At 46.6% G+C, this 72089-nt stretch overlaps 2 pseudogenes; one reads left to right on the forward strand and one right to left on the reverse strand.

Moving 5' to 3' along the window:
• Window positions 1–9487: 9487 nt before the first annotated feature.
• LOC123059331 (methionine S-methyltransferase-like) lies at window positions 9488–44944 on the reverse strand (annotated as a pseudogene).
• On the forward strand, window positions 24772–24910 carry LOC123063869 (uncharacterized; annotated as a pseudogene).
• Window positions 44945–72089: the final 27145 nt, after the last annotated feature.

Here is a 72089-nt window from a genome sequence, read left to right on the forward strand (position 1 = left end):
GAACCAATCGAGGATATCTCGATTCGTATTATTGGACCTTCGGAGGGCGATAGTCCACAATTTAGTTTGCCTACAACCACTGGGCTTGCTGCTTTAGTTGTCGGTGGTGGCTTCACGTTAGAGGCATCTTCTTGGGATATTGTTGTTTGCAGTCGTTCTAACGGTTTGCAGCAGATATCTTCTTTGAACACTGCATTCATGCCTCTGCAATACCCATTGCTTTTCCCTTATGGAGAGAGAGGGTTCCAGGTGAATGTTCCTCACTTGATTGTTCCTGAAGAAGATGATGATGATGGACCTATAGATCCTAATCTTGCACCTGGAAGTCCGACCGTTGAGGCATCCTCTCCATACCCTTCTGCGGGTGGTGATGCTTCCGCAAATAGTCGGAATAGGATGACCATGCAGGATTACTATCGTTTTATGTGCCATTACAAGGGTGATCAGCCCAATCCATATATATGTTATGGTCTCCTCTCCTCTCAGTCGGTTGTCGATGCACGTGCATGCATCGATGAAAGTAGACTTTGGTATATCATAAGAAATCAGGACATGCTTAGATCAGAGCACATGCAGGGTATTACTGATGCGGTAGGTGATGGGTGTGTTGATGGTGATGCTCTTGGGAAGAGGACCATTGTACCTTCCAGTCACATAGGCGGTCATCGGTACTTCCATGAAAATTTCCATGATGGCCTTGCCGTTTGTCGGGTGCACGGTCTCCCTGACATATTTGCCACTTTCACTTGGAATCCCAAGTGGCCTGAGATCACCAGTGCATTGGAACCAGGTCAGACACCTTCTGATAGGGCATATATTGTTGTTAGGGTCTATCACACGAAGCTCACCGAGTACTTGGACGAGATTAAGTCAGGCCTATCTTTTGGCCCCATTACGGCTGGTATTGCGACTGCTGTGCTATGTGTGTAGTCGATGTATTTATTGATGTTTTACTTCTTCTGTTGGTTGGGCTGTCTAATTGAGCTTTTATGTCCTTTTTCAGTGATGTATACTGTTGAGTTCCGGAAGCGGGGACTGCCTCACGCGCATATACTTGTCTGGCGGAGAGGGGGTAACGGTGATATTGGTGTTGAAAATATTAATTCATTAATATCTGCTGAAATACCTGATGCATTGCTTGATCCTCTAGGATATGCTTTAGTTTCTGAGTTTATGATGCACGGTCCGTGTGGTGAAATGAACGATAAATGTGTCTGCATGAAAAAGGGTGCTTGTTCTAAATATTTCCCAAAAGATTTTAGAGATACCACTGTCATTGATGATAATGGGTTTGCCTTATATCGACATCGTGACGACGGTCGAAGGGTCTATAAAAATGGTCATTACCTTGAAAATAGGCATGTTGTTCCTTATAATATGGCAATGCTCAAGAAATTTCAGGGACATATATATAAATGTAGAGTGGTGTAATAAGACACAGGTGATGAAATATCTCTTTAAGTATGTGACCAAAGGTGCTGACTACTCTAAGGTCATGTTAGAAAGGCTAAAAAAATTGACTAAATCTGGTTGTCGTACGGTAGACGAGGTTCAGGAGTATCTGATATGTCAGTATATATGTGAGTATGATGCATTGTGGCGCCTATTTGGGTTTGAAATACACTTTAAAATGCCGTCGGTTCAAAGGTTGGTCGTTCATATGCCTGGCATGAATACTGTCTACTATCGTGTTGGTGCTGACCTCACGAAAATTGTTGATTCTGACTTCTTGCGAAAGACTATGCTTACCGAATGGTTTGTTGCCAAACATATCGATATAAAACTTACCTATGCCTACACCAAAACAATGAGAACTATTAAATTATTATATGAACAAAAATAACAAATCGACATGATAAAATGCAAGAAAAATAACATAAATATAATGTATGCGACACGACTGGTCGTAAAAAAATGATAATATGGTGTGCATAATTAGAAGGTAAATGATAAATGGATAACACATATATCTATATTTCAATAAAAAATGGAACATACCTAAGAGAAAACTATGTTCGCAAAAGTATTATATTGCAAATGTCATCACATTTTGTTATAGTTCTTTTAGAAGATCAACTAATATGTTATCATCATTGAACTTCATAAAATTCAAGTCCGCGCATCGAGCAGCCACTTTGCTAGTTTTAAGATAATAACGGCGGTATGTATGTAGGAAGGATGGAGCTATGTGTTCCCTTAGGGGGCTGTGCCACCCCCCCCCCCCCCCCTCTGATATATAATCATAGAAGAAGAAAAAATATTTTAGAGTCTTAAATACGAGAAACTATAGTAACACCCGTCTGATTGGCCATCACCGGCTTGCCGTACGCCTTGTAGCTGCTCAACCCCACAACCCTGTTGTACACCTGAGAAGCTGAGGACGGACTGTAGCTGCTCAACCCCACAACCCTGTTGTACCTGAGAAGCTGAGGACGGACGTGTCAAAATCAAAATATGCAGCCGGCCCAGGGGAGAAGAAGCAACAGCAGCAGCTTGTGGCAGGCATTACCTCCTCAACTTGTAGGTAGTCCCTCCCTGTGATGAAGAGGTCAAAATTGATCTTGAGGTCGTCCCTGGGGACGCACCAAGGGTCGGCGTCGGCTGCAACACCGGTGGTGGCTCGCAGCAGCACGAGGATGAGGAGGAATGGAACTGAAACCATGGCGCCGGTCGTCATTGGGATGCCGGTCTAGGTACGTACCAACTGGAATAGAAACGAGCTCGAGAGTGGAACAGAAGAGAGTGCACCGAAACCACTATAGGAAGGCTCTGCTTTATAGCCAGCCAGCAGCACAGCGTGTAGGTGCGTCGGTGCGAGGAGTGATCCCATTCACCCGTAAAAAAAAAAAGGAGTGCTCTCATGGCAAAACGACAAATTTGACCCGTGGATGAAAAGAAGTCACAACTGACTGTTTTTGAAAAAAAAATCACTTCACTAACTTTTTGCGTAGCGCCCGACAGCGAGGCGTCGTACTATACTATGCAGAGCCTGACTAACAGACACTACACCAGCGTCGCATTCCGAACTGCTTAAAAATTACAAGTCAGTGTTGTAACGGCCGAGAGCTAGTCCCTACACGTGCAGCGCCTAGCGTCTAGCCGCTACACGTGCAGGGATCGGGGGTTTTGATTTTGTTTCGCTGCGCTGCGCTGTCACAGGCCGACGAGAAGTGTCGCGGGTTTTAATACAGCGCGGGACAGGGGAGCTCACGGCAGGCAGTGGTCACGTCGTGCCGGAAGATGCATGCATGCTGACCCAGCTGGGCTGGCCAAAGACCGGATCATATTGAAAGTGCATGCAGCGGATCCTGCGTCTTCCCTGCAACACGCCACGTCGAAGAAAAGAAACCAGTGACGCAGGGCTGCTTGCCGGTGTGAGGGCGGAGTTCAGTGGATGGACTTGCATGCATATGTGTTGGGCCTCGTGACCCCGTGACATACGCTGGTCTCTAACCGTCATCACAGAGCGCGACAGGTCATCATGCATGTATCTCTCGTCGGCTCGGGACAGCGCAGCGAAGCAAAACCAATTCCTATTTACACACTGACTTAACAATTTTCAGGTAATCCGGTGAGCAATGCTGGTTAAATATGTAGCGTCTGTCAGTCAGGCGCTGCACAGTATAGTGTGACGTCTGGCTGTCGTGCGCTACACAAAAGAGTCAGTGAAGTGAATTTTTTTTTAAAACAGTTCAGCCTGTGAATTTTTTACATTCACAGGTCAAATTTATCGTTTTTGCCTGATCCCATCCAATACCAACTGGCCCAGCGTGAATTTATCTACACTCAGTAAAGAAGAGTTTTGGATTTCGGCCAAAATTTTCAATTTTCCGCCAAAATTTGGCCATTTCGTTCAGGCCCGGTACAAATAAAAACTCAGTAGGGGAAATTCGGCCAAAAAAATTCTTCCTTTGGACGCCTCCTCCTTTTCCGCCAGGAATCTCTGCCTGGTCACGCTGTCGTTCCAACAGATCGGGATTTCTTCTTCTCAAACTCAATCTTTTTGGAAAAAGCTTGGGTGCGGTGCGCCGGGCCGCCGACCGAACTTTCGGCCGGACGCGTCCACGCGCGCAGCGCTCCAGCCTTTCAGTTTGCGACACGTAAGAACAATGGATCCACCCACGTGCGAATCAAATCTCATGACGTATCCCTTTCTCCTTCGTTCTTCTCCGCCCATTTCTTCCACCTCCAGCCGCCGCGGCTTTGCTCCTCCACAACCTCCTCACATAGCTCGCGCACGTGTCGCTGAAGGGCACGAGGCGGAGCTCGCCGCAGTCGGCCTCCATCCCAGGCGCCAGCTCCTCGCAGGCCTCGGCCACGGCCGTGAGCAGCTGCTCCATTCCCTGTCGTGCGGCCACACGGCTGCCGCTGTCACACATCTGCTCAGAGCTCGTCGGTGATCCTAGTAGCTGCGTGGCGACCATGGTGGCGCCTTGCACGCCGGATTTTTGGGTATTAGCGAGTGCTGTTTTGGGGAATGCACGGCGATGATGCGGTCCTGGCACCCATGGTCGCCGCTGCCGGGGCGTCATATCCCGGTGAACCTGCAGGCAAGTCATTGCAGAACCTGCTGCAGACCCCCGTGTCCTGCTACCGCTAAAAAAAAGATTCAACCTCTAGATGAAAAAACTTCAACCGCATATACAGAAAGCTGCAAGCATTCAGTGCTATCGAGGAAAGCTACAACCGTCTACAGGAAATGCTACAACCTTCGACGAAAAAAGCTTCAACCGAACCATAGATGAAGCTTTCACCCAGGCGCTGCTCAAAACGAAAAAAAGTTTTAATCGTTTACAGAAAAGCTTCTACCGTAGAGGAAAAAAGCTTCAGCCTTTGAGACAGAAAGCTACAACCAGACTCTTCACAATCAGAGAAGTTGCAACCGTTCGACAGAGAAAGCTTTGAATCGAATGTGCGAAAAAAGTTACAATCATTTACAGAAAAGCTTCTACCGTAGAGGAAAAAAGCTTCAACCTTTGAGACAGAAAGCTACAACTAGACTCTCCACAATCAGAGAAGTTGCAACCGTTCGACAGAGAAAGCTTTGAATCGAATGTGCAAAAAAAGTTTCAATCGTTTACAGAAAAGCTTCTACCGTAGAGGAAAAAAGCTTCAACCTTTGAGACATAAAGCTACAACCAAACTCTGCACAATCAGAGAAGTTGCAACTATTCGACAGAGAAAGCATTGAATCGAATGTGCGAAAAAAGTTTCAATCGTTTACAGAAAAGCTTCTACCGTAGAGGAAAAAAGCTTCAACCTTTGAGAGAGAAAGTTACAACCAGACTCTGCACAATCAGAGAAGTTGCAACCGTTCGACAGAGAAAGCTTTGAATCGAATGTGCGAAAAAAGTTTCAATCGTTTTCAGAAAAGCTTCTACTGTAGAGGAAAAAAGCTTCAACCTTTGAGACAGAAAGCTACAACTAGACTCTCCACAATCAGAGAAGTTGCAACCGTTCAACAGAGAAAGCTTTGAATCGAATGTGCGAAAAAGTTTCAATCGTTTACAGAAAAGCTTCTACCGTAGAGGAAAAAAGCTTCAAACTTTGAGACAGAAAGCTACAACCAGACTTTGCACAATCAGAGAAGTTGCAACCGTTCGACAGAGAAGAGCTTTGAATCGAATGTGCGAAAAAAGTTTCAATCGTTTATAGAAAAGCTTCTACCGTAGAGGAAAAAACCTTCAACCTTTGAGACATAAAGCTACAACCAGACTCTGCACAATCAGAGAAGTTGCAACCGTTCGACAAAGAAAGCTTTGAATCGAATGTGCGAAAAAAGTTTCAATCGTTTACAAAAAAGCTTCTACCGTAGAGGAAAAAAAGCTTCAGCCTTTAAGACAGAAAGCTACAACCAGACTCTGCACAATCATAGAAGTTGCAACCGTTCAACAGAGAAAGCTTTGAATCGAATGTGCGAAAAAAGTTTCAACCGTTTACAGAAAAGCTTCTACCGTAGAGGAAAAAAGCTTCAACCTTTGAGACAGAAAGTTACAACTAGACTCTCCACAATCAGAGAAGTTGCAACCGTTCTACAGAGAAAGCTTTGAATCGAATGTGCGAAAAAGTTTCAATTGTTTACAGAAAAGCTTCTACCGTAGAGGAAAAAAGCTTCAACCTTTGAGACAGAAAGCTACAACCAGACTCTGCACAATCAGAGAAGTTGCAACTGTTCGACAGAGAAAACATTGAATCGAATGTGCGAAAAAAGTTTCAATCGTTTACAGAAAAGCTTCTACCGTAGAGGAAAAAAGCTTCAACCTTTGAGAGAGAAAGTTAAAACCAGACTCTGCACAATCAGAGAAGTTGCAACCGTTCGACAGAGAAAGCTTTGAATCGAATGTGCGAAAAAAGTTTCAATCGTTTACAGAAAAGCTTCTACCGTAGAGGAAAAAGCTTCAACCTTTGAGACAGAAAGCTACAACTAGACTCTCCACAGTCAGAGAAGTTGCAACCGTTCGACAGAGAAAGCTTTGAATCGAATGTGCGAAAAAAGTTTCAATCGTTTACAGAAAAGCTTCTACCGTAGAGGAAAAAAGCTTCAACCTTTGAGACAGAAAGCTACAACCAGACTTTGCACAATCAAAGAAGTTGCAACCGTTCGACAGAGAAAGCTTTGAATCGAATGTGCGAAAAAAGTTTCAATCGTTTATAGAAAAGCTTCTACCGTAGAGGAAAAAACCTTCAACCTTTGAGACATAAAGCTACAACCAGACTCTGCACAATCAGAGAAGTTGCAACCGTTCGACAGAGAATGCTTTGAACCGAATGTGCGAAAAAAGTTTCAATCGTTTACAAAAAAGCTTCTACCGTAGAGGAAAAAAGCTTCAACCTTTGAGAGAGAAAGCTACAACCAGACTCTACACCATCAGAGAAGTTGCAACCATTCGACAGAGAAAGCTTTGAATTGTATGTGCGAAAAAAGTTTCAATCGTTTACAGAAAAGCTTCTACCATAAAGGAGAAAAGCTTCAACCTTTGAGACGGAAAGCTACAACCAAACTCTGCACAATCAGAGAATTTGCAACCGTTCGACAGGGAAAACTTTGAATCGAATGTGTGAAAAAAGTTTCAATCGTTTACAGAAAAGCATCTACCGTAGAGGAAAGAAGCTTCAACCTTTGAGACAGAAAGCTACAACCGGACTCTGCACAATCAGAGAAGTTGCAACAGTTCGACAGAGAAAGCTTTGAATCGAATGTGCGAAAAAAGTTTCAATCGTTTACAGAAAAGCTTCTACCATAGAGGAAAAAAGCATCAACTTTTGAGAGAGAAAGCTACAACCAGACTCTGCACAATCAGAGAAGTTGCAACCATTCGACAGAGAAAGCTTTGAACCGTATGTGCGAAAAAAGTTTTAATCGTTTACAGAAAAACTTCTATCGTAGAGGGAAAAAGTTTCAACCTTTGAGAGAGAAAGCTACAACCAGACTCTGCAGAATTAGAGAAGTTGTAACCATCGGGGCGCTGTGTCCGGCGAACCGTCGCCATCGGAGTGTGGCCGTCGTGCACTGGAATCGCGAGCGGTGGCACCGGAGCTACCAGGCTGCAACCATGGGCGCACGCTGCTGCATCCACGAAGGTGAGAAACGCATGAAGGCGGCATAGGTGAGGGCGGCGACCGGCGATGAGGACGACCGGCGGTGAGGAGGCGAGGCGAGGCGGTTGGCGCATGCGGAGGCGTCGACGCGTGCGAGGCGGGCCTCTCCCTTTTCCGTGCGGGAGATTGAAGATGGAAGAGGTTGGGGATGAAGGGATCTGACGACTAGGGCTTGATCGGCCCAACGATTGGGCCGGTGCGCCGGCGCAGATCGCAGCCCTTTTTTTTGCGAGATCTTCTCAAACTCAATCACAGTCACAAACGTTTCGCTTCGGTTTTCGATCGGTTGCCCCAACCAAGTTATTGGGTACTGCATGCGTCTACTAGTCGATGCATGGCTTGTATTAACTCAACACTTCTTCTTTGGTACAACCCCCCTAAACACATTAACGATGGAGATCTATTTATACCTCTTCATAATAAAGGGTAGAATAGTCTTTTTTATGTTTTTTTAGCCAATGGTGATGGCTAAGCGTGCCTTTCACGGGATGGTAAAATTGAAAACAAAAACAAATCAAGTGGAGATACCAGGATTCGAACCGCAGACCTCTTGCAGCAAGCCTGAGTGGCTCACCAGTTGAACCAACTAATGATGTATAAGGCAATGACGTGAAATCTTAGAAAATAACATCAAGGACCGTGAGTGGCATACCAATCATTAGTCATTAATGCTGTGAAAAATCACAAATAAAACCCAGCTAGGAATCTAACCACAGATCTCTTGCAACAACCGTGAGTGGCATACCAGTTAAGCTGACTAATGTTTGTGCAAAACGAGGAGTGCACATACTTAAGAACTAACACTAATGCAGAATTTAGATACCTTTTCAAAAAAATAAAACATTTGTTGGAAATTGTAAATAAAATATTACAAATCAAATAATGTTTTAAAATCCAACAGTTTTCGAAAATTTCAGTTTTTTTAGAAGCAAGACATATTTCGAAATAGTTGCTTAAAATTGTCATATTCTTTTCAAAAATTTCAAAAAATGATGGTCTTATGCTTCTGTTACAAAAATGTTTGTTGTTTTTCCATTTCTTTTCTGGAGTTGCAAAAAACATTTATGTTCCAACAGTTGTTTTTGTTTCCATAGAAATTTGGAATTATAAAAATGTTCTGCTTTTAAAAATTATTCGCATTCCAAATCTGTTCATGGTTTTAAAAAAATGTTTCAGTTTATTATATATTTGTTCAAAAATTTGAAGAGTGATTGGGATTCACACAAAAAATCACGTTTTGTTTTCAAAAAAAATATTTACGTTCGAACTCTGCGTTGTTCTTATCCTTAAGTCTTCGCGCTGCCATTTACGTAAAAAAGGTTGCTAGGCAAGATGGTTGTACCACGTGTGCCATACTCCGAAGGTTCTGAGCTCGACCTCTGGCAACAGCTGTTTTATTTTTTGAAGCGCTGCTATATGCTATCTTCATGGGCCGGCCCAATCTGATGGCCTCCTGTACGTATACAACTACACGCCATACATACAGAAGTAAGTACGACTTGTGAAATGACTATATTATCCATTATACGTTTTAGCAGGGGGTTGTACCGAAGCGGGTCTCTTAACTCAATTCACACTGCCTAGTCTTTTAATCGGGTTCGTTTGTACTAACCAAAAATTATTATTTTGCTGTGTCACATATAATAACCTACATAACAAGAAGAATATCAGAATTTAAGACTAGCTAGCTAGCTAGTATGCCATCATAACAAGTCAAAGTGATATCGCTAACTATGCAAGTGCTGCTGCTATTGGAACTTTCAACAACGGCTACAACCTTTCACCAATCGCCCATCATACATAAATTCACGACAAAACAATTACATCCTTTCTTATGTATGTTTGTTTGAGGCTTTTCCTTCCATTATGGAACCACCCAACATCCGAGCTAGTTACCCTTCATCCGAGCATCGCCTCCTCACAGAACCAACTCCTTGAACCGAGTTATGCAGTCCATTGCCCGCTGGAATTCACCACCTTGACAGCCAGCAACATCCCAGCCACAGCTCTCAAGTGTCTGTTCAATTCATCAGAGAAAGATAATAAGAGCGGGGAAATTGCCACAAGGCATGCCTTGCAAACTACACAATGTTCAATTCAAAGCCCTTACAGCTGTGCAAAAAGTATGTCTAGCTAGTTGCAATTATTTATATATCTTTTTAATGTGATAGCAAGGATCAAACTAAAAGTTGGATACACTAACTGCCAACAAGAACTCAAGTCACTCAGATCTGGATATGGTTCTGTCAATCTTTGTCCATGAACTAAGTTTTAGACGGGATCAAACCTCACAAGTGAAACGAAGTACATAAGGAGGTTCAGAATGTTACAAAAGACTAACCTTCATCAACTGGTTGGCCTGGTTCTTCAGTGTCTCCTTTTGCTCCACTATTAGATCAGAGAAATGCTCATCCATCTGGTTCTTAAGATCCAATAATTTTCTGAAAGTGTACTTTAATGTGCTATGTGGACGGCTCAAGCTTGGGAAACTATACTTAATCAAGTGCGGGTTATGCCAAATTAGAAATCCAAAGTCAAGACCAGCCGTAGCTATCTCAAGGGACAGCTCTCCAAGTAGAAAAACGGTGAGTTTGGGATCTAAATCACAAAGAAACCAATCCAACTCCCACCGACTCCGACCATCAGTTTGGAACTCCAGACCAGAGAAAGAGGTATCTATCACTACTCTAGCTCCAGAAGACCAGAACTAGCACAAAGAGAAAGCAAACTTTCTATCTCATTGTTACTGTACACGAAGACAGAAGGATTTGTTGTGGGACCAGATATATAAACCCATGACCGAGATGCGTTCACACTGCGAATTGCATCAGCCAGAGCCAATGGTTCAATTTTGAAGCCTGATTCCACGTTTGTTGGAATAGTGAGCGTACGTGCATTCATAAACTTTGCTGCCGAGACATAGTGACCATTGGTGCCCAAGGGGTATAGGAAAGTACCTCCTTCTTGCATGCAACAAAGAACAAGTTTGCGGAAGAGTGCAAGGGAGGTGTGGCCATATATAATTTCAGAATGATAGTTTGTTGGGGAACCATAGCTATCTTTCACTAGCTGTTGGATGCTGGAACGGACATCAGTTTCAGAATCAGTGACGTTCTGCCTAACAAAACTTTCAAAAATGGAGGCTTTCATTGCAGAAGGTACTGGCAAGAAGCTACGATCTAAATCCATATGAATGACGCCAGATTCCTTGGAATCAGGAACAAAAAAGTCAGCTTCTTTTAGGATAGAGATAGCTGAATTTGAAAATCCTATCATCTTCTCAGGTATCACTTCTGCAGGTCGTCTCTTGAAAGATAAAAGAAAAGAAAACACAGGTCACACAATATTCCATAGGTCCCCATTTTCTGAAGTGGGATATCCCGTAGGTCATTCCACATTAATTCTACGCCAAATAAGAAATAAAGATGGAAATTATAAACCAAGCATTCCCATTAATACATTTAGCTGGTCCTCCTGACTAGGTGTTATCAAACTAAGAGATGGCTAATCCTGTTTACCTTTTGTTGCCGATGCCTCTCACCAATTTGAAAAGCCAGCAGCTCATGGACAAGACAGCCATAATAGTTCTGGCTGATTACACAGGTACGCCCTTCCAATAGTTCAATAGTTTGTGATAGTGCCTTGCAGACAGCTCCATCTTCAGAAATGACAAAAGCAACTTCCAGATCAGGATATACCTGAAAGTTTTAATCGAAAATAAGATAAAGCAAATGCAAATGAAAACATCTGGAAATTGATTTAAGCATATATGTAAGTATGCGCAGAAGTTCAAATACAGTTCCATTCAATGGAAATCAAATGATGTGGTTAAGTTACGGTTACCTGATTCTTTACTAAACTGCACAGTATAGCTGTATGGGAAGGTAGGGAGTTTCCAGCAAGATATTTCAATACACCATTAGATCTTGGCAGACTAGACAACTCCAGATGCTCTGATATATCTAGGAGTAACCGAGAACCAACATCTTTCGTTGCGCTTAGTAAATTCACAACAGCAGCACTGGTGATAGCCTCAAATTGAGCCATGCCAGCAACAACAACCTGAGGCTTCAATTTCCTGATCAACTCGATCAGCAAATCTGATTGGCGTGGTGCCTCAATTACACCGATAGTGTCTTTACCGTCTGCTCTTTCCTGAAATTTCAAGAAGTAGCAGTAGCATCTACATTATTGTGTTATATAGAATGAGTGTCTTATCACCACCCACTCTTTTATCATAGAACGAACATGCCATTTCTACTGTCCCTCTAAGAAAGATTAAAAAGAAAATGAAAGGATGTGACACTATGAAGTACTAGAGACCTTGTTTTTACCGGAAAATTGTAGGGGAGACCCGACAGTACATTCTATTAAAAGAAGGGTTAATTATCCTTTTGCCCTCAGTAGTGTCCATGTGCTCAGTTTTGCCCTTAGATGCGAATTGTCCTCAGTTTTGCCCCTAGTCCGAGCACAGCAACTATGACGAGGCCAAACGGCCATATTTGAGTCCATTCCGTCCGCCGGCGTTAGTGGTTGTGGGTCCGGAGCTTACACGTGGGACCACGTGGACGTGGGTCCGGAGCTGACATGTAGGCCCGTGCAACTAAATCCCCAAATCATTCTAGCTCACACTCATCCGCCCGGTCGGCTGTCCTGCGCCGCCGCCGCCGCCACCTGCGCCGCGGCCAGCACCTGCCCCGCCACCAGCTGCACGGCCTGCTCCGCCGCTACCTCCCTGCGCCTATGCTCCACGGCTACCTGTGACGCCCACCACCTTCCTGCGACGCCACGGGTGGGGCGCCCGCCACCTGCTCGATCCGCGGCGCGGCCTCCTTCCGTGCGCCCGGCCGAAGCGCTCAAAGGTAGGGGGCTGCTGGAGCTATTTAAACTAGGAGGAAGAACCCTAGGGCGAAATGGTGAGCAGCGGCGACCCCGAAGTATTTGGCGAGGCAGGCATCGGGCCGGAGATCCGCCGCGTCCACGACTGGGTTCCCGAGGGGTAAGTCTCGCCTCTTGTTTAGATTGAGCTTAGTTGTGCATTTGAACACTCGATTCGAGTAGGTTTGCCCAATTAGTGTGCTGATTGCGTCTCTGTTTTTCGCCGGTTAGGATGGAGTTGCGGTTTGCTTTCATGGTGCACATTAGAAGGGACCGGTACATGTTCGATGCAAAGGATAAGAAGAAATACCAAGGAGGTTTTGATTATCGGTTGCCAATGGCTAGTAATTGGAGTTTCAGACAATTTGGGGAGGTAATTTGTAGCCAATATCCTTGGGGTTTGCTTGATGAAATGGTATACAAATACTATGATGGGGAAAAGAATTGGGTGACAGTTAGTAATGATGAAGAACTAGCTACCATGTTTGTTAGGCATAAAGAGAAAGATAATTTTCATGTGAGGCTGCAAGTTGATGTGCTTGAGCAGGCATTTGGACCTAGGATGGCGGGTGCAACATCTCGGGGAGAACCAAGTCGTCGTAATGGCATCTCTAGTCAGAACAGTTCAGTTGATGCATGACGACGTGGTGGCTCGACAAGTGTGGGCAACAGCAGCAGGGTCCCCCTTTAAGTGGAGCCTGATGGCTACAATTCTGGGGTTGATGAAGAGAAGCTATATACTGATGTTATTCGGAATTTACGACGGGCACCTCAGACTGAAAATCAAGATGAGGCTCACAATGCAGTCCGTGTGGATGATGACGCGATGGGTGAGGACGAAGACCTTGCAGCTGTTGAATGGGACCCTTTGAACCCTCATATGGAAGAAGGTACAATTTTTGCATCCATGAAAGTGTAGAAATGCACTTGTGACATACTGCATCAAGGTAGAACGTACTTTCAAAGTTGACAAGAGTGATCAAGTATGTTACAGAGTGCACTGTCCGACTGAAGGTTGTCCATGGAGGCTGCTTGCATCTAAAATGCGGAATAACACTAATGTTCAGGTCAAAGTGAACCCTTTTAAGCACACATGCCAGGAATCAACCCTTGGAAGGATACAATCAATAGAGCCAAGTCAAGATGGGTGGCAGAAGAAGTAAAGAAGTGGGTGAAAGAAAACCAGCAAGTGGGTCCAAAGGAATTGCAGAAGAACATCAAAGATAAGTTCAAGATAGATTTACCATATATGAGATTGTTAAATGGTAAACAACATGCTATGGATTCTATTTATGGTAACTGGCAGGAAAGTTCTCAATTGTTGTATTCATTCAAAGGTGAAGTGGAGAGGACAAGCCCAGGTAGTATTGTAGATATTGATCACCACACCGTGGAGTACACATTCAGGGGAGTGACAAAGACCAATGAATGCTTTAGGAGGGTTTTTGTCTGCTTTGAGGCTTGTCGCCGGGGTTTTTTGGCAAGCTGCATGCCTTATTTGGCTATTGATGTCACTTTTCTCACAGGGAGGTTTAAAGGACAGTTAGTAGCAGCTTGTGAAGTTGATGCACATAGTTTTGTATTTCCAGTTGCCTATGGTGTACTTGAGACAGAGTCTGAGGAGAGCTGGACTTGGTTTTTGCATAATCTCTGCCGGGCTATTGCACATCCCAATGGGTTGGTCATTCATACAGATGCCTGCAAAGGTTTAGAAGTGGCCGTGGACAATGTGTTTCCTGGAGTAGAGCATAGGGAATGCATGCGTCACCTTGCTGCAAATTTCATGAAGATATTCAAAGGAAAGGTGTATACTGACAATTTATGGCCAGCATCTTTGACATGCAGTGTGAAGAAACACAACTACCACTTGAGGCAGTCATACATGAATCCCAAAGTGAAAGAATACTTGGAAACACACCACTCCAAGTTATGTGCCAGAAGCCAATTCAGTGAAGTGAGCAAACTTGACTATGTGCACAATAATCTAGCAGAGTCTTTCAACTCAACAATCCGGAAACTAAAGGGTCATTATGTGGTGGATTTGCTTGACAGGATAAGGATAGAATACATGCAGAAATTTCATTACCGTGTAGGAATAGCCGAGGCAAAATTCATGGGCCACATTATCATCCCTGCCGTGATGAATGAACTGAAGCAGAAGACAACAGGCTTGGAAATGAACATGACTCTTTGCTCGGGTACCACAACAGAGATATCATATTTGGATAAAGAGAAGAGGGAATGGAGATATCCAGTGGATTTAGAAGCTAAAACTTGCAGTTGTAGGCAATGGCAGATAACTGGGTTGCCATACATTCATGCCTTGTTTTTCATCACTTCTCTCCCAGGTCCAGCAGGGAACATACAACAGTATGTGCATGATTACTACTTTGTTGCAAGGTTCAAAGCCACATATGCTTATGCCTTGCCTGCTATGGAGGGAAAACAACAATGGGACATGGTGGACCCTGGATTCAAGCTTTGCGCTCCAATTCTGAAGAGAGCAACAGGTAGACCAAGGAAGAGTCGAATCAGACCTCGCAGCGAAGGAGCTGGACTTGGAGCGAGGAAGCGTAAGTGCACAAGGTGTGGTGGGTCTGGTCATTTTGGTAAGTATTGTGATAACACAGTAGATCCAACTTTCGGAGAGAGTTTTGATGAAGGTTTCGATGAAAATGTTGGTTAGCAGTCGGTTGTCTTAATAGATGATGAAAATGATGGTCAATAGCCGGTTGCATCAGATGAGGATTTTGACGAGGTTCCAAATGATGATGGTCAACAGCCGCATGATTTTGACGATGATCCAAAATATCCTCCAAATAATGATTCAAGTGAGGCTCCAAATGATGATCCAAGTGAGGCTCTAAATGGTGATCATGGTGATCCAAGTGAGGCTCCAAATGATGATCCAAGTGAGGCTCTAAATGGTGATCATGGTGATCCAAGTGAGGCTCCAAATGATGATCCAAGTGAGGCTCCAAATGGTGACCAACCTTCTGTTGTTGTGAGTTCTGCTAGGTATGTAAATCTTGCAAGGGTCAAATACTACTGTACATCTATCACTTGACATTATCTCATTACCGTTTATGTTTTGCACAGCTCTATGGTAGGTTTGAAGAAGACGCACAAGGTACCGACAACCAAGAGAAGAAGAGAAAAAACAATGAGCACAAGGTGCACGAGGAGCAAAGTGATGGCAAGAAGCTCAAGGAATAGACAGAAGCCCCAACGCTATTATGAATAATTATGAAACATTATGAATAAGGGATGATGTTGTATTATGAAACATTTGTTACTTGACATGTTGTATTTCTGTTGGATGATGTTGGACCAATGTTAGAAGTATGTTTGACATGATGTTTAAATATCTGTTGGATGATGTTTGAATGAGCACATGGTTTTTTCTTTTTTTGATTTTTTTGAATTTTGTTTTGCTCATTTAAATTCTAGTCAAACCTAACTTTGACCAAGATTTAAACAAGTCTAAAACATCAAAATGAAAAACTAAGCCCGGATACTTCTTAGTCAATCCAAAATGAAGTTGTGGTGAGCTTTTTGAATTTTTCATGAAAAATGTGCTAAAAAGAGGGGTCCAAAGGTAGGGTAAACGACCTCATTTCTAAGCAAAGTTTTTTTCTACCTTGTCTAAATCAGCCAAATAACTTTCCTACACATATATTCTATATGTACAGACTATGTGCGCTGGTTTTTCCATTTTTTGATTTTTTTTAATTTGTTTTGCTCATTTGAATTCTGGCCAAACTTAACTTTGACCAAGATTTAAACAAGTGTAAAACATCAAAATGAAAAACTAAGCCTGAATCCTTCTTAGTCACTCCAAAATGAAGCTCTGGTTAGTTTTTTGAAATTTTCATGTTCATTTCCCCAAAACACTTCTCTTCACTTCATACAAGAGAGTTTGAGATACTCGAGATATCATACAATACACATGAACTTATCATTTAAATGTATGTAAAGCTTGTTTATCAACTTAAATCGTTAGTATATGACATAAGAAGACTATGTGCACATGTTTTTTATTTTTCTGATTTTTATTTAATTTATTATGCTCATTTGAAATCTGGTTAAACATAGCTTTGACTGCTTCAAACCCCTCCCAAACCCCGCTAACCCTAGCGCTAAACAAGGACCGTTCATCTAACCCTAGCGGCAATCAAGGGCCATCGATCTAACCCTTCTAGAAGGAATCTGCGGGGAGGAGGGGGCGATCCACGAGATGCAATCTGATTGGCTGGGCGATTGTTTTTTTAACAAATACCGGGCGCGCTGGATGGACCGTTGGGCCGTCTCGTTGTCTGGGCCTGAGACCGCAGTAAATAGCCCGTCTCAGCCTTTCCAGGCCTTGCATGCATGTAGGCGGCGACGTGGGTTTGCATGCGCGGGAGGCAGCGACGTGCATGCATGCGAGCGAGGCGCGCTAGGCGAGCTAGGCTAGCGAGGCGACCTAGGTGGTTCAGTGCAGTGGTTCAGGGCAGCGATTCACATGCACCGCCCGGTCAAAGAGCTATGTAGTGATTCAGATGCACGCACGCGCCCCATGCATCGTTTTCGTGCAAAAATTTAAGTGTGCAAAACATAACGGATACACACACGTGTCCGGATTCACACACGCACCATTCTCATCCTTTCTTTCTTCCTCTCCCACCCACATGCCTATAAATGGGGTGCCTCTCTTCCTCTCCCACCCACAAGCCAGATCCGATCCTCTCCAACTTCAAACACCCAAGCGACCGAGCCCTCCCCAAGGCGAGACCAAGTGAAGATGCAGTTCAATGGGCCGACCTTCAACCGTCCGCCTGTCGTGGAGAGGGAGCTCTGTGTGTGGGCTATTTCAAGGTGGAGGGGTTCCGTCGAACTCAGCCGCGCCTTCTTAAGAGCCGGCTATGCCCACCTCCCACGGGGCTCGCCGAGGATGTTCACCCTCAACGAGGTTCATGACCGCGGCGGCATCCTCCTACTGCTCACGGTCACCTTCACCAACCCGTTTGACGCGCGCGAGCTCCTCGGCCAAGTCTTTTGGTGCGGCTGCGAGGCCATCTTCTTCACCATCTACAACATCTACACCAACTACGAGCGCATCTTCCCCGCTCCGGGCCAGATGCACTCCCTTCCCTACAACGACGAGGAGGAGGTGTGAAGATGAAGACAGTGTTGAAGGGGCGCGCGCGGCCAAGGTGGAAGAAGAAGGTCAAGATGAAGATGTTCAAGCCCGGAGTCAAGCTCGTCATGTTTCGTTTTTTATTTTGTTGCTTTTCTATGTCGTGTCGTGTCGTGTCATGTTTCGTCATGTGTCTGTGAACTGTCTGTGAACTTATCTAAGTTATTGCAATGGTACGGTGTGTTCCATCTTATCTAAGTTATTAGGGTTTATTATATGTGTTAAAAAATGTCCCAAACATATCATTTCTTCCCTAAACAAGTCATGAAGTTCGAGAACTTGTGGTTTTCATTAATGAAAATCGGAGGGGGTGAGAAGCCCTCTGTTTCATTCAAACAAAAAGTCATGAACTAACATGCAAATTTATTCCCTTTAAATCCTAAATCATGTGCCACTCTAACCCTAAACCAAGTGCCACTCTGACCAAAATCATGTGGTAGTGCAACATACATTTTCAACCTTCCAACCCTTCAAAATTTAAGTGCAAAACAATGGAAATCCAGTCTCACGCGTGTGCAAACATTCACGGTCTCACTATTTTTTTTTAAAAAAAATTCACAATCTCACTATGTATACCTTCCTTCCCTACCCATGTCAAAGTCTTGCCATCTGTCCTAGCGGTTACCAGCGTAGCCCTAAACACCACAAACCCACGCGGTCCTGGGTTCGAGTCCCCAGCCGCACCAATTTTTTGTGCATTTTCCACCCTTCAATTTTAGACAAATTATGTTTTTCTCAATGTAATGCCCTTAAAAAATGTTCATTTATTTTGGCACCTAGCGTAAACCTCTACCAGAGCTGAGGCACATTTTTCATGACATTTTGGTCTTTGATTTAAATCACGGTGTATTTGAATTGGATTAATTAACAGCTCCAAAAAATTTCTAACCTTAATTGTTTGGCTTCGGAATAATTCAATTTGCTTCCACAAAAAGTTGCAGCATTATGATTTACTGCCTAAATTAAATCAGAATAGAAAACAGAAACATACGCAAGAGAACCCCTGAATGGGCCTAATTGGATGTAGTTGGCCCATTAGTCTAGCCTGCACTTGGCTCTATGCTCTGAATTTGGCCCAAGAGCAACCTTTTTTTGGACAGAAAGGCAGAGCAGAGAGCTGCATTTCATTGATCAAAAGTTTCTGAATTCCTAATTTCTTCTTTTTTTCCCAACATATTTAAATGTTGGTCACTTCTTCTCTTTTTGTTTCAACATTTAAACAACTTTAACCAATATTTAAACTAGGTGAATTTCAAGATTACAAATTCCTCCATAATTCATGCCTTTCCATACATTTTCAACATTACAACCAGTGCGATTACCATACCTACAAATGTCCAAAAGTATTTGCAAATGGGTATTGGTAGTGCTTGATCTTCAAGCTTCCTAACCTTCTTCTTCAACATCCTAAGCTCAACAGCTAGCTCTCTGTCAGTGCGTGCTTTGCCCTCCATCTCTTCTTCCGGAGCTCGTGGTGCGGCCACTGTCGTTCGTGGCAGCATGCGCAACCATTCTTCATGCTCTTCTTGCAGTTCATTCATCAGAGTCTTGGCCAGAGCATCGACCCAAATAAAAAAGCATGTCACCTGCATGAACACCAAACAGATCAACCCATTGCTCAAAGATCCCGACCACAAAAATGGTGCAATTGCCCCGATTCTTACCCCATTCTCGCTGCACACGTAGAACGGACGATTCTGGTTCCTCGATGTCTAAGAAACCCTCCGATCAACGCCCGCCCGGCACCGCGGACAGACGAAGACAGGCATGTCCACACACGCCCGGCTCTGCATCCGCGAGGTGGCGTGGGAGCTTGAGGAAGACATGGAGCTCAGAGCCGAAGGGGATCTCAACGCCGCCGCGCCCTCCACTGCTAGCTTCCCACCGCCGCGCCCTCCACAGCTAGCTTCCCGCCGCCGTGCTCTCTCTCTCGCCGTGGTCACCGTCGTGCTCTCTGTCGCCGTGGTCACCGCAGCTGTCGCCCGCTTATATAGCACACCCGCCAACGGCTCTCTGCTCAACAGCTCTCTGCTGGGTCCCACAAGCCACGCGTGCAACGATCTGAATAAAATTGGCCGTCTCTGCCGCCTGGTCCCACCTGTAAGGGCCGAGTCAAAAGGTTGACCTGACGGAGACGGCAGAGTTCACGGAACGAGTCGGTGCACACGGACTAGAGGCAAAACTGAGCACAATTCGCATCTGAGGGTAAAACTGAGTACATGAACACCACTGAGGGCAAAAGGATAATTAACCCTTAAAAGAAAGCATATGTACACGGGGAAACATATATACAAAGAGGGGAAGGTGGATGTATAACAGGAGGGGGGGGGGGGGGTAGAGGGTGGAAAGAAGAGGAAAATAAACTAGACTAGAGGACTCATCCAGCTAGTACAGAACTAGAGATCAGATCTTGCACAAAGGAAAGGTGGTAGCAAGACACACGCAAAGGCACAGATGGATGATTGCATATCATGTGTCTGAATGGGAAGATCAATGCTCATAGACGGAGAGAAATGTACCTCAATCGCTAAAGATCTTAACCACTGCTTCGGCAAATGTCTGGTCAGATGTTCATCAACAATTGCAAGGGCCGGTGAGAACAATTGAAGAGCATTTTCTATTGCCACAGCATGGGAAGGGAATACAACAACATTCTAGTGACCAGAACAGAAAAAGGGTATCAGATAGATCTTATGAATTTCTAGTAAGCGAAGATAATTGTAAACATGCAACAAATACCATATCTTACTTCTTACATCAGATGTCAGTGAGATGTGGTGGTAGCACTTCATAAATCCAGCAACAAGATTCCGGAAGTTTAGACATCCAGCTAGAGGCTCACAAGGATTGGTTTTATTATCTTTCAAAAAACTAGCTAGGTATGCTAGGAAGGGAATTTTTTTCATCAGCAACAGAATCGTCATCGAAGGACAAATGAAGGGAACTGCTGACTTCATGAAATCCATCTTTAAGAAACTCAAATATTTTCTTCACCTGAAAGTTTTCTTTTAGTTACTACTATTACATCTCTGTGTTATTGCTTTTATATACTCCTTCTGTCCCATGATGTAAGACGTTTTTTGACACTACACTAGAGTCAAAAAACGTCTTACATTATGGGACGGAGGGAGTATAATATAAAGAACAGAAAGAAACCTGGTTGGGATTGCAAAGTTGACAGCTGTACACAGATAAAGAATGTGAACTGTGGCCACCAGATTTCATTTATGCCCAGGCTGTACGTGCACAGACAGGCTGATCCCCAACTAGATCCATGAAGAACTCAAATCGATGTGGGCTATTCTCCTCAATTTCAACTAAAGCTGAAATATCAGTGTCGGCAGCCTGCAAAGAATCCAACTAGTTGTTCAATATGGCAAACAAAAATGGCATTGCAACATATAACCACAGCTTCGGCAAATGTCGAGCAATATTTAGGCCCTGCTGAATGTTGTTGTTCGACTCAAAGTGAATAATGTTGACCAAACCAGGACATAATACTGGTACGAAGACGATCTGATTATTTAATATTTGTTCGTCACAGCAAGACTACCTGCATAATTTTTGTTTGCCAGAGCTTCTTGATGTGAAATCCACGACGTAGAAATACGCGCTCACAGACACCTTGTCCTGGTCGACCACCAATGTTGAATACCATAATACCCATAGGCTTTATGACAGCTATCCCTTCTTCAACTGCACGAGCAATCAATCCAAGGCCAAACTCGTCCTCAACAAAACCCTGGATACAGTAAGGTATGGTAAGTTCACAAACATAACAAGTGAACAGAAGGAGACTGCCAATCATGACCGTACTTCTTACAAACCATCTCGAGTTAAATTGATTGTACAGATGGAACTAAGTTCTCAGTAAACCATCATACATTATCACCCAAAAGATATATCAGGAGTAGAGACAAAAGCCTATAAGGAAATGATATATGTTCAAACACAATGTTTTCCTAAGATGGTCATGAACAAAGCTAAGCATTGAAGATAGATCACTATTAGTATTAGGTAATGTTGTGGACGTTAGCACAATACATCAAAGTAGCACTACTTGCATTACAGCCGGCCGGATAGCAAGAAGACCATGATGGTCATATTGCAGCAGGAGATGGTCATGCGTTTGGCAAAGACTTGCAGCAGCAAGTAAAAGAGGAGAGTCCTTTAGAAAAGTATACGATTAAGATAGAGTTGACTTATATAAGGAAAGAGCTAATAAGTCCAAAATCGTATTAGGAGTGGTCAAGGGTGCCATGTATCTATGTTTGAGCCAAGCAAAAAGAACCAATCTATTCTCTGCCAAGTTATTCTCTATAGTCTCAACCTATGTCTACCCAATTTCTCGCAGCCACATCATCTGACTATCAGCAGGGTAGTTATCCCGTTGTGAATTAGGTTCACAATAGTTCGTATCAGAGCCAACCACCATGGCTTTTGCTGCTGAAAAGCCGTCATGACAGATACTGCATGTCATGATTCAGCAAGTGGTCTAACCATCAGTCTATCACAGAGAATTTGTTTCATCGAGTCTTCAATCCTATGGAGTGGTGGAGACCATTGAAATTTTGCCAGGAAGATAATAAATCATGGCCTTCATCAAATATGGCTTAGATCATGATGCTGCACAAGCTCGCCGAAATATCTATGATTGTTGTTTTCAGCTAGGCATCCAGTTAATCTCTACTCCAATCCGTACATCATTATTTTCAGGGCCTTCCATGTTGACAATAGCAACAAGCTTGTCAACAGTCAAAGCAAGAAATATCATTGTTGGTGGCTCGACAAGAAGCAGCAGTGCCAGAGGCACATGAAGAAGTACAAGCAGTTACGACGAGACATACAGATGCAGTGGTGGTGGAGCCACAGCTAGCGCTGGAGGCAAACAGCTCAGCAAGCAATACCAGTGATGATGGTGTGAAAGCATGCACCAGTCGCCTGGGTGCTTGCTCACCATGACCTAAACCTTAACCTCACCAATAGACTCTCCCACTCCGCTGAACATGAACTGATTGCTATGTGCATTATTATGGCTTCGATTAACTTGAACTCGCAGGTGGCTGACAAAAGAATTACTAGGCAAGGGGGCAAGGCCCTAACCACCAAGCTAGCATACAGAGCGGCCTGGAGTCCTCAACCGACGGATTGCCTGGTCGCTGCTATCTGGAAAAAGTTTGCGCCAAACAAATGCAGAATCTTCTTTTGGCTGGCGCACAAGGACCGCCTGCACACCAACGAGAGGCACTTCCGCCGAACCATTGCTACCTCTGATGTTCTTGCCCTTTTTGCAACCAATGCGAGAGCATCGACCATCTTCTGTTCAATTCTCAACTGCTAAAACCACATTGGGATGAGCTTGGCAGCTTACATGATGGCACCCCTCAAAATCTGCAACTCTTATGGCGTGATGCTCTGTCCGATAAAACTGGAACAACGGTGATTTTGGCCACCCTTTGGAATATTTGGAAACCCAAAAGTTTTTAGGAATGAAGCACAAGGCCTAAACACTGTTGCTAGAGCTGCAGCTGACGATCTCGAACTGTGAGCCAACAGATGCAGCAAACATAGTCAGATGCAGAACCTGCTCTGTAATTGGGGTACAATGTTGTTTCATTTAACCGGGAGATTGTGATGTATTAGCGAGATTGTACTGTAATAACTCCTTTTTCATTTTACCAACACCCTCCCCCCCCCCACCCCCCCCTCTGTGTACCTCAGTTTCCTTGTTGTACTGCTCGGTTTTGCTTGAGTAATAAAGTGGTTCAGGCCGGTGTAAGCCCGCCGTTGACGCGTCAAAAAAAGCGTGAAAGCAGCTGATCGCAGTGGAGTCAAGGGTGCACATACACGTAACAGTGGCTGGAGGTGCATACGTGGCGGAGATGAACGCAGCCAAAGGTTCAAGATCGGTGGAGCTGGGCACAACAGTAGGGGCAGCGGCGGCAGCGGTAGCCCTAACAAAGTTTTCTTTGTTCTCCGACAGACAGAGGACGGGCTGTTCTAATCTGGGCCTCAGCATATGAGGGGTAGCGAGGAGCTATACATGCACACATTAGTTTGTGAATTGTGACTGATCCTGGATTAGAAAAGGAACTCAATCTCCAAGTTGAAGTTGAAGCTATTTACACACTTCTCGCGGACAGATGGAGAGGAGATCATAGGAACCAAGAGGACAATACAGGATGCTGGTTTGGAAGAACCGATGTATATGCATATCTGCTTTTTTATGGTCCAGGTGGATACAAACTAAAGAGGTTTGGGAAGAACCAGCACAGCCACAAGAAAGCAGGAGCACAACACTGCCGCCGTTGCTATGCTTATCCTAGTAGGAATCTCCACGACGCCTGTGTTAAACATATGCGTATACTTGAAGCCCAAGTCTACATGGTGTTAGTTGCGCAGGATATAGATAGGTTGTCTGAGTTGATCTTATCTCTGTAACCGAACCTTCCTTTCTTGTATCTTACGTTTGTAATCTCAATCATCATGTACGCATATCCCAGGGATCAGCTCTTGGCTATTTAACACGAAACCGTCGCCCTCGGTAGGGTAAGACGTTCTCGCAGTTTCCACATGGTATACAGAGCCATCCTTTTCCATCTCATCTAGCCCGCATCCACCACCACGCCGCCATGTCCTCCTCCTCCTCAAGCTTCTCCCAGACCAGCCTTAGCGGCCAGATCACCGAGAAGCTTACCCGCACAAACTATGTGCTCTGGCAGACGCAGATCACGCCATAGCTCCGAGGTGCGGGGTTCTTCGGCTATGTCGGTGGAACCATGAAGGAGCCCGCACAGACTGTCACCACCAAGACAACAGATGGGAAGGAAGAGACATCGCCGAACCCCCTGCATCCTATCTGGGTCAGGGAGGACCAGCAGGTATTGGGCTATCTGCTGAATAATTTGTCGAAGGAAGTGCTTGTGCAGGTCACCTCCATTGTCCACGCGCATGATCTCTGGACAGCGCTGGCCAGCATGTTCTCCTTTACCTCTCTGTCCCGCATCAACAACATACGCATAGCTCTTGCTAATGCGCGGAAGAGGCAGCAGTCTGTGGCGACGTACTTCGCACAGATGCGATCGCTGGCGGACGAGCTCGCGGCGGCAGGAAAGCCGCTGGACGACGATCAGCTGATCTCGCACATCCTCGCCGGCCTCGACATGGAGTATCAACCGCTGGTCTCGGCGCTCGATGCTCGCACCATCCCTGTCACGCTCGATGAGCTCTTTGCTCAGATGAGCAATTTTGACCAGAGGGTGGCGCTCTACCAGGGCACGGGCACCAGCTTCAAGTCCTCTGCAAACGGCGCATCACGTGGTCGCGGGGGTGGTGGATCCTCTCGCGACCGCGGGCCGCCATGCAAAGGAAGGAACGCCGCCAACACCAACTCGCGCGGCGGCCACAACACCAGCGGCGGCAACAACGGCGAGCGGCCCTCCTACAACAACACCAAGGGTCGCCGCACCGGCAACAACACCAAATCACACCCGGATACTGTCAAGTGCCAGATCTGTGGCAAACTAGGTCACTCAGCGAAGGACTGCTGGTACCGGTTTGAGGAAGATGAAGATTCCTCCCAAGATGAAAAGGTAGCTGGCCGCGCTGAGGGCTCGTACGGCGTTGACACAAACTGGTACATGGATAGTGGTGCTACAAACCACATCACAGGTGAACTTGAGAAAGTCACCATGAGGGAGAAGTACCGCGGATCCAACCAGATTCACGCTGCAAACGGAGAAGGTATGAGGATCCGTCATGTTGGTCATTCAATTATTAAAACCCCTCACCGAAAAATTCATCTTCGAAAAATCTTGCATGAACCTAAAGCCTCCATGAACCTACTTTATGTTCATCGTATAGCCCTTGATAATCATGTCTTTATTGAATTTCACCCGCTCTTCTTTTTTATCAAGGATCAGGCCACGAGGAAAATCCTATATCGAGGTAGATGTGTTCGAGGGCTCTATCCGTTGATTCCTGAGCTTAGGAGGCAGAATAAACAAGCTTGTGGTGCTATCAAGCTTTCATCATCTCGGTGGCATGATCGTTTAGGGCATGCATCTTTTTCTTTAGTTGAGAAATTACTTAGAAAAAATAAGCTCTCATATGAAGAGCGTGACAATGAAACAATTTGTGATTCATGTCAAAAGGCTAAAAGCCATCAATTACCTTATCCAATTTCTACCAGTATCTCTACCAAACCATTGCAACTTGTCTTTTTCTGATGTGTGGGGTCCGGCCCCCTCCTCTGTTGGTAGACATACTTATTACGTCAGTTTCATTGATGACTATAGCAAGTATTCATGGATCTATCTTCTTAAGAAAGATCCGACGTTTTCCAAGTTTTTCAAAACTTCCAAGCTCTAGTTGAACCCAAGTTTGATAGTAAAATAATTGCAGTTCAATCATATTGGGGAAGGGAGTACGAAAAATTAAACTCCTTCTTCCAAACACTTGGCGTATCTCACCAAGTCTCTTGCCCACACGCCCACCAACAAAATGGGTCGGCTGAACGCAAGCACCGTCACATTGTTGAAGTGGGGCTTGCCCTTCTTGCACGTGCATCTATGCCTCTTAAATTCTAGGATGAGGCCCTTCTTACTGTTGTGCATCTCATAAACATGTTACCTAGCCGAGTTCTTAACTTTGAAACTCCTCTTGAAAAACTCTTTCACACCAAACCAGAGTACAACTCCCTTCGTGTCTTTGGATGTGCGTGTTGGCCAAATCTAGAGCCTTACAACAACTGGAAACTCATGTTCCGGTCCAAACAGTGTGTGTTTATTGGGTATAGTCCCAAACACAAAGGCGTAAAATACCTTGATGTGTCCACCGGTCGCATCTACATATCCGTGACGTGGTCTTCGATGAAACTAATTTTCCCTTCCGTGATCTCCACCCAAATGCCGGAGCACTTCTTCGTCAAGAAATCCTTCTTCTGCCCTCACATCTTATCAATGGTGATCACGGGGAAAATAATTGCAATGCACCACTGTTGACTAACCCTCATCCTCGTGTGCATGAGTCCTCTGGTGATGCAGGTGAAAATTCTGACGAAAATGCTGAAGAAATTGTGCAAACGGTGCAGCACATGAGGCACATTTTATGTGTCCATTCCCGGGGAGCAAATCCCCCTCGGGATCAGCGATGCAGCACCCTGGCAGCGAATCTGCTGCGGGATTCGAGCCGCTGGCACATCGCAGCGCGTCAGAATCTGCGGCCTGTGACAGTGACGGCCCTAGCCTCCCAGGCGCGGTCGCCTGTGATCCGCCCCACGGGGCAACGCGCGCCTGGCGAGTCTCCATTCGACACGTGCCCTCCTCCGATTCGGTGGCCAACCGATGCGAGCCGGTGCTACACCCGGCGACAGACGCGCCGCCCGACCGACTCTGACCTGACTGCAGGGCCCAGGGCCCTGGCTCATCATTGCGGCATGAAGCCGTGTCGAGGAGATCCGACCCTGGATCGTCTGTGCCCGCTTCTTCACCTGTGCGTCGACCAGCAGTCATAGAGGATCCCAGCGTGCCGCCATCTCCTATAGCTCGATCCCCTTCGGTATCTGGCGCTGCAGGGGGAGAATCTGGATCCTCTGCGCCGGATGTTGCTGTTGTGTCTCCTACGCCACGCCGGACACGACTTCAACAAGGGGTAATCAAACCTATTAATTATAAAAACATTACAAAGTTTGGTTTGGCATGCTCTGCAGGTGAACCTTCTACACTCCAAGAAGCATTAGGAAATGCAACATGGAAAAAGGCCATGGATGAAGAATTCATGGCTCTTTAGAAAAACAAAACATGGCACCTAGTTCCCCCAAAGCAAGGTAAAAATTTAATTGATTGTAAATGGGTCTTCAGGATAAAACAAAACTCTGATGGAACTATAGATCGTTACAAGGCTAGACTAGTTGCAAAAGGATTCAAGCAACGTTATGGTCTAGACTATGAAGATACCTTTAGTCGTAAAAGCTGCCACGATTCGTCTTGTTTTGTCTATTGCTATGTCCAGGGGATGGATTCTCCGTCAGCTAGATGTCAAGAATGCGTTCCTCCATGGCGTTCTGGAAGAGGATGTTTACATGAAGCAACCTCCTGGGTTTGAGGACAAAATGTTACCCTCTCATGTTTGCAAACTTGATAAAGCAATATATGGGTTAAAACAAGCCCCCAGAGCTTGGTACTCACGTCTTAGTCACAAACTACAAGCACTTGGGTTTACTCCTTCCAAGGCTGACACCTCATTATTTATTTACAACAAGTTGAATACGTCCATGTTCTTGCTCATCTATGTTGATGATATTATTGTGGCCAGTTCATCTAATGAGGCAGTGGCAGGATTGTTGAAAGATTTAAGTGCTGAGTTTGCCCTCAAAGATCTAGGAGATCTACACTATTTCTTGGGTATTGAGGTAAAGAAATTTGGTGATGACCTTCATCTTACTCAGGAAAAATATGCAACTGATCTTGCAAAGCGAGCTGGATTGCAAGGATGCAAACCATCACCAACTCCACTGTCTAGTTCTGACAAATTGTCTCTCACTGAAGGAGATCCCTTGAATCAAGAGGATAGCACTAACTACAGAAGCTTGGTAGGTGCACTTCAGTACTTGACTCTCACGAGACCTGATATTTCATTTGCTGTTAACAAAGTATGTCAGTTTCTTCATGCACCCACCACAGCTCATTGGACTGCTGCCAAACGAATTGTCAGATATGTCAAAAATACTTTGAACACTGGTCTTACTTTTAGCAAGTCATCCTCTAAACTTGTTAGTGCTTTCACTGATTCTGATTGGGCAGGATGTTTAGATGACAGACGCTCAACAGGTGGTTTTGCAGTGTTCTATGGACCAAATCTCATTTCATGGTGTGCAAAGAAACAAGCTACTGTTTCTAGGTCAAGTGCAGAGGCAGAGTATAAAGCACTTGCAAATGCAACTGTAGAAATCATTTGGGTTCAGTACTTGCTAAAGGAACTTGGTATAAAGTGCATTCAAGCTCCATGTCTGTGGTGTGACAATCTTGGTGCCACATACTTGTCAGCTAACCCTGTTTTTCATGCTAGAACAAAGCACATTGAAATTGATTTTCATTTTGTCAAAGAAAGAGTTGCTAACAAGCAACTGGACATTCGGTTCATTCATTCCAAAGATCAAGTTGCAGATGTGTTTACAAAAGCATTGCCCACAATAGCTTTTGAAAAATTCAAGCGTAATCTCAACATGTCCATGTTGTGATTAAGGGAGAGTGTTAAACATATGAGTATACTTGAAGCCCAAGTCTACATGGTGTTAGTTGCGCAGGATATAGATAGGTTGTTTGAGTTGATCTTATCTCTGTAACCGAACATTCCTTTCTTGTATCTTACATTTGTAATCTCAACCATCATGTACGCATATCCCAGGGATCAGCTCCTGGCTATTTAACATGAAACCGTCGCCCTCGGTAGGGTAAGACGTACTCGCAGTTTCCACAGCCTCGACCCCCTGTGCTCTTCCACCATCGCCGAACACCAGAGGAGCCGATGCCATGGGGCGCCGCCGACAACTAGAGAAGCCCATGCCTCTGGCCCTGCCCCTTCGTGGCTCAAACTCCATGCACGGGACAGCAGCACCAACACCGTGCACTACACAGGGCCGCTGGCATTACCAATCGAGCTCCTCTGCAAGGATGGCTACACACTAGGAGCCAGCGACCACCATCAGAGTCCGGCAGAGCCAGTAGATCGGAGCAATGGAAACCTCATATCAGTGCGTAACGGCCAGTGCAAGCCCAACGCCGGTCACCCCCATGCATAGGAATGCGTCCATGACTCCCTATCAGTGACCAGGACGAAGCTACCATGGAAGCCGGCCTTGCTGGCGATGGCAGCAAGGTGAGACAACGGCGAATATTTGGGGCCAAGAGTGAGAAGGATACTGTCCAAATAGAACTTTTACGGATGTGTTTCCATTCGCTGGTTTTTCTTGTGCATGGTAGAACACCCCTGTACACTGTTAGAGGTGGAAATAACAGAGTTACCAAGCAGAGCCAGAGTGTTATACAAGGTCTAATAGGTCCAATAGTATTAGGACAGGTAAAGGATCCAAGCGTTTCCTATTTAAGGATGCCATGTATCTATATTCAAGACAAGCAAGAACAATCAATCTATTCTCTACAGTCTGAACCCATGTCTACCCAATCCTCGCACCCACGCCGCCTGAATATCTCCAGTATGGTAGGTATCCCGTTATGAATGAAGGTCCACAGCAGGTAAAGTAAATGGCTTAAGTCTAATGCATGAGAATACATTTTCATTTAAGTGATAAACGTGTTGAAGATGTTTCTCGTCTTACCTGAAGAGAACAGTAGTTGCTCAAAGAGTACAAGAACTCCTCACTTGAAATTTCAGTTATAATCCTTGACATTGCCTCTAGATTGGGGTTAAGAATCTGGAAAGTATATTTGAGGAGTTATGCATTTTCATTCACATCGGGTGTACTGTAATTCTTTCACCAAATAAGGTAGCAACAGATCATACCTGTGGTATGCATCCAACAATTCGATCCAGTTCTAGCTTGTTGTCTCTACAGTAAGACAGAAGATCGGATTCGTAGAACTCAACTCTATCAAGCAACGTTTTCCCCTCCACATCGCAGATTGTGTGACCATCGTCATCAAGCGCATTCAAGTAAAGGTTTATCCGTGCAATCTTGATAGCTCTTGGGTTTATATCCAGACCATAGACCTACAAAGAAACAAACAATGCTCAGTTTGGATTCTGACAAATACCGTAGGCTGGACTATTACCATAATGTCGATTTGAATGCCCACAAATTTGATATACAGATATGTGCGTCTCAAACTACTACGGTGCATTTTTTTTCCTTTTCAAAGGACAAGACTGTTCACCATGGTTGGAACAAATATGTGGTATTTGACCAGAGCTATGTTCAGTACTTGGGAGCAACATGCTCGTGGATATTGTTTCCTGAGAGCTACCAAGCAAGTTAGACCTCCGCGTCGCCTCCCCTGGCGGCGGCGGGGGAACCCTAGCCGCGCCGCCGCGGCCCCCTCCCCACCTCGTCCCACCTCCTCGCCGCCGCCTGAGGCAGCCGCCGGGCAAGCCCGGGGCGCCAAGGATGGTGGCGGCGGGGCCTCGGTTGCCCTGATTTTGCGTGGGGAACCCCGGATCTGGTGCGGCGGCTCCATTGGCAAGGCACGACCGGCTAGCAGTCGTGCGGGCGGTGGATCTGGTGTCCCGGCCGCGCGGGCGGCGGGATCCGATGGTCGTTGGCGGCCGGCGGCGGCCGGTGCGCGCGATCCGGCGCCTCCCCTCCTCCCCTGTTCGGCGTGTGAGTCAGCCTGGTCGGGCCGCGCTTCCTCTTGGTCGCCGGTTCTGTACAGGAGACGCTGCTGGTGCCGGGGATCAAGTTCGGGCGAAATCCTTGGCCGGCCTTGACCGGCCGCGCCGATGACGACGCCTGAGGGCGTCGTTCTCCTCCTTGGAGGCGTCGGTATGCACTGATCTCCTCACTTCACCTTCCCCTAGGTCTCCCAAGCGAAAGCCCTAACTTCTTGAAGGCGCCGCTTTGGAAACCTTGGGGTTGGGTGGCGCTTGTGGGTGGTGGGCGACGGCGGTGGTGCGGACCTATCCTAGCATGGATTCACGTCTGTTGCTTGGAGATGGACTCGCGTAGGTGGAGGTCGTCGGCTGGCGTCGTGGTGGCGTCAATGGCGGAGGACCTGCCAAGGCTCGCGTAGGTGGACGTCGTCGTTTGGCGTCGTGGTGGCGTCGATGGCGGAGGACCTGCCAAGGTTTTCACCTCAATATGCTCTGAAGATGGACCAGTGGAAGACGACGGCGACGACACATGTCATCTGAATAGACAGATGGCTCGGTCGGGGCCTCCGTCTTTAGATGTTAGGCTTAGGTGAGAGGTCTGGGTATGTGGCCCAGCTTGCACCCCTTCATCATTTGAATAGGAGTAGGGGCAGATGTTGCCAAGATGGCGGATTCAGATATATTGTTGTTCTATTTTGTAAGATCCTCGAGAATAATTAATAAAATGGCCGCATGTATCTCCCAGATGCAGAGGTCGGGGATCATCCTCCTTTTTCCAAAAAAAAAAACCAAGCAAGTTAGACTATCAGTGGATTACCAAAAAGTCTGAAAGGTGTTATACATCATGTAACCTGGTTACGCATCTAATTGCTGCAGCTCCCACTTCTGTAACAACGATGATAAAATAAAATATCCACAGAACAAGAGAAGACAAGTTAACCTTCAAAGGTAGCCACTTTCCTGCAAGCGCAATGGATATCCAACCATTCCCACATCCCAGCTCTGCTACTGTCTTATCTCATGGTGGACGACACGAGCAAGCTTTTCAGCCCGCACGTGGCCTGCTCGGTCCAAGCCGGCTCGGTCCTGGCCCGGTAAATAAATCAGCCGGTCCGGGCTGTAGATTTTGTCCCGAAACTTCGTCAGTCCTGTCCGGTCTTTAACCGGGACCACTTGCACGACCGAGAAACTGCTGCATCTTCGGCTCTCCCCACGCCGCCGTCATCTCCTCTGCACGCGCCGCCGTCGTCTCCAAGGTCCTCACGCGGCCTGCTCTCCAAGGCCATCCCCTCTCCAGCACGGCTGGTGCACGCATGCACCAGTCGCATGCAGCAGCAGCGCGTAAGGGCATCTCCAGCCGCGTCCTCAGGAAAGCCTTCCCAGGCGATTTTTTCATGTCGGCGCCAAAAAAACGGCCCAGTCGCGCCCCCAGGAGCTCGATTTTCGCCGGTCTGGGCCGAAAACAGCGCCGGCGGACCCAGGCGGAACCCGACGCGCTGGGGGACGCCCGGGGGCACCGGGGCGAACTGTTTTGGCGCGAAACAGCCGCGGGCCCGCTGCGTCAGCGACACGGCGCCTCGTCTTCCCCCAACGGCCTCGGTTCCCGCGAGAAATCAATGGCAAGGCTGCCGCCGGTCAGCCTTGCCATTGATTCCTCACGGGCGGCGCGTCACGGGACGACGCGCCGACGCCTCCCCTCCCTCGCACGCGTACACACGGGTGCGGCGCGGCTATATAGCTGGTGGCCTGCACTCGCCTGTGCCCACACCAGCCCCGCCCCTCGCCGCCGCCCAGCTCCTCCCTCTCCCTACCTCTCCCGAGCGCCGCCGCCCAGCCCCTCCCTCTATCTCTCTACCTCTCCCTAGCCCGTCACAAAGCGGAACGCTACCCCGGAGACTGTTGGAAATATGCCCTAGAGGCAATAATAAAAGTGTTATTATTATATTTCTCTGTTCATGATAATAGTCTTTTATTCATGCTATAACTGTATTATCCGGAAATCGTAATACACGTGTGAATACATAGACCACAATATGTCCCTAGTGAGCCTCTAGTTGACTAGCTCGTTGTGATCAACAGATAGTCATGGTTTCCTGGCTATGGACATTGGATGTCGTTGATAACGGGATCACATCATTAGGAGAATGATGTGATGGACAAGACCCAATCCTAAGCCTAGCACAAAAGGTCGTGTAGTTCATTTGCTAGAGCTTTGCCAATGTCAGGTATCTCTTCCTTTGACCATGAGAGCGTGTAACTCCTGGATACCGTAGGAGTGCTTTGGGTGTATCAAACGTCACAACGTAACTGGGTGACTATAAATGTGCACTACAGATATCTCTGAAAGTATCTATTGTTTTATGCGGATCGAGACTGGGATTTGTCACTCCGTGTAAACGGAGAGGTATCTCTGGGCCCACTCGGTAGGACATCATCATATGCGCAATGTGACCAAGGAGTTGATCACGGGATGATGTGTTACGGAACGAGTAAAGTGACTTGCCGGTAACGAGATTGAACAAGGTATTGGATACCGACGATCGAGTCTCGGGCAAGTAACATACCGATAGACAAAGGGAATTGAATACGGGATTGAATAAGTCCTTGACATCGTGGTTCATCCGATGAGATCATCGTGGAACATGTGGGAGCCATCATGGGTATCCAGATCCCGCTGTTGGTTATTGACCGGAGAACGTCTCGGTCATGTTTGCATGTCTCCCGAACCCGTAGGGTCTACACACTTATGGTTCGATGACACTAGGGTTATAAAGGAAGCTTGTATGTGGTAACCGAATGTTGTTCGGAGTCCCGGATGAGATCCCGGACGTCACGAGGAGTTCCGGAATGGTCCGGAGGTAAAGATTTATATATGGGAAGTCCTGTTTTGGTCACCGGAAAAGTTTCGGGCGATATCGGTATTGCACCGGGACCACCGGGAGGGTCCCGGGGGTCCACCAAGTGGGGCCACCTGCCCCAGAAGGTTGCGTGGGCCAAGTGTGGGAGGGGACCAGCCCCTAGGAGGGCTGGTGCGCCCCCCACAAGGGTGCAAGGCGCAAGGGAGAGTGGGAGGGGGCAAACCCTAGTCTAGATGGGCCTTAAGGCCCATATTGGTGCGCCTCCCTCTCCTCTCCCCTCTTGGCCGCCACCCCTTTGCCATCTAGGGCTGGCCGCACCCCTTGGGGGTGGGAAACCCTAAAGGGGGCGCAGCCCCCCCTTCCCCCTATATATAGTTGAGGTTTGGGGCTGCCATACACATGAGTTCTCTCCCTCTTGGTGCAGCCCTACCTCTCTCCCTACTCCTCCTCTCCCATGGTGCTTGGCGAAGCCCTGCGGGATTGCCACGCTCCTCCACCACCACCACGCCGTTGTGCTGCTGTTGGATGGAGTCTTCCTCAACCTCTCCCTCTCTCCTTGCTGGATCAAGGCGTGGGAGACGTCATCGGGCTGTACGTGTGTTGAACGCGGAGGTGCCGTGCGTTCGGCACTTGATCATCGGTGATTTGAATCACGACGAGAACGACTCCATCAACCCCGTTCACTTGAACTCTTCCGCTTAGCGATCTACAAGGGTATGTAGATGCACTCTCCTTCTACTCGTAGCTGGTTTCTCCATAGATAGATCTTGGTGACGCGTAGGAAAATTTTGAATTTCTACTACGTTCCCCAACAGTGGCATCATGAGCTAGGTCTATTGCGTAGATTCTTTGCACGAGTAGAACACAAAGTAGTTGTGGGCGTTGATGTTGTTCAATATGCTTACCGTTACTAGTCCAATCTTGTTTCGACGGTATTGTGGGATGAAGCGGCCCGGACCGACCTTACACGTACTCTTACGTGAGACAGGTTCCACCGATTGACATGCACTTGGTGCACAAGGTGGCTAGCGGGTGCCAGTCTCTCCCACTTTAGTCGGAACGGATTCGATGAAAAGGGTCCTTATGAAGGGTAAATAGCAATTGGCATATCACGTTGTGGTTTTGCGTAGGTAAGAAACGTTCTTGCTAGAACCCATAGCAGCCACGTAAAACATGCAAACAACAATTAGAGGACGTCTAACTTGTTTTTGCAGGGTATGCTATGTGATGTGATATGGCCAGAAGAATGTGATGAATGATATGTGATGTATGAGATTGATCATGTTCTTGTAATAGGAATCACGACTTGCATGTCGATGAGTATGACAACCGGCAGGAGCCATAGGAGTTGTCTTTATTTATTGTATGACCTGCGTGTCATTGAACAACGCCATGTAAATTACTTCATGAAGATCATGATGATGGAGATCATGGTGTCATGCCGGTGACGATGATGATCATGGAGCCCCGAAGATGAAGATCAAAAGGAGCAAAATGATATTGGCCATATCATGTCACTATTTGATTGCATGTGATGTTTATCATGTTTATGCATCTTGTTTACTTAGGACGCCGGTAGTAAATAAGATGATCCCTTACAAAATTTCAGGAAGTGTTCTCCCCTAACTGTGCACCGTTGCTACAGTTCGTCGCTTCTAAGCACCACGTGATGATCGGGTGTGATGGATTCTTACGTTCACATACTACGGGTGTAAGACAGTTTTACACAACGAAAACACTTAGGGTTAACTTGACGAGCCTAGCATGTGCAGACATGGCCTCGGAACATGGAGACCGAAAGGTCGAGCATGAGTCGTATAGTAGATACGATCAACATGAAGATGTTCACCGATGATGACTAGTCCGTCTCACGTGATGATCGGACACGGCCTAGTTGACTCGGATTATGTAATCACTTAGATGACCAGAGGGATGTCTATCTAAGTGGGAGTTCATAAGATGAACTTAATTATCCTGAACATAGTCAAAAGGTTTTTGCAAATTATGTCGTAGCTCACGCTTTAGTTCTACTATTTAGATATGTTCCTAGAGAAAATATAGTTGAAAGTTGATAGTAGCGATTATGCGGACAGTAGAAAGCTTATGTCCTCAATGCACCGCTCAGTGAGCTGAGCCCCAAACGTTGTTTGTAGATGTTGCGAACATCGGACATACACATTTTGATAACTACGTGATAGTTCAGTTAAATGGTTTAAGTAGAGGCACCAAAGACGTTTTCGAAACGTCGCGGAACATATGAGATGTTTCGAGGGCTGAAATTAGGATTTCAGGCTCGTGCCCACGTCAAGAGGTATAAGACCTCCGACGATTTTCTTAGCCTACAAACTAAGGGAGAAAGGCTCAATCGTTGAGCTTGTGCTCAGATTGTCTGAGTGCAACAATCACTTGAATCGAGTGGGAGTTGATCTTCCAAATGAGATAGTGATGTTTCTCCAAAGTCATTGCCACCAAGCTGCTAGAGCTTCGTGATGAACTATAACATATCAGGGATAGACATGATGATCCTTGAGGTATTCACGATGTTTGACACCGCGAAAGTAGAAATCAAGAAGGAGCATCAATTGTTGATGGTTGGTGAAACCACTAGTTTCAAGAAGGGCAAGGGCAAGAAGGGACACTTCATGAAACGGCAAATCAGTTGCTGCTCTAGTGAAGAAACCCAAGGTTGAACCCAAACCCGAGACTAAGTGCTTCTGTAATAAGGGGAACAGTCACTAGAGCAGAATTACCCTAGATACTTGGTAGATGAGAAGGCTGGCAAAGTCGATAGAAGTATATTGGATATACATTATGTTAATGTGTACTTTACTAGTACTCCTAGTAGCACCAGGGTATTAGATACCGGTTCGGTTGCTAAGTATTAGTAACTCGAAATAAAAGGCTACAGAATAAACGGAGACTAGCTAAAGGAGAGCTAACGATATGTGTTGGAAGTGTTTCCAAGTTTGATATAATCAAACATCGCACGCTCCCTCTACCATCAAGATTAGTATTAAACCTGAATGGTTCATTGAATCTCGATCGTAGTGATACACATTTTCATGCCAAAAGATATAAGATAGTAATGATAGTACCACTTACTTGTGGCACTGCCATGTAAGTCATAATGGTATAAAACGCATGAAGAAGCTCCATGTTGATGGATCTTTGGACTCACTCGTTTTGAAAAGTTTGAGACATGCGAACCATGTCTATTGGTGTATATGCATGAAGAAACTCCATGCAAATGGATCGTTTGGACTCACTTGATTTTTAATCACTTGAGATATGCAAATCATACCACATGGGCAAGATGACTGAAAAGCCTCGTTTTCAGTAAGATGGAACAAGATAGCAACTTGTTGGAAGTAACACATTTTGATGTGTGCAGTCCAATAAGTGCTGAGGCATGCAGTGAATATCGTTATGTTCTTACTTCACAGATGATTCGAGTAGATGTTGAGAATATTTACTTGATGAAACACAAGTCTGAATTATTGAATGGTTCAAGTAATTTCAGAGTGAAGTAGAAGATCATTGTGACAAGAGGATAAAATGTCTATGATATGATCATAGAGATGAATATCTGAGTTACGAGTTTTGGCACACAATTAAGACATTGTGGAAATTGTTTCATAATTAATACCGCCTGGAACACCATAGTGTGATGGTGTGTCCGAACATCATAGTTGCACCCTATTGGATATGGTGCGTACCATGATGTCTCTTATCGAATTACCACTATCGTTCATGGGTTAGGCATTAGAGACAACCACATTCACTTTAAATAGGGCACCACGTAATTCCGATGAGATGACACCGTATGAATTATGGTTTAGAGAAACCTAAGTTGTCGTTTCTTAAAGGTTTGGGGCTGCGACGCTTATGTGAAAAAGTTTCAGGATTAAGCTCGAACCCAAAGCGGATAAAATACATCTTCATAGGACACCCAAAACAGTTGGGTATACCTCCTAATTCAGATCCGAAAGCAATATGAATTGTTTCTAGAATCGGGTCCTTTCTCGAGGAAAGGTTTCTCTCGAAAGAGTTGAGTGGGAGGATGGTGGAGACTTGATGAGGTTATTGAACCGTCTCTTCAACTAGTGTGTGGCAGGGCACAGGAAGTTGTTCCTGTGGCACCTACACCAATTGAAGTGGAAGCTTATGATATTGATCATGAAACTTCGGATCAAGTCACTACCAAACCTCGTGGGATGACAAGGATGCGTACTACTTCAGAGTGGTACGTAATCCTGTCTTGGAAGTCATGTTGCTGGACAACAATGAACCTACGAGCTATGGAGAAGCGATGGTGGGCCCGGATTCCGATAAATGGCTCGAGGCCATAAAATCCGAGAACGGATCCATGGACTTTGGTGGACTTGCCCGATGATCGGCAAGCCATTAAGATAAATGGATCTTTAAGAAGAAGACGGACGTGGATGGTAATGTCACCGTCCATGAAGCTCGACTTGTGGCGAAAAGTTTTTCACAAGTTCAAGGAGTTGACTACGATGAGATTTTCTCATCCGTAGCGATGCTTAAAGTCCGTCGGATTCATGTTAGCATTAGCTGTATTTATGAAATCTGGCAGATGGATATCAAAACGAGTTTCCTTACCAGTTTTCGTGAGGAAAGGTTGTATGTAATACAATCAGAAAGGTTTTGTCGATCCTAAGGATGCTAAAAGGTATGCTAGCTCCAGCAATCCTTCTAAGGACTGGAGTGAGCATCTCGGAGTTGGAATGTATGCTTTGATGATGATCAAAGATTTTGGGTTTGTACAAAGTTTATGAGAAACTTGTATTTCCAAAGAAGTGAGTGGGAGCACTATAGAATTTCTGATGAGTATATGTTGTTGACATATTGTTGATCAGAAATGACGTAGAATTTCTGGAAAGCATATAGGGTTATTTTGAAAGTGTTTTTCAATGGAAAGCCTGGATTAAGCTACTTGAACATTGAGCATCAAGATCTATAAGGATAGATCAAAACGCTTAATGGTACTTTCAAATGAGCACATACCTTGACATGATCTTGAAGGTATTCAAGATGGATCAGTCAAAGAAGAAGTTCTTGCCTGAATTGTAAGGTACAAAGTTAAGACTTAAAGCTCGACCACGGCAGAATAGAGAGAAAGGACGAAGGTCGTCCCCTATGCTTAAGATGTAGGCTCTTCAGTATGCTATGCTGTGTACCGCACCTGAAGTGTGCCTTGCCATGAGTCAGTCAAGGGGTACAAGAGTGATCCAAGAATGGCTCACAGGACAGCGGTCAAAGTTATCCTTAGTAACTAGTGGACTAAGGAATTTTCTCGATTATGGAGGTGGTAAAAGAGTTCGTCGTAAAGGGTTATGTCGATGCAAGCTTGACACCTATCCGGATAGCTCTGAGTAGAGAGACCGGATACATATAATGGAGCAATAATTTAGAATAGCTCCAAGTAGAACAGTTATTTGGAACAGCTCCAAATAGAGCGTGGTAGCTGCATCTAGGAGATGACATAGAGATTTGTAAAGCACACACGGATCTGAAAGGTTCAGACCCGTTGACTAAAACCTCTCTCACAAGCAACATGATCAAACATAAAACTCATTGAGTGTTAATCACATAGTGATGTGAACTAGACTACTGACTCTAGTAAACTCTTGGGTATTAGTCACATGGCGATGTGACCTGTGAGTGTTAATCACATGGCGATGTGAACTAGATTATTGACTCTAGTGCAAGTGGGAGACTGTTGGAAATATGCCCTAGAGGCAATAATAAAAGTTTATTATTATATTTCTTGTTCATGATAATAGTCTTTTATTCATGCTATAACTGTATTATCCGGAAATCGTAATACACGTGTGAATACATAGACCACAATATGTCCCTAGTGAGCCTCTAGTTGACTAGCTCGTTGTGATCAACAGATAGTCATGGTTTCCTGGCTATGGACATTGGATGTCGTTGATAACGGGATCACATCATTAGGAGAATGATGTGATGGACAAGACCCAATCCTAAGCCTAGCACAAAAGATCGTGTAGTTCATTTGCTAGAGCTTTGCCAATGTCAAGTATCTCTTCCTTTGACCATGAGAGCGTGTAACTCCTGGATACCGTAGGAGTGCTTTGGGTGTATCAAACGTCACAACGTAACTGGGTGACTATAAAGGTGCACTACAGGTATCTCCGAAAGTATCTATTGTTTTATGCGGATCGAGACTGGGATTTGTCACTCCGTGTAAACGGAGAGGTATCTCTGGGCCCACTCGGTAGGACATCATCATATGCGCAATGTGACCAAGGAGTTGATCACGGGATGATGTGTTACGGAACGAGTAAAGTGACTTGCCGGTAACGAGATTGAACAAGGTATTGGATACCGACGATCGAGTCTCGGGCAAGTAACATACCGATAGACAAAGGGAATTGAATACGGGATTGAATAAGTCCTTGACATCGTGGTTCATCCGATGAGATCATCGTGGAACATGTGGGAGCCATCATGGGTATCCAGATCCCGCTGTTGGTTATTGACCGGAGAACGTCTCGGTCATGTCTGCATGTCTCCCGAACCCGTAGGGTCTACACACTTAAGGTTCGATGACGCTAGGGTTATAAAGGAAGCTTGTATGTGGTTAACCGAATGTTGTTCGGAGTCCCGGATGAGATCCCGGACGTCACGAGGAGTTCCGGAATGGTCCGGAGGTAAAGATTTATATATGGGAAGTCCTGTTTTGGTCACCGGAAAAGTTTCGGGCGATATCGGTATTGTACCGGGACCACCGGGAGGGTCCCGGGGGTCCACCAAGTGGGGCCACCTGCCCCAGAAGGTTGCGTGGGCCAAGTGTGGGAGGGGACCAGCCCCTAGGAGGGCTGGTGCGCCCCCCACAAGGGTGCAAGGCGCAAGGGAGAGTGGGAGGGGGCAAACCCTAGTCCAGATGGGCCTTAAGGCCCATATTGGTGCGCCTCCCTCTCCTCTCCCCTCTTGGCCGCCACCCCTTTGCCATCTAGGGCTGGCCGCACCCCTTGGGGGTGGGAAACCCTAAAGGGGGCGCAGCCCCCCCTTCCCCCTATATATAGTTGAGGTTTGGGGCTGCCATACACATGAGTTCTCTCCCTCTTGGTGCAGCCCTACCTCTCTCCCTACTCCTCCTCTCCCATGGTGCTTGGCGAAGCCCTGCGGGATTGCCACGCTCCTCCACCACCACCACGCCGTTGTGCTGCTGTTGGATGGAGTCTTCCTCAACCTCTCCCTCTCTCCTTGCTGGATCAAGGCGTGGGAGACGTCACCGGGCTGTACGTGTGTTGAACGCGGAGGTGCCGTGCGTTCGGCACTTGATCATCGGTGATTTGAATCACGACGAGAACGACTCCATCAACCCCGTTCACTTGAACGCTTCCGCTTAGCGATCTACAAGGGTATGTAGATGCACTCTCCTTCTACTCGTAGCTGGTTTCTCCATAGATAGATCTTGGTGACGCGTAGGAAAATTTTGAATTTCTGCTACGTTCCCCAACAGAGATGAGGCGGCGGCCAACGGCTTCGGCCGCCGTTCGCTCCGCGAATAGGAGTCCTGCCTCCTGTTCCAGGCGAACATCCCGGCGCCGCCGGACATGCGCGCCGGGCCGACGGGGTGGAGGCTCAGCGCCGGGGGAGTGCCCATTCCCCCGTTGCCCGACGCCGTGGCGAAGCCGAAGTACTTCGCCGAGGAAGTCAAGGTCGTGCGCGCCTCCCTCACCGACGCCCAACTCTCCCTCCCCCAGTACGCCGCCGACAACCACGCGGCTTGAGCGGCGTATTTCGAGCGCCGCCAGCTGCAGCGCTTGGCGTCCACCAACGGCGCGCCGGTGGTCGGCGACCGGCAGAACAGCGAGGGGCGCCACCTGTGGCGGGGCGTCCCCGGCCGCACACTCGAGGGCGTGTTGACGTACCTCGAGGGCGGCAACGACCCGCCGTTGGCGTACCCGGCGAGGGCGGCCGCCCCGGCGCAGCACCGACGCGCCGGGCCATGGGCGCCAAGGAGGTTCGGGTCCTCCTCCTCTTCTTCCTCCTCCCGATCTTCATCGCACTCCTCCAGCACTCCGGCCCTGCTCGGCGTCAAGGCCGAGCCCGCGGCGGAGACGCTGCTCGGCCGGCGCACTCGCAGCGCCGGCATCGTCATCAACGAGGGCGGCTGGCGCTCCTACTCGTCGGCTCCTCCGCGCTTCGTCAAGCCAAAGACGGAGCCGGGGCTCGCGCCGGTGAAGAAGGAGCCGGCCGCGCCGGTGACGACGGAGCTTGACGACGACGACGCGGCCCTGGAATGGGCGCGCAGGGACTCCATAGCGATGGAGAAGGAGCGCCTGGAGAAGGCGAAGGAGCGCCAGCGCGCCGCCCTAATTGGCTTCGCGGAGCGTCGACCCGGCCGCGACGAAGGCGGAGTCGTCGTCATCTGCGATAGCGACGACGACGACGACGATGCGCCGCCACCAGTCCGCCATGGCGACGCCGGGCAGGGGTCCAGCAGGAGCGCCCGCGTCAAGGAGGAGAAGGCCGACGACGACGATGGCGGTGATGGCGGCGACTTCAGCCAGTTTTTCCTTTAGATTAGTTTATGTATATGTGCTATGTAATGAAAATCCGCGAACTTCGCCGAAATGTGAAAATTTATCGTGTTTGGCCCAAATTTATCGTGTTTGGCCGAATTTTATCATGTTTAAGACGAAGTTCGCTGAACTTCTTTTATTTTAAAACGTGCCTGGGGGCGGCCCTGGGGCCGGCGGCTGGGGACCAACTCGCCCCAGGCCCAATTTTTGCGCCGGCTCACCCCCAGGCGGCGATTTTAGGCGCCCCCTGGGGGGCCAACGGCTGGAGATGCCCTAACACCAGCGCACGCAGCACTAGCGCGCACACGCACAGCACCACCGCATAGCACCCATGGCCACCGGCCTTCCCGCGCAAGGAATCGGCCGGATTCGTCCTGAAGCCGACACCATGGTCCTCCTTCCCCGACTCTGGCCGCCGGCGTTCTTCGTCGATTACGTCGCCGTCGCTGCTTTCACGGCCTCCGCGACGCCTGCATCGACTTCGCCGTGAGTTACCACCCCTTTCCCCTCTGCCTCCGCATCTGATTAGGTCCCCCAGCCATCTCTCGCTGACGCCATGGTCACCACCTCGCCGCCGGTGGTTGCTGAGCGGTCCTCTCGGTCCGGCTCGGGCTTCGCCATCACCGGTCCGGTCCGTGAAAATAGGACCGCCAGGCCGCTCGGTCCGGTCCGGTCCGGACCGCTGGCGGCCGGTCCAAACGTCGACTCAGTGAGGGACCAGACCGGCCCGGACTATGTCCACCCTGAGTCTTATCCCTGAAAATGGAATCTGGATGCCGACTGAGGCCCTCATAGAAAGTGAAGGACCAATCCTCAGGACTGAAAATGCTAGGTATCTCCATCATCGTTAGTTTCTTTGTTTGCCGGGATCCTAGAAGCAGTTGATAAACTTGTCACACAATGAAAATCAAATGATAGATACTAAAATAGGGCAAAGTTTACCTAAATAAGAGAACAAGAAAAAAAAATGTGTATTAGTGGTTTGGATAGCTTTTAGCATTACACCAACTATAGGCAGCAGTTTGTACTTTATACTCACAAATAGTGACAGAGAAGTCATGACTTCGGATAATGTAAGAATCTTGTATATTACTGCTGTTCCAGTATAAATGCTACTTCTATAAATAATATGGACTAAAGATATGGTGTACATACATTGTATTTTATTTGTTATTGCAAATAACTTCATCAGGCTGGTTTGTTGACTTTTATTTGTATGCTAATATGTTGGAAATATTTTCCGACCTAAGAGGGAAAAGGTTACAGAAAATGTTTCCCACAACAATAGCACTGCCTAGAGACCATCAAAGTAGTGTTCTAAATGAATCATTTGATCAATGCCTTCATGTGTTCTCACCTCATGCGAAATTACCTTTGTCCATTCTGATAAATAACCTCCACAGGCCAATAAATTAGTATGTGTCATGACAAGTTTGCAACAAGACAATATAATGTGGTCAAATTGAAGCCTACAATATAATGTACTCTTCTAAATGGATCATTTTAGAATTTTCTTGATATTTTCTCATCTCATATTTGAATGCAAATAAACTACTATCCTCAGTGTATATGACAGGACCTAAAAGCTATTTTTCATTCACCTTCTTGGTTCTTGCTCACCTTAGCTCTGGCTCAAATTATGCCGAGACAAATTCTGGTGGAAGCCTAATACCTATCCATCAAGTAATAATGAGCCAAATGTGTCAAAGAGATCAACAAAGGCATTTCCTGTTATATACAGAAGCCAAACAGCGAAACTAAATTAGTCAAGAACCGAGACAAACGGTTTCCTGAACACAGAGCACGCACGAGAAATCAAATCTTTGAATAATTACAGGTACAGCAGTCAACAGTATCATGCGGTGGGCGCTCCAGAACACAACACTCACAGGGCTACCCAGATTCCAGAACATCAGATGGAGGTCACTGCCGTGTAGGGTGCACAGGCACACATGATTTTTCAATGGGTGGCTTAGTCAAAATTAGAGCATTGCCGCACTGGTTAGCTAGTCAAAAAAAATTAACCAGTACTAATAATAGACCAAAGGTTATCATGGAATTACTGACGGCAGTAATTTTACCAAGCCGCTACGCATGTCTGAAAAAGCAGATCACGCAATTTGCGAAGGTAAATAGGTCCACGGGGAAAATAAGGTGGGATAGGGGACCTTGGAGGTGGGGGTCGAGATGACGTCGTGGATGCGGAAGTGAAAGGTTCGGAAGCAGTCCTGGCCGGCGGCGGGGTCGGCGAAGCGGCGGCGGACGGAACCGAGGAGGCGCCGGGCCTCGGCGCGGGAGGCGGGGGCCTGGAGGCGCTCGAGAACGGCCTTGGCCGCGCCGTACGCGGTGTCGCCGGACTCGGCGCACGACGCCAGGAAGGCATCCACGGCCTTGTTGTCGTCGGTCGCCGCCATTCCCTCTGGGTTCCCAGGCTAGGTCGTCAGATGGTTCGAGTGAAGATTGGGTGGCGAGTAATGGCGAGGCGGCGTAAGCGGAGTGTGCTGCAATTAGGCGTGGGGAGCCGAAAATGGACCGGCGAAGACGAAAAGGGGGTAGGTAATGACTCAACAGACACGTATATTTTGGCACGTATTCATCACACCAACTGGCCAGTGCTGTTTCCAGCTTTTTTTACGTCAGCTTGTGGTTATTTTTTAACACAGTATAGTGCTCATAACACTCACACGCACACCCTACCCCTATGAGCATCTCCAGAAGAGTGAACCGATATATCATCTTGAGATTGATGAAGTCGACGGAAACATCTCCTCCCACTGAACGCGCTTCGCTGAAAATCACGAAATATATTCACAAAAATGCGAGCACCAGGAGGAGATCCGCCTTGTCCGCCCGCGAGATCCTCCTTGCCCGTTGGCAGTACCGGCAGCGGGTGGCGGCTGCCGGCAAGGAGTGCGACGACAACCCGGGCGAGACGTTGTTCGGCGACACCGACGAGGAGGACATCACCGAGATCGCACCCCGGCGCCACGACCACGAAGAAAGCCGGCCCGTCTGCGGGCGCCGCCGGCAGCGAGGAAGAGTAGTGCACGGTATATCCATGCCGCTCCTATCCCAGGAAGGCCACCGCTCCTCTTCTCGCATCGACACCAAGCTTAGTGGGCTCAACATCTTCGGATGATTAGTCGCTTGGCGGCGACGTGGAGGCAGACAACTACAATTTCCGGCGGAGGCAGAGCTGGAAAAGGCGAAGATTTCGTTCTCTTTGTTCATGGTCGGACACAGGGAACGGGTGCCGGTGATCTTTTAGATTCAGTATTAATTATAACTGTAGAGCCGAACTAGCACCGGTTTGATGTAAATGTAATGAAATACGTCATGTTTATATGAAATCCGGACTTGTTTGGACGAATTTCGTTTAGTTGGTTTGAATTGTTTTTAAAATATACGCGGCTAGTGTTGGATGGTTGTCTTCCATATTTGTATATGTGGACTGGTCCCTTATTCAAGGATGGATGCGGGAGGATTTTTGCGGATTGCCCTTGGAGATGTTGGCTTCTTTTAGGAAGGGGCATCACGATGTAAAAGGTGGGCACCGGCTTGTGGCTTGGAACAAAGTGTGCACACATTGGAAAATTGGGTGTTGGATGATTCTTACAAGTACCCCCTCCGTTTCATAATATAGAATGTTTTTACAAGCTATATTAGTTTGCAAAAACGTTTTATATTATGGGACGGAGGGAGTAGTAGATAGCAAATATGTTGTAGCCGCGTGTGGCTTTGTACCGACTCTCTTGCCCCCCTTTCTATGTTTCCGATATATCTTTCCATGACACGTGTCCTTGAAAAAAAAAGCAACCAATCGATCGATGATTTTGGAAAGGACTATATCCATTTGATCAAAGTAAACCACTCTGAAGCAAAAGAAACTGACCGATACTGTGATTGCTACGTACCCGTCTCGCATGATGATAACTCTAAATCCTAAATCCTATATACTTCCTCCGTCCCAAAATTTTTATCTTAAATTTATCTAGATATAAATGTATCTAATACTAAAACATGACTTGATACATCCGTATTTAGACAAATCTAAGACAGGAATGTTCGGACGGAGAGAGTACTTAGCAAGTTGGTTTCCACCAAGCCATCATGAATGGGAAAAGAGTAGACACACCTTAAACATGCATAATGTATGCTACTCATATTCAATACATATTTTAAAATTATGCAATAATCCAATGAAGTAATTATGTGCACTAAATTTACAAATTCTAAATCCAAATACTAATATTTCATACAACCAAATCGAAATAAAATAATTACAAACAATTTCACCGGCTCATCACTGGTACGCTTCACCATCTATTAACATATGTATATGTTGTGTCTCGCCGAGCCTAGAACAAACACGGGCAGTGGTTTCTTCGCTCAATCATGGGTCAACCAAGACTGTTTGATTGTTCTGCGGTACAACACCTAACGAAATGCCAAGATAAAAGGCGTTAAATGACACATGCCTTAGCGCTGGGGTGAAGAAAATAAATGCCATCACGGGTGGGGTTTAGTACAGGCTAAGAGAAAATGTGAACCATTTTGAAAGCTATATGCGGGGGCAGGGGCATTCACCCGCGTTTAGTTAGCACATGTAAACACCAGACAATGCACATGTAAACACCAGACAATGCGGTGTTTGACTTTGCCATGACGGCGAATCTCTAGCTCATGGTGCGAGCGACTAGCTCGGCTAGGCCATTGTACATGACACCGTGCAAGTACATTTCATGGAGGGTGATCCTTCCTCTTGGATGATTCTAGCTCCCAGTAATGGGGAAACTAGCTCTTGATCGGAAAATCAAGCTAGGGTAGAATCTTGGTAGTCTAGCTGTGGCAGAGGATGCAGTGGGTTTTCGCAAAGACGAGCGAGATGGATACGGATAAAAGGCCAGTTAAAATAAAGGAAGCTCCAACTAGTCCTCCGCGAAATATCAATCAGTTTGGTCTCATCCTTCCATGGCAAGAAAGCTGGTTTGACCACTTCTCCCGATGTCTTGTATTCCCATGTGCTCTCGTATCTTCCATCTTCTTCTCAGACGTGACCCTTCTCTTTGATCTTATATGTCACTATGACATATTTGATACACAAGGTAGTGCAACCAACATGTCGAAACAGAGTGAGACGATGGATCTGTTCTGTTGAAAACGGAATGGTCTATATAAGAAGAGAACATAATTCGCATAAATAAAGGTTGGTGGGTAATAGATGATGAAAGGATTGTATACCCAGCCGGAGCTTGTCGATGTAGTACTCTTTATATCATAGATATTTTACATGTGCAATGCACGCTTTTTCTACATACAATATATGAGCTAAAATAACCTAACATTCCCATTTGTAAAGCTCTCCATCCCCTCCTAAAAACAAATATCAGCAACGGTTAGTTGGGAACTATGCCACAAACACATTTGTCAGATACCTTACGAATAAATAAAACAAGGATAAAAATTGCAGGGGTAACTTTTAATTGAGATCAAAGCCAGTGGAACATAATGGACCATTGTTTTGTTACATTACATGATCCTAGATCCCTGTAGAGCAGTGAGGTATGCAATTTACTACGGTATACTCATTGATAAGAAAATCTAGGGACAACGCACCTACTAAACAGTGTGCTTGTTACTCCCAGATTGCGCTCACTGCCACTATGTTGGCAGCAACAGCGGCCATGCCTCCGGTCACAAGTGTACTTCCAGATACTGAAATAGTCTCCATACACAGCTTTGGCAACAAATTTCTATTTTCTGTATCAAAACCTAGAAGTATAGGTTGAATCTATTCTTCAAGACAAATCTAACCAAATTATTTCTTTTAGACTAACCAAAATAATGATACAGAATACAGTCAGAATAATTTTACTGCACGCATTCTATGATGACATCTATCCCCACATGGAGGTTTTTCAGTAGACAAACAAAGAGCGAAATTCTGGCCTTCACGAAGCAAATCGTGAGGCAGGGATTTCTCTCATCGAACAAGCTTCCTGCTTCACAGGTCGGACACATCGGCCGGCGACCGGCGAGGAAGAGGGCGGAGATGAGATTGGAAAGGTAGTACTTTGGGGTGGTGGGTGTCCGGCGCGTCGAAGTGGAAGGACCAGCCGTGGAGGTAGGGGAAGGCGGGGGCGGCGGGGGCGGCGAGCACCTCGACGCAGGAGGCGGCGGAGGAGTGGAGGGACTGCAGCCTCGACGGGGCCGGCATGGCCAGGCGAGGGGAGCCGGCATCGTCCACGCCGCCGCCGCCGCGCCACTGGAGCGCGAACGCGAGGAGGGCGAGCGCGAGTAGTTGGGCGGTGAGGAGGAGCAGCAGGTGGCGCCACGCCGCGGCGCCGCCGCCGAGGCGGTGGAGGACGGCATCCGAAGATCGGGCCGAGGGCGACGCACCGATGCCAGAGAAGAGCACAACCCTAGAGCGGCGGGGGCGAATGTAAGGAGGAAACGCTCGGCGGCTCAGGGACCAATTCCCCCGCCCTGGTTTTTTTCGGTGGGTTTATTTTCGTAGATTTTATTTTCTAGGCGTTTTTTTGTCGATCGACAGTGTGGGAGGACGAAATCGACGTTCGAAATAGGACGGGTTTACTGTTACGTACGAGGAGGGATTGAGGACCAAAATAAACCAGGAAAGGTGGGACAAAAATTAACCGACGAAGACTATCAACTGCTTCATTAGAAATAGAGATGAGCCGTACAGAAATACCATAAATACCATGAGTATATCACCGAAGGCCACTGGATTAAATACCAAGCTCAAAACGTGGCATAGCCATTTATTCCCAACTATATGCATACGGACATTTGACAGGAGACAAAAAACATAACAGATCAAGCGAACAGAAACCCATCTACTACCAGATTGACTAAACCCAAAACACACAATTAATCTTGAATCGTGAGTCATGATCGATGTTTGTCCCAGATCGAGGCGAAGCAAGCGGGTGGATTTGGTGTTTCACATGTGTGATCAGACTTGGAGTGTGACCTATGCAAGTTTCGAACTTCTGATGGAGTGCAGTGAGGCCGACAGTGTCCACGCGTAGGCGTCATGTTGCCTCGCGATGCTCATGCGCAGCTGACGAGGCTCGAGATGTGAATACAAGCGGTGGCCGATGGCGTCCGGAGGGGCTGCGGGTGAAAGGGAGCCGAAGAAAGGCTGTCAATGCAGCACCCGTTCATCAGTTCACATCATCCCTACTTGAACCCCCGGCCGCAAGTGAGGTGGATGATGGAGGAGGAGGAGCCTGTGGCGAGGGAGTGCGCACGGTCATGGGCGGCTAGAGGAGAGGATGCGGCGGGAAAAGGTAGGGGAGGAGCCAGGATGAAAGTTTGCGGTTGCCCGCCAAACAGCAGAGCGGAACATTGCGGCAATTGCGGGTGTTTGCGGCTAGGATTAGCGCGGGTCAGTGCGGCAGCCTGCATCAGCCCGCTCATGAGCCAATTTGACAAGGAATTAGTGCAGCCGAATTAGTGCATGAGCCAAAGTAGTGCAGCCGAATTTAAGAGGGAACTAGTGCAGCCCACATAGGACACACACCACTAGAATTGGTTCAGCCGATGATGCTTGTTTACTTTTCAGTTACAGACAGGCACAGACTACTGCAGTGTATGTCGGTCGATGATCAGTAGCTAGTGCACAGAATGGCACAAGAAGTAAACTCAGCGTTTTGCTTGGTTTCGTATAAATACGATGATATTCATTACATTTCGGATATATTTTAACTAAAAGCGGAGCTTGCCCGACTCTAGAGGTATAAATTCGGACATACTTCTATTCTAAACCTAAACTAACTGATCGCCGGTGTCCATTCCCTATGTTCGGCCATGAGCCCCGAGAACTAAAGCTTCGCCTTCCCACATCCGCCTCGGCGTTCTCTAACTCCGCCTCCGTAACGTCCATCTCCGGAGCCCCAGGAAGCGAAGCTGTCAGCCTTCATGTCACCGACAAGCGGCTAATCAGCCAATGATTTTCAACCCACCAGGCCTGGCTTTAACGGTAGGGGCAGGACTGGTGGCCTTCTTGAGACCCGAGCAGCGGCGACCTTCCACGCACTACTCTTCCTCATTGTCAGCGCCCGCGGACGTGCCAACTTCGTGGTCGTGGTGGCGGGGGTGGCCTCGGCGATGTCCTCCGCTTCATATTCGGTCTTGCACCACACCTTCCGCCGCCTTTGTCAAACTCCTTGTAAGTGGCCTCTAGTTCCGCCTGCCTCGGATCTCATAGGCGGAGCGGTAGGACTCGAGCAGCGCCACCTACGTCCGCATCCGGCGTGATCTCCCTGCCGGCGTTGAGCTGCTCCTCCACCGGAGGTTGCAATTTATATAGCGGGCGAATGGCAATGGTGGGTGGCAGAGGGACGGACGGGTGGAGCCGGAGTGGGTTCCTCGGCAACCGCGCGGTACTAATGTGAGCGGAAGATGAACGGTCGTGGTGTCGGTTGAACGCGGAGTAGCCGCGTGCAGAAGAGGCGCAGGTGGCGCTCTCTCTGCCGACGCACCGCTTCAATGCCACCGCGGCGACAATCGTTTCGGATGGGAAGCACGCGCGGGTAAGGGAGGATTTTGGGTGGGCCAGGATGGTCAGAAGTGGACGTGGGTGCTGTCCGGATGAAAGCGTATCGCCGGAAATTCTGAAATACATTCAGAAATAATGCGAGCACCAGGATTTGAACCCTGGTGGGTTGAGGATACCACTGTCCACCTAACCAACTCAACCACAGGTTGATTGGCTCCTGTTGTTTTGCTTGAAAGACTTGACCTAGCACAAAACAGAATTAGGTGATCGGGCTTTTTCACTCGTAGGTGCGGGGTGTGAGTTGGATTCTTGGGGGATATCGCACTGACGCCGCTGCATCTATAGCTTGTATGTTGGTGGAGGAAGAGCATCACGCTGATGGCGCCGTCGTGGGAACTTTTTCAGAGGGATGTGATATTTTTATTCGGAGAAGAGGAAACGAGGTTTGCAGGATATGCGGGTAGTCCACCGGACAGAAGCGGCGCGTCCGCTTGAGCCGCTAGAGATATGCGGGTAGTCCAATAGCGTTCTGCGGGATATTTTTTGCGGGGCAGCGCAACGGCTTTGCGGGATGTCCCGTCCACCTTGCAACCTGAGATAAAACAAAGGAGAGATGAAAACCCCACCGCCCGATTAGGCCCGATCGACGTCGGGTCCCCGAGCAATCCTACAGCCAGGCAGAGCTGGCCTCACCTAATTTGGGGAAAGGAGGCCCCACCCTGCAAATCAGGGTGGGAGGGGTGGATTAGGAGGCAGCACGTCTGTCCGTAGGACTCTGGGCCTAGATTGAGTCCGTAAGTGAAGCATTTTCGCGGGTCCCCTAAGTCTGCCTCCGGAGCATCAGCCCAAGGAAGTTGGTGTTGCCGTGACGTCCTGCATAGCGGTTGAAAATGGCTTCAAAGCGCTAGTAGGATGGTGGAGCAATCTGGTACGTACGTCACTGGATCCGAGGGTAGTGTAAAAAACGCTCTTATATTACACTAGTAGAAAAATGCCAATTTGTCCCGATTCATAAGTGCCATTTGTCTCGGTTCAGGAACCGGGATTAAATGGTCGGTACTAAAGCCCAACACCTTTAGTCCCGGTTCTTATACGAACCGGGACAGATGAGGCTCCACGTGGTCGCTGCGGCTTGCCTAGGCAGGACGGTCTTGTTTGTAGCACCAATCGAAATTAAAAGGCATCCACGCGTCAGCAGTTCAGGGGCTGGGATTTTTGATTTTTTTTGTGAAAGGGGGTGGGGTTTAGGGGGTTTTGTAGGGTTTTGTAGTCATGGCCGCATACTCCTCGGGATCTTTTCGTCTCGAGTCTATGGCGGTTACTAGTCCCTGCTCAAGCTTAATCTCTAGCAGAATAAAGTGGAAACTGTGCACGCATGCATAACTCATCAATTACATTACTATAACCTCGAGTAATAATTTGGAAACCGAATATGCACAAGACAGTAACACTCACTTGAAGTTGTAAGGAAAGAGTATTTTATCTTTGTTTTGATTTTGAAGCAACGATCATACCAAGTTGGCCTCGGTTTGTTTGGCATCATATATAACATTCCATTCATCTATGAGATTTGTGTTAATGAACCCAATATCAACGATTTGTCTTTTCTTGCATTCGACGATCTTCAATCTGCATAATATAGTGAGGATAATTATATATACATGCAATGAAAGAGCTGAGCTATATATAGAGACTTAATTACAGAAGTAGTACTTACAGACAGTAGCAAGTGATGATTATTTTATCGAGGGCCTTTTGATTAAAAAACTGAAAGAACTCCTCAAATGGAACAGACAACAAATCAATTCCAACGAGGTTGTGCTCCTCTTTAACTCTCAGCGTCAAAGTATCCTTCCTAGACTTGCTGCAGGTGTCCATGTACCAATCATGGAATCTTCGCATCATCGTTGTTAGAGGAGGATGACCATGTTTGACGAGAGGCTTCCCGTGCCAGTATTTGAATTTGTCCACCTCCATTGTATCAAAATGTGCATCGTCGGGCAGGTAATCTCCAGGATTGGTACCAGGAAACATCCCCGGATGATTAGCGGCGATATCGCTAGACACCTTGAGCGGGGGGCACGATTGGTTCGCTTGTTCGCCGAGCTGGGGAATTTTTTCCCACTTCTTCGTTCTGCTAACCTTCGATCACTGCAAATACTTCCCGACTGGGACGCTTCCTTATATGAACTTTCAATAATGCGATCATAGTTGCTTTGCGGCGGAGACGGTGGTGGTCGCTTCAGGGCATCCAAAGTGCGTTGAACTTTCACCTTATCTATCTTCTCCTCCGGAGGTGGATGTTTCTTAGCTCTTTGCGTTTCAAAGAAGTCCTTCACTTGGGCTTTACAGATCTTCGCGTTTTCCTCCTCGGTCATCTCGTATGATACCTTCTCTAGAGGCTTGAGAGATGAACCGAATCTGTATTGCCTCCTGATGACCCACAAGTATAGGGGATCTATCGTAGTCCTTTCGATAAGTAAGAGTGTCGAACCCAACGAGGAGCAGAAGGAAATGATAAGCGGTTTTCAGCAAGGTATTCTCAGCAAGTACTGAAACAAGGGGTAACAGATAGTTTTGTGACAAGATAATTTGTAACGAGCAACAAATAACAAAAGTAAAGAAAGTGCAGCAAGGTGGCCCAATCCTTTTTGTAGCAAAGGACAAACCGGAACAAACTCTTATAATAGGAAAAGCGCTCCCGAGGACACATGGGAATATCGTCAAGCTAGTTTTCATCACATTCATATGATTCGCGTTCGGTACTTTGATAATTTTATATGTGGGTGGACCGGTGCTTGGGTGTTGTTCTTACTTGAACAAGCATCCCACTTATGATTAACCTCTATTGCAAGCATCCGCAACTACAACAAAAGTATTAAGGTAAACCTAACCATAGCATGAAACATATGTATCCAAATCAGCCCCTTACGAAGCAACGCATAAACTAGGGTTTAACCTTCTGTCACTCTAGCAACCCATCATCTACTTATTACTTCCCAATGCCTTCCTCTAGGCCCAAATAATGGTGAAGTGTTATGTAGTCGACGTTCACATAAGACCACTAGAGGCTAGACAACATACATCTTATCAAAATATCGAACGAATACCAAATTCACATGACTACTAATAGCAAGACTTCTCCCTTGTCCTCAGGAACAAACATAATTACTCACAAAGCATATTCATGTTCATAATCAGAGGGGTAATGCATATAGGATCTGAACATATGATCTTCCACCAAATAAACCAACTAGCATCAACTACAAGGAGTAATCAACACTACTAGCAACCTACTAGCACCAATCCCGGACTTTGAGACAAGAATTGGATACAAGAGATGAACTAGGGTTTGGAGATGAGATGGTGCTGGTGAACATGTTGATGGAGATTGCCCTCTCCCGATGAGAGGAGCGTTGGTGATGATGATGGTGATGATTCCCCCCTCCCGGAGGGAAGTATCCCCGGCAGAACAGCTCTGCCGGAGCTCTAGATTGGTTCCACCAAGGTTCCGCCTCGTGGCGGCGGAGTTTCGTCCCAAAAGGTTCCTCTGATTTTTTCTCATCGAAAGACTTCATATAGGAGAAGATGGGCGTCGGAGACCCACCAGGGGGCCCACGAGGTAGGGGGCGCACCCTAGGAGGGGGGCACCCCCCACCCTCGTGAGCAGGGTGTGGGCCCCCTGGACTTTATCTTTGGTGAGGATTTTTCTTTATTTCTTTTAAGATGTTCCATGGAGTTTCGGGACTTTTGGAGTTGCGCAGAATAGGTCTCTAATATTTGCTCCTTTTCCAGCCCAGAATTCCCGCTGCCGGCATTCTCCCTCCTTATGTAAACCTTGTAAAATAAGAGAGAATAGCCATAAGTAATGTGACATAATGTGAAATAATAGCCCCATAATGCAATAAATATCGATATAAAAGCATGATGCAAAATGGACGTATCAACTCTCCCAAGCTTAGACCTTGCTTGTCCTCAAGCGAAAAGCCGATAACAATAAATATGTTCTCATGTTTAGAGGTAGAGGCGTCGATAAAAATAAAATACGGACATGAATGCATCATGATTATTCTCATAACAGCAACATATATAGATTTTGTCATATGCTTACTTATATTCAAGTGATGATCAATTCACAATGCAAAAGTATGAATCAGAAACCTTATTGAGCACCAACAAACTATAACCTTAGTCATTGAAGCAATTGCAATTTATCATAACATCGGAAAGAGTCTGTGTCAGAGCTAAAAAGCAAGTCCACATACTCAACTATCATCTAGTCCTTCATAATTGCTAACACTCACGCAATACTTGTGGTTACGGAGTTTTAATCGGACACAGAGAAAGATAGGGGCTTATAGTTTTGCCCCACAACCTTTTACCTCAAGGGTAATGTCAACAATAATAATTCATGCTCCCCTACATCCAATTAGATATATATATATCATGTTCTTTCCAACATGCTGGGCTTGCCAAACGATAAAATGAAAAAGGAAAGGTGAAGATCACCATGACTCTTGCATAAGGTAGAAGATAATAATGAAAGATAGGCCCTTCGCAGAGGGAAGCAGAGGTTGCCATGCGCTTTTATGGTTGGATGCACAAAATCTCAATGCGAAAGAACGTCACTTTATATTGCCCCTTGTGATATGAACCTTTATTATGCAGTCCGTCGCTTTTATTACTTCCACATCACAAGATCGTATAAAGCTTATTTCTCCCACACCAATAAATCATACATATTTAGAGAAATTTTTATTGCTTTGCACCAATGACAGCTTACTTGAAGGATCTTACTTAATCCATAGGTAGATATGGTGGACTCTCATGGCAAAACTGGTTTAAGGGTATTTGGAAGCACAAGTAGTATTTCTACTCGGTGCTGAGAATTTGGCTAGCATGAGGGGGAAAGGCAAGCTCAACATGTTATAGGATCCATGACAACATACTTTATCTCAGATATAATAAAAACATAACTCATTACATTATCTTCCTTGTCCAACATCAACTCTTTAGCATGTCATATTTTAATGAGTGCTCCCAATCATAAAAGATGTCGATGATAATATATCTATATGTGAAACCTCTCTTTCCTTATTATTTCCTATTAATTGCAATGATGACCAAAGCTATGTCTGCCAACTCCCAACAACTTTAAATCATCATACTCTTTCTTTGTGAAGCCATTACTCTCAATAAGATCAATATGAACTCTTTGTTTCTTTTTATTCTTTTCTTCTTTCTTTTTTATTCACCCAAGATCATGGTAAAACAATCAAGTCCTTGACTCAACATTAATCTTTATTATATATATCTCACGGACTCGATTACATAGAGAGATCATAAAGCAAAACTCAAAACTAGATCATGCCATAAACTTTATTCTACTAGATCAAGATACTACTAATAGGATCGAACTAAGAAAAACGGTAAACATAGGAGTTATGATTGTGATACGATACAGGGGCACCTCCCCCAATCTTGGCAGTTGCCAAGGGGAGTGCCCATACCCATGTGATTATGTCTCCTTGGTTGGCGAAGAAGGTGGTGGTGATGGATAATCGCACATAGAGTGTAAGAGGTCCTCCAGCTTGCGGATAATGCCCTTGAGTGCGATAATATGCTCCTTCAACAAAATATTTTCATGGGTGAGATACTTATTCTATATACGGGCTAACTCAATCATCTTGAAAGCTTCGATCTCAGTTGGGGTAAGAAGATTGTTGTCAAGTTGAAGGATGTCTTCTACTGCCGGAGCTTGATTCTCCGTGGCCTTCTTGATCCCTTCATCCTTGTTGATCTCCATGGGCTCTTCCCTCTTCATCTCTATCTTCATTAGCCAAGCATTTTTGTCACCATTGTTGGAGGAGGGGGACGACATGATGCCTGGCCTTGACAACCCTGACAGAAAACAGCTCGAAACAAGAATAGAGGAGATTTGCGTGATACGGGAGTCAAAACCTTCGGGAGAATATATAGTGAATTTTTACCGACCAAAATACGTATCATGCAAGAAAACGGAGTCCAGAAGGCACACGAGGTGCTCACGAGGTAGGGGGCACGCCTAGAGGGGTAGGGCGCGCCCACCACCCTCGTGTCCTTCCCAGACTGGTACTTATTTTTCTATTTTTCTAAATATTCCAAAACGGAGAAATATTGCCTTAAAAATTGTTTTGGAGTCGGTTTACTTACCGTACCACATACCTATTCCTTTTCGGAGGCTGAAACGGTCTAGAAGGTGTCCCTTATGTATTCCTCTGGGGTTACGGTTTCAATAATATTGGTTTCAACATTTATGGGATTACCTGAGACATAATGTTTAATTCTTTGACCGTTTACTACCTTCGGATTCGTACCTTCAAAGTTGTTGATCTTTATGGCACCGGAACGATAGACCTCCTTGATAACATAGGGGCCTTCCCATTTAGAGAGAAGTTTCCCTGCAAAAAATCTTAAACGAGAGTTGTATAGCAATACATAATCACCTACATTAAACTCACGCTTTTGTATCCTTTTGTCATGCCATCTTTTAACTTTTTATTTAAACAACTTGGCATTTTCATAAGTTTGGGTTGTCCATTCATCAAGTGAGCTAATATCAAATAACCTCTTCTCACCGGCAAGTTTGAAATCATAGTTGAGCTCTTTAATAGCCCAATATGCCTTATGTTCTAGTTCGAGAGGTAAGTGACATGCTTTTCCATAAACCATTTTATACGTAGACATACCCATAGTATTTTTATATGCAGTTCTATAAGCCCATAATGCATCATCAAGTTTCTTGGGCCAATTCTTTCTAGACCTATTAACAGTCTTTTGCAAAATTAAATTTGAGCTCTCTATTGCTCAATTCTACTTGACCACTAGACTGAGGGTGATAAGGAGATGCAATTCTATGATTAACATCATACTTAGCAAGCATTTTATGAAAAGCAACATGAATAAAGTGTGAACCACCATCAGTCATTAAATATCTAGGGACTCCAAACCTCAGAAAATTAACTTCTTTAAGCATTTTAATAGAAGTGTTATGATCAGCACTACTAGTTGGAATAGCTTCTACCCACTTAGTAACGTAATCAACAGAAACTAAAATATGTGTATATCCATTAGAAGCAGGAAAAGTCCCATATAATCAAAGCCCCAAACATCAAATGGTTCAATAACAAGTGAATAATTCATAGGCATTTCTTGACGTCTACTAATATTACCAATTCTTTGACATTCATCACAAGATAGGACAAACTTACGGGCATCCTTGAAGAGAGTTGGCCAATAAAAACCGGATTGCAATACCTTATGTGCAGTTCTATCTCCAGCGTGGTGTCCTCCGTAAGCTTCGAAGTGACACTTGCGTAGGATCTGTTCCTGTTCATGCTCAGGTACACAACGTCTAATAACACCATCTACTCCCTCTTTATAAAGATGTGGGTCATCCCAAAAGTAATGTCTCAAATCATAGAAAAACTTTTTCTTTTGTTGGCATGTGAAACTAGGTGGTATGAACTTAGCAACAATATAATTTGCATAATCAGCATACCATGGAGTACTACGAGAAGTACTTATAACATTTAATTGTCCATCAGGGAAGTTATCATTGATAGGTAGTGGGTCATCAAGAACATTCTCTAACCTAGACAAGTTGTCTGCAACGGGGTTCTTAGCTCCTTTTATATCAACAATATGCAAATCAAATTCTTGTAGCAAGAGAACCCATCTCATAAGTCTAGGTTTAGCATCCTTCTTTTCCATAAGATATTTAATAGCAGCATGATTAGTGTGAATAGTTACTTTAGAATCAACAATATAAGGTCTGAACTTATCACAAGCAAATACAACTGCTAAAAGTTCTTTTTCAGTAGTAGCATAATTTCTTTGAGCATTGTCTAGAGTCTTACTATCATAATGGATAACATTTAATTTCTTATCAACTCTTTGCCCTAGAACAGCACCTACAGCGTAATCACTAGCATCACACATAATTTCAAAGGGTAAATTCCAATCAGGTGGTTGAACAACAGGTGCAGAGACTAATGCTTTCTTAAGTACTTCAAATGCCTCTACACAATCATCATCAAAGACAAATGGTATATCTTTTTGCAATAAATTCGTCAGAGGCTGAGAAATTTTTGAGAAGTCCTTAATGAACCTTCTATAAAATCTGGCGTGACCAAGGAAACTTCTTATACCTTTGATGTCCTTGGGACATGGCATCTTTTCAATAGCATCAACCTTGGCTTTATCAACTTCAATAACTCTTTTAGAAACTTTATGCCCCAAGACAATACCTTCATTAACCATAAAGTGGCACTTTTCCCAATTCAAGACAAGATTAGTTTCTTCGCATCTCTGCAAAACTCGATCAAGATTGCTCAAGCAATCATCAAAAGAGGAACCATAGACGGAAAAGTCGTCCATGAAAACCTCAGAAATCTTTTCACAAAAGTCAGAGAATATAGCCATCATGCATCTTTGAAAGATAGCAGGTGCATTACATAAACCAAATGTCATGCGTCTATAAGCAAAAGTACCAAAAGGGCATGTAAAAGTAGTCTTTGATTGATCTTTAGCCGACACAGGTATTTGAGAGAAACCAGAATAACCATCTAGGAAGCAGTAATGTGTATGTTTGCATAATCTTTCTAGCATTTGATTGATAAAAGGTAAGGGGTAATGATCTTTCTTAGTAGCTTTATTTAATTTGCGGAAATCAATTACCATCCTATAACCTGTGATAATTCTTTGTGGAATCAATTCATCTTTATCATTAGGAACAACAGTGATACCTCCCTTCTTAGGGACACAATGGACAGGACTTACCCATTGACTATCAGCAACGGGATAAATTATACCTGCCTCCAGAAGCTTGAGTATTTATTTTCTTACCACTTCTTTCATTTTAGGATTCAAACATCGTTGAGGATCACGAACTGGTTTGGCATCAGCTTCCAAATTTATTTTATGTTGACATAGAGTGGGACTAATGCCCTTAAGATCATCAAGAGTATATCCAATAGCAGCACGGTGCTTCTTCAGAGTTTTCAATACTTTTTCTTCTTCATGCTCTGAAAGGTTAGCACTAATAATAACAGGATATATCTTCTTTTCATCAAGATAAGCATATTAAGATTATCAGGCAACGGTTTAAGCTCAAACACGGGATCACCCTTGGGTGGAGGAGGATCCCCTAAAATTTCAACAGACAAATTGTGTTGCAGAATAGGTTCCTGTTTAAAGAATACTTCATCTATTTCCCTTCTTTCATTCATGAACATATCATTTTCATGGTCTAGCAAATAGTCTTCTAAAGGATCACTAGGAGGTACGGCAATAGAAGCAAGACCAATAATTTCATCCTTACTAGGTAATTCTTCCTCACGATATTGTTTATTAAATTTAGAGAAACTAAACTCATGAACCATGTCATCCAAGCCAATAGTAACAACATTCTTTTCACAATCTATCCTAGCATTAACAATGTTCAAGAAGGGTCTACCAAATATAATGGGACAAAAGCTATCTTGTGGGGAACCAAGAACAAGAAAATCAGCAGGATATTTAGTTTTCCCACACAAGACTTTGACATCTCTAACAATTCCCACTGGTGATATAATATCCCTATTAGCAAGTTTAATAGTGACATCAATTTCTTCTAACTCAACAGGTGCAATGTCATGCCTAATTTCTTTGTATAAGTCAATAGGTATGGCACTAGCACTAGCACCCATATCACATAAGCCATGATAACAATGATCTCCTATTTTAACAGAAATAACAGGCACGCCTACCACAAGTCTATGTTTATCTTTAGCAGAAGGTTTAGCAACTCTAGCAGCTTCACCGCAAAATTGAATAACATGCCCATCAATATTATCAGACAAGAGATCTGTAACAATAGCAATATCAGGTTCTACTTTAACTTGCTCGGGAGGTGTATAAGTTCTAATATTGCTTTTACGAACAACAGTTGAAGCTTTAGCATGATCCTTTATTCTAACAGGAAAAGGTGGTTTCTCAACATAACAAGTAGGAACAATAGGATCATTATAAGTGACACTCTTTTCTTCAACTTTAATAGGTGCAACTACTTTTACTTCTATGGGAGGATGATATTTAAACCACTTCTCCTTAGGGAGATCAACATAAGTAGCAAAAGATTCACAGAAAGAAGCTACTATCTCAGAGTCAAGTCCACATTTAGTGCTAAACTTACAGAAAATATCGGTATCCATAAAAGATTTAACACATTCAAACTTAGGTGTCATACCTAACTCCTTACCTTCGTCGAGGTCCCAATCTTCAGAGTTGCATTTAATTCTATCCAATAAGTCCCATTTAAATTCAATAGTCTTCATCATAAAAGATCTAGCACAAGAAGTATCGAGCATGGTTTGATTAATATGAGAAAGCCGAGCATAAAAACTTTGAATAATTATTCCTCTTGGGAGTTCATGATTGGGGCATGAATATAACATTGATTTAAGCCTCCCCCAAGCTTGAGCGATGCTTTCTCCTTCGCGAGGCCAAAAATTATATATGTAATTGCGATCACGATGAACAAGATGCATAGGGTAATACTTTTGATGAAATTCCAATTTCAATCTTTTATAGTTCCATGATCTCGTATCACATAGCCTATACCATGTCAATGCGTCTCCCTTCAAAGATAAAGGGAAGACCTTCTTCTTAGAAACATCATCGGGTATACCTGCAAGCTTAAATAATCCACAAACTTCATCCACATATATTAAGTGCTCATCAGGATGCTTTGTTCCATCTCCTGTAAAAGGATTAGCTAGCAGTTTTTCCATCATACCCGAAGGAAATTCAAAAGGAGTTTCATTTTCAATAGGTTCAGTAGGTTGAGGAGCAACTCTTTTCTCTACTAGAAGGGGTGAAGATACCCCGAACAAGCCCCTCAGAGAATTACTTTCCATAGTAACAAGTGACAGTAAATTTCAGCACACTATATAAATTTTTCCTTACCAAATTCCACCTTCCAAAGGTGGTACACTCCCCGGCAACGGCGCCAGAAAAGAGTCTTGATGACCCACAAGTATAGGGGATCTATCGTAGTCCTTTTGATAAGTAAGAGTGTCGAACCCAACGAGGAGCAGAAGGAAATGATAAGCGGTTTTTAGCAAGGTATTCTCTGCAAGTACTGAAACAAGTGGTAACAGATAGTTTTGTGACAAGATAATTTGTAACGAGCAACAAGTAACAAAAGTAAATAAAGTGCAGAATGGTGGCCCAATCCTTTTTGTAGCAAAGGACAAGCCCGAACAAACTCTTATAATAGGAAAAGCGCTCCCGAGGACACATGGGAATATCGTCAAGCTAGTTTTCATCACGTTCATATGATTCGCGTTCGGTACTTTAATAATTTGATATGTGGGTGGACCGGTGCTTGGGTGTTGTTCTTACTTGAACAAGCATCCCACTTATGATTAACTTCTATTGCAAGCATCCGCAACTACAACAAAAGTGTCAGTGTCAAAACCGGCGGATCTCAGGTAGGGGGTCCCGAACTGTGCGTCTAGGCCGGATGGTAACAGGAGACAAGGGACACGAAGTTTTACCCAGGTTCGGGCCCTCTTGATGGAGGTAAAACCCTACGTCCTGCTTGATTAATATTGATGATATGGGTAGTACAAGAGTAGATCTACCACGAGATCGGAGAGGCTAAACCCTAGAAGCCAGCCTATGGTATGATTGTTGTCCTGTATGTTGTCCTACGGACTAAAACCCTCTGGTTTATATAGACACCGGAGAGGGTTAGGGTTACACAAAGTCGGTTACAATGGTAGGAGATCTGCATATCCGTATCGCCAAGCTTGCCTTCCACGCCAAGGAAAGTCCCTTCCGGACACGGGACGAAGTCTTCAATCTTGTATCTTCATAGTCCAGGAGTCCGGCTGAAGGTATAGTCCGGCCATCCGGACACCCCCTAATCCAGGACTCCCTCAGTAGCCCCTGAACCAGGCTTCAATGACGACGAGTCCGGCGCGCAGATTGTCTTCGGCATTGCAAGGCGGGTTCCTCCTCCAAGTACTTCATAGAAGATTTTGAACACAAAGATAGTGTCCGGCTCTGCAAAATAAGTTTCCACATATTGCCATAGAGAGAATAATATTTACACAAATCTAATCTGCTGACGTATTCCGTAGTGTGACATGCACCACGGCCAAGCCTTTATTCGAATCGTTTTATTATCCCACCTCAGCGCGTCATGCGAGGCGGTTTCCTTGGCACGTCTTGTTAAGCAGAGATGTGTCCCCTTTTCCGGGATTCTCATCAATACGGGCGTGGGTAACCCAACCGCTTCTAGGACTCCTAGACTATAGGCAAGTCCAAACGGCCACGGAGAGGACGCTTGATATTCACCCTCTTTATAAAGGGACAAGGCTTTTATTTTTCCCTCCCGTGCTCAATCGAATCCTTCCCCCACCTCGAGCTCAAACACCCAAAGTTCAGGTCAGGTGCTCCGAACCTTCAATCATGTCCGGATCTAGCCTTGAAGGCCGATGGGTGCCTTCCTCCGTCACGGAAGAAGACATCAAAAAGTTGAGGGAGGCCAGATATCTGACCGCCGAGGTTGTGCATCGGCTGCCTGCCTAACGGCAGGCCGTCCCCTCCCCCAAACCCAATGAGAGCATCGTGTTCTTCTCCCACTTCCTCCGAGGTCTAGGCCTTGCTCTGGATCCTTTCGTTAGGGGTTTGATGTTTTATTACGGTCTAGACTTCCATGATCTAGCTCCGGACTCCTTTCTTCATATCACGACATTTATTGTCGTGTGTGAGGCCTTCCTCCGGGTTACCCCTCACTTTGGTTTGTGGCTCAAGACCTTTGAAGTAAAGCCGAAGATGATCGAGGGGCAACATGTAGCGTGTGGAGGTGCCTCAACATGCAAGATGACGGGAGCTCCATGGCCCAAAGGATCCATTCCAGAGGTGTCTGAATTGTGGCAACAGGAGTGGTTCTACATCACGGCTCCTAGAAGTGCCAAGTGGGTGGCCGCCCCTGTTTTCCGCTCGGGCCCTCCACCACAACTGATGTCATGGATCAGCAGAGGTCTGAGCTGGGGTCCAGCCAAGGACGTGCCTATACTGCAAAGCCGCATTCGAGATCTCTTCAATGGAGATTTTAGTTTGGTTGCGGTAATACAAGTTATGCTGGTTCGTCAAGTCCAGCCTTGCAAACGCCGGCCCCTTCGCTTGTGGGAGTTCAATCCCGAGGGACCGCGTGTCATTCAAAATTTCCTCGGCCTGACGCACGAGGAGATGTACAAGTCATTCTTCGGACCTCAGGTAGAGTGTCCGGAAATCACCGAGGACGTGGGCCTGAGCAGTAACCGCGCCGCCGAACAGGTAAGGAATCTTCCGGCCGAACATACTATCTCTCATTTGTTACGAAGTTATTTCTGAGAGTTCGCTTTTTGACCAGGACTGGCTAACAAAGGCGAAGTTGATTCGGTGTTCGGCCCCCCTCCCTGAGGGTTTGGACAATCCGGTATTGGAAAAGATGCTCCAGGTCGCACCTTGCCCGGAGCCCTTGAAGGAAGATACTGGGAGGATAATACGGGCGGACGCGGGCCCCCAACGCTGCCCATTCTAACCGAGGGAGCGAGCGTCTCCATGAAGGAAGACGACCGGAGGAGGAAAAGGACTGCGCCCGGGGATTCGGAAGCCGAAGCTTCCAAACGGGAGAAGAAGTCTCCCACAGAGGGTCCTACCTTGGGGGGTGCTTTTGCCGCACAAAGTCCGCGGGGGGATCAATTCTCCAGCGAGTCGTAAGTGACCCGAAATACTTTAATAGTACAGGTATGCCATCTTTTTCTTCTGAGAAAATAACCACCGCATATATCTTTGCAGTTCGGGCCTTAGCCCCTCTCAAATGAGCTCGTCTTCGGGGGATCTTCTTCCAGAGATGATGGAGAGCGAAACGCCTCCTCCGGACTCCTCCGCTCCGGAAGCGGGCGACCCTGAAGTGTCGTCGCGGAGGGCCTCTCCGAGTCCGGTGAGGCCAGAAGATAATCCTGTTGACCCCCGAAGCTCCCAGTGTCTGGCTCCCGAAGAGAGCAGACAAAAGAGTCCGACACCGTCTGGTGTGCGATCGGATGTTCTGAGGGAGTTGGTGGGGCGAGCGGCCATCTCAGATGAACACCGTGTGCTGATGAATACGGTGATGGAGAGAATCTCGTCCGCCGAAAGCGGATTGCATGAAGCTTTTATGAGTCTACTGACAGGCTTTGAGGTACGTAAAATAATGTATGATAGTCCTGCACATGCTAGGTGTGCCCTGTGTAGATAGTAGCCCCTGAGACTCTGGTTGTCGTCGGAAACGACGACGAACAGAGGATCATATTCCCAGGTAATAACCATACTGCCTCTATGTGCAGGTGATGGAAGCTCCGGTGGCTAGCCGGACTAGCGAGTTTGCCCATTTAAAACGGCAGTTGGATGCGGCAGACGCCGACATCGAGCTTGTTAACAAAAGGCTTGACGAGGCACAGGGTAAGTGTCATTATCTGGTAAACGCCACATAGTAAGAGCAGCATGATGCCAGTATCTTTAATATGTTGTGACTGCAGATGGAGCTGCCACTGTTGAAGCCTTGCGGGCAGAACTTGCCCGAGCCAAGGAACAAGCGAGGTTTGGTAATGCGGCTGCTTTGAAGGCGGCCGAAGAGTTGAAAGCCGAGAAGGCCGCGCATGGCGAGAGCCGAGATAAGATGGCCAAGATGGCCATAGAATTAAAAGCCGCCGCCGACCGTTGCCGGGTTCTTGAAAAGGAAAACCTAGCGAAGGCATCGGACCTTGAGAAGGCTGCTGCGACGAGAAAAGACATCCGCTCTGCTATGAGGGCGAAGAAGGAGGAGCTGCGGGAAGCCGGGGATATTGTAGCTGGGAAATCCTTTATGTTGCGGAGGAAGTTCGGAGATCCACGGTATGCCCTCTGGATCGGCTGTGGAGTTCGGAGGATGTGTATATGGATTTGGCGGCGAGCGCTGCCGATGCGGCCAAGTACTTCCAGGGTCAGACGGACCGTGAAGTGGACCAGCTGTTTTGGACACAATTCCATTCTCCCGAGCGTCCGCTTTCATTGACTGACCAATTAGCCGAATGGGCCGAACTGAATAGGTTGTCCGGACTCGCCATGAGGTCTGTTGTGGATCAGCTATGGCCGGAAAGGCCAAAACCGAACAGCTATTTCAGCTTGGTGCAGCAGTTCCTTGACGTGGTGCCGCGCATTAATGCGATGAAGAGGTCGGCGTGCATAGAGGGCTCACGGATGGCCTTTGCCCGTGTTAAAGCATACTGGGCGGAGATGGATGCTACCACTGTTGCAGCGCGGGATTCGGCCATAGGTCGAATGGCTGCTGAGCACTACTTTGAAGAAGTTCTTGAGGGTGCTCGTTTGATAGAGACCCAGTGCTCAAAAAATATTATGTTTGAGTGATATGTAATCTCATTGTAAGCGAAATGCTTTTATAAATTTTTATAAGGCTATTTTTATACTTTTGCCTGAAAGTAATATGATGCCTCCTGGGCGGCCGTTTATGTATACATGTGTATAACCTGAAAGATTGCAGCCGTCGGCTTCAACCCCCACGCATATAATGCGGAGGTGCTCGCAAAAAACACGCGTTCACACTTAACCCAACGTCTTGGTCCTATTAAGGAGGTGATAGCGGAGCGAGCGAGGCAACCGGACTATAATGCTTTAGCACTTTCACTTAGCCATAGGAGTTTGATAGTGAGGCTACTAGATAGCCCCTGGTGGCTTCGCACTCTCCCGATCCCGGGGTGCATACATGCCTGGCCGGAAAACGGCCCTTCGTTAAGGCGGAGGAATTCTAACATTCCAACAGGTCATCGAGTGGTTGACCAGTCTCACGCTATATCATGACAGTCAGTTTTCGGCTTTCTCTACTGAGGTGCTCGTCCGGATGAACCAGGGCACAATCGCAGTAGTTCTCCTGGTGCTACCTTAGCTGATAAAGCGGAACGTAAGGCACCAAAACACAGGAGCCAGGCAGACCCAACATTTGACCAAAGACAATGATTCGGAGCTGATGCATATAAGGCCAAACTCGCAACGCCGAACACTCGCTAAGGTATTCGGTCTTTGTGGCATAAACTGGGCCTAAATAATGGCCTTTGTAAGAAGCCCCTTGTGTCCAAGTACATGCATTGTTCTGGCGTGGCCACATGCCAAGACGTCAGCATCCTTCTCAATGGTGGATATGTATCAACAAGAGACAGTAAAAAAGGTTTATGCAGGGTCTTAATCTAAAAGGAATCCTTGGAGCGAGTCCCTGCTGCACGTCTGCTCCTGTGTCTCCATTGTGCCGTATCCTGGACGGGTGTAGCACGATAATCGTCACTTGTCTGAGCGTTGAGCCCCTTGTATTGACAAATAGGGGTGTGACCACTTATTCAGTATAAATAGTGGCGCCGGACTTGATTAATTGTGTTTGAGGTCTTGACGACCTATTGGATGCTTTCGCTGGTCCGGGCGCCTTTAGTGTGCGGCTGCCAAGGCAGCCGCGCTCTCTTCGGCGCGCAGAGATCGCTTGATATTTACTTTCACTGAAATGATGCCACGTGGACTGGGCATCTTGAGTGTGAGGGAGGCGTAGTGTGGTATTGCATTAAAGCGAGCAAAAGCGTCGCGGCCGAGCAGTGCTTGATAGCCACTTTGGAACGGAGCGATGTGGAAGGTTAAATGCTCGCGACAGAAGTTATCTTGGGAGCCAAATATAACTTTTAGTAGGAGGGAGCCCGTACAACGAGCCCCTGGGCCTGGCGTTACTCCTTTAAAGGTAGTATTGCTATGGCGAATTTTTGTTGGGTCTAACCCCATCCAGCGGATTGTATCCTGATATATTAGGTTTAGACTGCTGCCACTGTCCATCAAGACTCGTGTGAAGTGATGTCCGCCAATTATTGGGTCTAATACCAGGGCGGACCATCCTGCGTGTCGGATACTTGCTGAGTAATCGCGATGGTCGAAAGTGATCGGTTGAGACGACCAGTGGCCAGACTTTGTGGTGACAGGCACTTGGGTATATTTTCCTGGGAGTGCCGCGTTGTTTTTTTCCTTGATCACGTGTAACACGTTTACTGTTTTGACTTCTGGTGGAAATTTGTTTTGTTGCCCAGTGTCTTGCTTGGGAGGCTCGTCCTCGTCTTCACTTGGTGTATCCTCCTTGTCGGTGTCAAAACCGGCGGATCTCGGGTAGGGGGTCCCGAACTGTGCGTCTAGGCCGGATGGTAACAGGAGGCAAGGGACATGAAGTTTTACCCAGGTTCGGGCCCTCACGATGGAGGTAAAACCCTACGTCTGATTGTGTTGGTATCGATGATATGGGTTGGGCCATTGTAAGGCTTTTACCAACACAACTAGACGTAGACTTTTACCTTCATTGTAAGGGGCCGAACTAGTATAAAATCTCTCGTGTCCTTTGTCCTGATTAACCCCTTTAAGCTTCCTAGTTGCGATGGCCCTACGACTAAGTCCTTTCTCTAGGACATCGGTCGTGTCAATTCCTTCAAGCTAGCCTATGGTTAATATTGATGATATGGGTAGTACAAGAGTAGATCTACCACGAGATCGGAGAGGCTAAACCCTAGAAGCTAGCCTATGGTCTGATTGTTGTTCTGTATGTTGTCCTACGGACTAAAACCCTCCGGTTTATATAGACACCGGAGAGGGTTAGGGTTACACAAAGTCGGTTACAATGGTAGGAGATCTGCATATCCGTATCGCCAAGCTTGCCTTCCATGCCAAGGAAAGTCCCTTCCGGACACGGGATGAAGTCTTCAATCTTGTATCTTCATAGTCCAGGAGTCCTGCTGAAGGTATAGTCCGGCCATCCGGACACCCCCTAATCCAGGACTCCCTCAGTAGCCCCTGAACCAGGCTTCAATGACGACGAGTCCGGCGCACAGATTGTCTTCGGCATTGCAAGGCGGGTTCCTCCTCCAAGTACTTCATAGAAGATTTTGAACACAAAGATAGTGTCCGGCTCTGCAAAATAAGTTTCTACATATTTCCATAGATAGAATAATATTTACACAAATCTAATCTGCTGACGTATTCCGTAGTGTGACACACCACTGCCAAGCCTTTATCTGAGTCATTTCATTATCCCACCTCAGCGCGTCATGCGAGGCGGTTTCCTTGGCACGTCTTGTTAAAGCAGAGATCATGTCCCCTTATTCCGGGATTCTCATCAATACGGGCGTGGGTAACCCAACCGCACCATTGATTATGACGCTTGGAGATAAGCGAGTTTTACCAGGCTGGTGGGGACACGTAGTTGCTTCCACCCATATAAGGGGATAAGGATCCACCTTTTCACCTACGCCTTCTTCCTCCCTTGCTTATCCATTCTCGCGCACTCGAGCTCCAGCGCCCAAGTCCGCACTCCCCACCTCAACCTTATCCAGCCATGTCCGGAGCGGGAGGCAAGTGGATGGTCTCCTCCATCATGGAGGGACACATCAAAAAACTAAGGAAGGCCGGATACTTGTCTAACGACATTGCGTACCGGCTTCCCGAAAAGGGGCAGCTCATCCCCACCCCTAAGCCCTATGAGAGGGTGGTGTTCCTCCCCCATTTCCTCTGCGGACTGGGCTTCCCTCTTCACCCATTTGTCCGGGGGCTCATGTTCTACTATGGCCTGGATTTCCATGATCTGACCCCGAACTTTTTCCTGAACATCTCGGCGTTTATCGTCATATGCGAGGCTTTCCTCCGCATCCGCTCCCATTTCGGCCTATGGCTCAAGACTTTCAATGTCAAGCCGAAGGTGGTTCACGGCAACCAGGCGGAGTGCGGAGGCGCCATGGTGGGCAAGATGGCCAACGTCTTATGGCTCGAGGGCTCCTTTGTGGAGACCCTGAAGGGGTGGCAATCGGGGTGGTTTTACATCACCGAGCCGCGCGACCCCGAATGGGTCGCAGCCCCCGAGTTTCAATCCGGACCCCCTACGTGGCTCACCTCCTGGAAGGAGACGGGCCTGTCGTGGGGTAAAAAAGGGGAGCTGACCGGACTCCAAACATGCGTCCAAACCCTGGTGGACAAGAAGCTCAAACTTGTCAACGTACTCCAGGTTATGCTCATCCGCCTGATCCTCCCGTGTCAACAACGGGCTTTCAACCTGTGGGAGTTCGACCCGGCGCGGCACCAAACTCTGAGCAGGCTCTTCGACACGATGTACGAAGATGCCTAGAAGGTGCTTTTCAAGGGCGCCGAGGCCCCCGCATCCGCTACCGAGGATCGCGGATTCAGTACGCAGCGTCATGCTCATGTGGTAAGCTGTTTTGTCCTTTTACAGGGTATCAATTTTCATAGTTTTGACTCCATGCGGGATCTAAGCTCCCTTACCTTTGACAGGATTGGCAGGTGACGTCCGGACAGATCAACTGTCCGGCTCCTTTGCCCGAAGGCCCAGCGGACGCTCGCTTGGCGAAGCTGCTGGTTCCGGCACCCTATGTGGTGCCAGAGAAGAAGGCCGCGAAAAAGGCCACGGGGACTCGAAAGAGTGCCCGGCGCTAGGAGGTGTTGGATCCATCATCCGACGGTTCCGAGGCGCATTCCTCCCGTGAAGACGAGGAGGAAGAAGAAGAGACCTCTCCCCCTCCAGCGGGAGGAGAGAAGAAAAGGAAGGCCGCCCTCTCTGGGGAGGCCGGAGGGTCCAAGAAGGGGAAAACCCTTCCTCCGGACTACTCCACCGACGCCGACGACGGCGGAGAGGAGTGGCCGCCCAGGGCCAAGCCCCTGGCAAAATCGTAAGTATCCGGATACCAGAGTAATTCATAGTATTCGTTTATTGCACAGCTTTTCCTTATGTCGAATATGTTTATGCAGCCCACCCAAAGACCGGCTCGACGCGTCGTCGAGCGGCTCACTGGACTCGTCGGATGTGAACTCGCTTCCGACGGCTTCCTCCCCCGCCCTACGGACGACACCGAAGTGTTGTCCCAACAGGTTCCAAGCCGGGAGGAGGTGGTCCTGGAGGCGCCGCAAGGCGACCTCCCGGACTCCAGGAGTAAAGGGGATGAAACCCCCCAGGGCTCCAAGTCCGGCTCTAGGCCGGACACCGCTCCGGAACCTTCAAAGGTTCCAGAGTCCGGCGGGGGACCTCCTTCCAAGAGGAGCAAGCCCACCGTGCCGGTGACCCCCGTCCAACCGGAGGCGCCGGACAATCTGTTGGAGGCGCTCCAAGGCGCCTCCATCGACGAGGAGCACCGCACCATTATGAGTGCGGTGGTCCAGAAGGTTCAGTCCGCCAAGAGCGGACTGACTGAAGCTTGTACTAGCCTTTTAACAGGCTTTGAGGTAAGTAAAGAATGTGTAAATAATATTACCGCATAGACAGTAGCCCTTGATGCTCTATTTGGCGTTTGGGAAGAAAAGCCGAATAGAGGATCAAAGAAAATTCGCAGGAGTCTAACAAAAAGGAGTCAATATGCGTATGCAGGCTTCTCTGCTTGCGTCCGCCGCACTGACTGCGGAAGTGGACACGCTAAAGCAGAACCTCGAGCGGTCCGAGCAAGAGCTCGGGCGTGCCAAGAAGCAGCTCGAGGACAATGAAGGTAAGAAATACCTTGTTTAAATATATATAAAAAGGTGCAATTGCAAAAATGACAGGATTATCGTGGCTATTGTAGGGGCCACGTCTGAGGTGGCGACCCTTAAGCAAGCGCTGGCGAGGCCAAGAAGAGGGCGGCCACGGAGCGCACCGAGCGGGAGAAGTATGAGGCCGAGGTTGGCAAGGTGCGGCAAGAGCTCCAGGCTCTCATGGAAAAACATGAGAGTTTGGAGCTTGACTCAAAGACGCGAGCGTCCGAGCTCGCGGTGGCTATTGAAAATGCCAAGTCTGCCAAGGCCGAATCCCAGAAGACCCTCCAGGAGTTGGATGAGGTGAAGAAGATAGCGGCGGGTAAGGCATTCTTTATGCAAAGCAAACACATAAACGTGAGTTACTTGTTACTTACCCGAATCCGGAGCTCTCCAGGAGCGTTCGCAGATCTTCCCCGGAGTGTGTCCGATGCCGCCGCATTCTATCGAGCCGAGGAGGGCAGCTCGACAGAGAAGGTGTTCTGGTCTCAGTATGCTGAGGCCGGACACCCCGT

This window comes from Triticum aestivum, chromosome 3A, assembly GCF_018294505.1.
Source record: "Triticum aestivum cultivar Chinese Spring chromosome 3A, IWGSC CS RefSeq v2.1, whole genome shotgun sequence".
In the NCBI taxonomy this organism is placed as follows: domain Eukaryota; kingdom Viridiplantae; phylum Streptophyta; class Magnoliopsida; order Poales; family Poaceae; genus Triticum; species Triticum aestivum.